The 71,826-nt window shown below is 43.5% G+C and overlaps 2 protein-coding genes across 2 annotated transcripts; both read right to left on the minus strand.

Annotated features, from left to right (window-relative positions):
• Positions 1–14,907: 14,907 nt before the first annotated feature.
• On the minus strand, positions 14,908–35,148 carry CPLX4 (complexin 4). The gene is made up of 3 exons (XM_081942154.1): positions 34,811–35,148; positions 29,587–29,674; positions 14,908–15,709 (listed from the first exon to the last, which is right to left on the minus strand). Exons 1-3 carry the CDS (start codon positions 34,975–34,977, stop codon positions 15,482–15,484), a joined length of 483 nt encoding a protein of 160 aa, XP_081798280.1. The 5' UTR covers positions 34,978–35,148; the 3' UTR covers positions 14,908–15,481.
• A 5,542-nt stretch (positions 35,149–40,690) lies between these two features.
• On the minus strand, positions 40,691–68,115 carry LMAN1 (lectin, mannose binding 1). Its single transcript, XM_081942153.1, has 13 exons — positions 67,815–68,115; positions 59,295–59,449; positions 58,467–58,574; positions 58,277–58,338; positions 54,930–55,029; positions 53,095–53,218; positions 50,976–51,034; positions 49,691–49,823; positions 48,468–48,661; positions 48,273–48,343; positions 46,375–46,531; positions 42,391–42,512; positions 40,691–41,252 (listed from the first exon to the last, which is right to left on the minus strand). Exons 1-13 carry the CDS (start codon positions 68,056–68,058, stop codon positions 41,216–41,218), a joined length of 1,566 nt encoding a protein of 521 aa, XP_081798279.1. The 5' UTR covers positions 68,059–68,115; the 3' UTR covers positions 40,691–41,215.
• Positions 68,116–71,826: the final 3,711 nt, after the last annotated feature.

Genomic DNA, 71,826 nt, shown 5'->3' on the forward strand with positions numbered 1-71,826 from the left:
TCTTCGGGTGCTTTGGAAAATAGTTTCACCCCCTCCTATCTGTGGACCTCCTTTCAACCTTTCAAATATTGGAACACTGCTATCATGCCTTCCCTGGTCCTTCTCTTCACTGGACTAGCCATGCTCAGTTCCTGCAACCGTTCTTCATATGTTTTAGTCTCCAGTCCCCTAATCATCCTGGTTGCTCTTCTCTGCACTTTTTCTAGAGTCTCAACATCTTTTTTATAGTGTGGTGACCAAAACTGGATGCAGTACTCTAGGTGTGGTCTTACTAAGGCTTTATAGAGTGGTATTAGTACCTCACTTGATCTTGATTGTATCCCTCTATTAATGCAATTTAGGATTGTGTTGGCTTTTTTTCAATTCCTGCTTCTGCAAAATCGTGCTTTCTTTTTCCTGCTTCCATTTGCTTCTTCCTTCTGGTGGGAAACATTCTTGATTTTCTGATTCATGCACAGCTGGGTTGGTTTAGAATTCATTTTTTTTTCTTAAGAGCAGATGAAGCTGCAACCAACTTTTGCAATGTGGGATGTTTCTTTGCATTGCTGCAGTGGGTTTAAGCAGGCTTCCAAGGTATCTTAGTTTGTTCCCCGTTTCCCAGGTTTTAACACCCTTTTCCCCCCCCCCCCTTCCCATTGTCAGCACACTCTGCCTAATGAGTGCGTTTGGTCCTAATTGGGCAGCTTGGACTGCGTAAGCCTGTTTTTATGGTGGTCTTAATATAATCTGCTCTGAATCTTTCCAACTGGGCAGCCATGGAAGTTTAATTATAAGTAAAGTAAGAAAAAATCCACAAGTGTGTATACATATATCTACATCATCATGTCGCTATCTGCATCTATGTAAACAGTTCTCTACTTCTAATCCAAAAATTTAACCAGTGCTTTCCAGTTTTCCTTTTTACAAATTATTTTATCACCTCTGGAAACTTTTTCAGGATCACTGCCAAAGCCATGGGGTAGCAACACTCTGATTTTACCATGTATTATTTTTACACAGTATCCATATAATGATAACTGTGTATATCAGTCTGGGGATGGATACATATACACACAAACATATTTATAATATAAATGGATGAAATATTATGACATCAAGAAAGCCCATTGAAATGTTGATGTTCCTACCATTTTTTGCTCATAACTATTGATAGTTGATAACCCGGTGTTGTCCAGGTATTTATTGATAGGGGGAAAATGTCTGGACCAAACTTAATGTCTAGTGTTGGATTTTCCCCCTTACCACAGGGAGCCCCCTCGTGGAGTACTGTGAAGCCTTTACCATGGCAACTCCACTGCGCTGTACAGTAGAAGCTATTTTAAGGCACAACATTCTGCATCTTAACAAAACACACAGCCCGAGCATTTAGGGGTGTCTTACCCCCACAATATTTTTCTCCAGAGGATAAGTCATCTGTGTACCAAGTTAGGCTGAAATTGCTCGAGGTGTTTCAGAGTGGAACACACACACACACACACACCTCTTTTATGCTCCATCAATTTGCAGAGATATTGACCAGTTAAGCAATAGAAATAATAATAAGAAAAATGCCAGAATTGAGATGACAGCAACAGTTGGCAAATGTTGTTCTGCAAAGAAGCTAAAGAAACTGGATCCCACTACTGGTTCTGAGTAGTCTTCATATTAGTTCAATTTACAATAACAGTATTGTTAATCTATTCCATTCGACAAATTTGAGTAATCCTCATATTATTAAAACATGCATAAGCAAGAAATGCCTAACTCCTCATCTTTATCCTCATCTTCATCTATGTTATATCTAAACGAATTTGACTAAGTATCATTCATATTGATCCGATTCACACTATTTCTTAAACGTTAAGAGTCTTCTAATGAGATCTGCTATTTGAAGACATAATAATCTAATTAGCAACAAGAGCAAGCGTTTAAACAAGTTGCTGGTTTTCTGGCATTTGTGAATAAACTGCAGTGATTTGTAAAATTCACGGCTTCCCTCCTCTTTCTTCCTCCTGCTTATCTGGTAACAATTTCTGAGTTTCGCACAGTAAAGCTACATTAATGCAATCCTTCTTTACTTGTTTTCTAATTAGCCTAATTGAATTCAGATTGTTTAAAAGTGGGCACCCAAGACGTTTATCTTGATGGGATGATGTTTTTGAGCTCCAAAGATCCTATTAACTGTAAGAAGAATGAAAATCCCCAATTGTGCAGCTGCTTTTTTGACCAATGAGAGAGGCAGCAAGTCCACATGATGGGATTCAGGGAGCTAATTTTCCTCTCAGCCTGATCACATTTAAGTCTATACTGACATACCTACAGTAACACTGCAAACATGTTTGTCATGGGAAGTCAGTGTGCTTGGCATGTAAACGTGTGTGCTGAAGTTAGGGCTTGGTGGATTTGAGAATGCCGTTACTTTTACTAGAAGGGACACGTTGGCTCAGTGGCTAAGACACTGAGCTTGTCGATCAGAAAGGTTGGCAGTTCAGTGGTTTGAATCCCTAGCGCCACGTAACGGAGTGAGCTCCCGTTACTTGTCCCAGCTTCTGCCAACCTAGCAGTTCGAAAGCAAGTAAAAATGCAAATAGAAAAAATAGGGATCACCTTTGGTGGGAAGGTAACAGCGTTCTGTGCGCCTTTGGCATTTAGTCATGCTGGCCACATGACCATGGCGACGTCTTCGGACAGCGCTGGCTTTTCAGCTTTGAAACGGAGATGAGCACCGCCCCCTAGTGTCGGGAACGACTAGCACATATGTGCGAGGGGAACCTTTACCTTACCTTACTTTTACTATCATATGTTCATTACTTAAGATCAGAGTTGGTTCTGTGAATTTCACTACAATATCATCAGCAATATAACAAATCACTGACCTTGTGGAGTAGAGATAATGAGATACGGACCAACAAAATAGACCAGCTCTAACCTATCCTGGTTTCCAACCATTGTCTAGATAATTATATTTTGAACCTGTTAACTCCACTCGGTCTTTCAGTTTGGGGGAATCTTGTTAGTTACTTGTTTGATGATTTTGCTTCTATTCCCCTCTTTGACCTTTTAAACCACAAAAATGTTTATCCTATCTATGCTGACATATTTAATTAGCTCGTCTGAACCTCCACCTGCTTTCATTCAGAGTTTCAAGATGTTCCTGTCACATTTTAATTCAAAGGTCAAGAGTTTGGGGCTGGTTTCATGCAGTGGTTTTTGCTCTGTGAAACAATGGACAGATGTGCAACCAGTTAAGATGCTAAAGCCAAAGATGAAGGTGAAACCATTGTGAGTTTTACAGATGTTTGGGAAGATTCATTTGTACTTTTATACTAAGGGAGACCTACGCTTTCTTGAATGAGCAGCTTGTTAACTTTTTTTTATTTTGTTCAACTTATTTTCCAAAGCACAAGAAGGCAAAATAAGAAACAATGGATGGAAACTAATCGAGGACAGAAGCCACCTGGAATTAAGGAGAAACTTCCTAATGAATGAGAACAATTAACCAGTGAGAACAGCTTTGCCTTCAGAAGTTGTGGGTGCTTCATTACTGGAGGTTTTTAAGAAGAAACTGGACAGGCACTTATCTCAAATTGCATGGGGTCTTCTGCTTAGGGCAGGGGGTTGGACTAGAAGATCTCCAAATTCTCTTCTTGCTCTATTATGATAGATTGTTCATTAATTTGGATGTATTTGTTTAAATGTAACTCTTCAAGGGTTGTTATGGATGTAACCCTAGGCTTGACTTGGCAATGTATATAAGCTATGATTACATTACTGTTACTTTAAATGCTTAAGAGATGTAATTGGTTTGTTACCTCAAGCAGCCATAAGAGGGACCCAGAATGACTGTTAGCTCTCTGTTTTGTTAGAAGCTGATCGGTGTATACTGAGGTATTGTGGTTTGCTACTGTTTAGCTATACTTTGTGTGTTAGACTGACTATTTTGATAACTGAATTACTGAATCGTGTATGACTTGGACTGTTAACTGGATTCTGAATACCTCTATATTTCTACATAGTAAACTATTATATTTTATACTATTCAGTGTCCCTGTATGCTGGTTTGTGCGTGTTCTTCCATACCACTCTCATTACGCTTCTCTGCACACTCGCTCTCCTAACGGGGAGCTTAATTACTTAACAAAGGTGATACTTGAAAAATGACAACATTGCAGGATTCATTTTGAGTTGGTCATTCTGACAGTGAGAACAATCAACCAATGGAACAGAAGTTGCCTTGGAAGCTTTCAAGAGGAGACTGGACTGCCATTTGTCAGAAATGGTGTAGGGCCATGATGGCGAACCTATGACAGGCATGCCACAGGTGGCACGCAGAGCCATATCTGCTGGCACATGAGTCATCAGCCGGCTGATTTTTGGCCTTCCAAAGGGCTGAGGGAAGCTGTTTTCACGCCCCCAGGCTTCAGGAAAGCCTCTGGAGCCTGGGGAGTGCAAAAAACGGGCCCAACGGACAACCGGAAGATCGGAAACGATCCATTTCCAGCTTCCGGAATGCCTTTTCACCCTCCCCAGGCTTCAGGAAAACCTCTGGAGCCTGGAGAGGATGAAAACTCCACACCCTGCGCGGGTATGTGTATGTGTGTGTGCATTGCATTTTGGGTGTGGGTACCTGCCAGTGGTGGTTTTCAAATTTTTTTAGAACCTCTTCTGTAGTGTGACCTGCTTTGTGGGAGTGGCTTGCTGGGCATGTGACAGGGTGGTAGTGGCTTGCCGGCCATGTGACTGGGTGGGCGTGGCCAACTTGTAAAATGTGGTGAAACTCACTTAACAACGCTCTTGCTTAGCAACCAAAATGTTGGCTCAGAAACTCTGGCATTTGAAGCACGCAAGTCTTAAAGCTGTCAAGTTACAAGACACTTGCACCCCTAACCCTTTAGAAAAAAAACCCCAGGGGTGTTCAAACTTGACAGCTTTAAGATATGTGGACTTCAAATCCCAGAATTCCTCCTCTCTCTCTTCATCTTGATGATGTTTGGACGGGTGGGGGGAGGGAGCTGGAACCGGTTCTAAACGGCACTGTAGATTTGTGGAACCTCTTCTATAGAAGAGGTTAGAACTGGCAGGAACCCACCCCTGGCACGTGCACACAATTTTGGCACACGTTTACAAAAAGGTTCGCCATCCCTGGTGTAGGGTTACTGCTTGATCAGGGGGTTGGACTAGATGACCCCCAAGGTCCCTTCCAACTATGTTTTTCTATTCTGAAGATGCTGAGACACCTTTTGGGCTCATATTGGAGACCATCTTCATGGAACCTCTCCTGATGATGGGCTCCAGGAAAAGCCCAAAAGCTTGGAAGAATAAACTTTTGGTCCCATGAACCAACTCAGATTGGATCCAGCAACATTATTCTAGAACAAGTACGTTTGCCTTCATTTGCAATGACAACATTTGAGGTGTAGAGATTCACATCCTCCTATGAAAATACTGTATGTAGATATAACATATAATATAGATACAGACACAGGTGAAACTATGGAAAAGAGTATTGGTTACCAGGGATGGATTTCTTGTTTTGTTTATCTCAGCTGTAGAAACTTTATGAGACTAGAGCAACAGGTAGTAGCATTACTTATTTAAGAATCTCCGAGGTTACAAGGTGTCCTAAGCATTGATGTCATTAGCAGCTAATGAAAGAGTCATATATAGACATTGATTATCTATGGAGGGTTATGATGAAATACAGCTACCGTAACCATTACCAGAAACAAGTTGTTGTGGAGGACCCCTGCATCGGCGGCGGCCGTCGGGGGGCTCTCGCTTCGCTCCAGGCACCGAGGAGCGCGAAGGGGAGACGCGCTGAAGCGTCTTCGCTGCGAGGCTGTCCAGAAGAAAAAAAGAAACTTGAAGGATGCGGCGGCGATGCGGTGAGGTGTAGTCTCATTTCATACCTATTACCAACTCTGAAACTCGTCAGTTGTGTCTAATCGGAACTTTTGGTTAATTCGGAGAGGTGCGGCTGGAGGGGAGGGGGATTTCCCCCCCCCCCTCGGACAAGCGGCTAGAAACAAATGTGCTCGTAGCCCCAAGGGAAGGAGGAGGGGGAGAGCCAAACCAAAGAGGTCACACTCCAACTAAATGGATCTTCGGATTTAAACCTTTAGGTTTCAAGACAATGGGATCTGGAAGCCTTGGGAACTTTGAACTTTGAAAACTTTATTCGTTGCCTCAGTACCCAAAGTTGGCAGGGCAAGATGGCACACTTCCGTTGTCTTCATGAAAGGTGAACTTGACTCCACCTCTTAGCTTCAGGCTTCCGGTCTTTGTCTCCGTGTTATTTGGATAATTCTCTTGTGGATTGTTTGCTTTTGAACTTTCTGGAGTGAAAAACGTCTGTTTCCTGCCAGGGTGATTAGAGAGTTCCCTTGTGCCTGGTCTCTCTACCCCCCGAACTCCCTTGGCTGCTCTACCACTCTGACTGATTCCTCTCTATACTGACTGGACCCTTTATTACTAACAATGACATCTAAAAGACCACCTCCTGGAAAGGCTGGCTTTGCTGCCTCTGCCCCGACATCTGCAACCTCAAGTCCGAGCACACAATCAACATTGACAGCTTTTAAACAAGTTAAAACTACGGACTTGGAGTTTCATCAAATGTTTCAGCAAATTCTACAGGGACAAGAGGAAATTAAGAAACAGCTGAAGGAGATGAAAGAAGAAATTAGAGGGAACCAGGAAAAAATTGATAAGAACTCACAGAGACTGGATCTCTTGGAGCAGGGGGCGGCTGAGATGAGGGTGGTGGTGGAGGGCGTGCAAAAGGGAAACAAAGAGCTTGACACCCAACAAATGAAAATAGAGTTTGAGAGAATGTCCTTTTATCTTAGATTTCAGAATGTGATGGAGACAGATGATGAAAACATTAGGGACATCATGACAACTATCTTGGCTGAGTATATCCAGAAAGAAAAACAACAGATGGGGTGGGAAATAGACCTGGTCTATAGAGTGAACTCCACATATGCTAGAACACACAATGTCCCCAGGAAGGTTCACATTAAATTTCTTAGGAAAAGCACAAGAGATGAAATTCTGAATACACAAAGGGGACAAGCCCTGATATACAAAGACAAGGAGATAACCATACTGAAACAGATCCCCAAGAAAGTGAGGGAGAAAAGAAAATATTATTCGCAATTGGCGAATAAATTATACCAGAAGGGGGTGTGGTTTCGTTGGTTGCTGCCTGAAGGTATGTTAATATTCTGGGAGGAGACAAGGGTCAGAATTAATACACCCATAGAGGCGCAGGCCTTTATGGAAAAAAATTAATTACTCCTAGAAAAACCAGAAGACATCCCAGTAGATGTACAAGACACGGGAGGGGCCAGAGCACTGCCAACAGGGGGAGATGGGGCGACATCAAGAAAGCTCAGATCACACAAATAAGTAAGAAAATCCACATGACACAAATTGATTGAAATTACTTATGAATTTACCACACTGACTATATGTTATTATGTAATATTTGAATGCTATGCAAATGTACACCATGAGTCTGGAGGGGGCGTATACCTATCGCAGTTTGCGGCTGCCACAATTTGTAACTTTCCCCATACCTTTTCCTTTTGCAAAACACCAAAAAACCAATAAAACTTTGTTTAAAAAAAAAGAAAAAGAAATAGGAGACAGGCGTGTTAGGTTATGCTCACTGCCTTGAGTGTCACACCCACACATATACCATATATGAGCTACAGTGGCGCAGTGGTTAGAAGGCAGTACTGCAGTTTACTTCTGCTGCCTGCCGGCTGCCTGCAATTTGGCAGTTCGAATCTCACCAGGCCCAAGGTTGACTCAGCCTTCCATCCTTCCGAGGTGGGTAAAATGAGGACCCAGATTGTTGGGGGCAATAGGCTGACTCTCTAAACTGTGATGTTGTATATAAGTCTAAGTGCTATTGCTATATATCATACACACGAACCTCATATATTTATATCTCACATCATCATATAAAGCACTTCTAAAACTGCATTCAATTTTGGTCGCCACGATGTAAAAAAGATGTGGAGACTCTAGAAAGAGTGCAGAGAAGAGCAACAAAGATGATTAGGGGACTGGAGGCTAAAGCATATGAAGAACAGTTGCAGGAACTGGGTATGTTTAGCTTAAGAGAAAGAAGGACTAGGGGAGACATGATAGCAGTCTTCCAATATCTCAGGGGTTGCCACAAAGAAGAGGGATTCAAACTATTCTCCAAGGCACCTGAGGGTAGAACAAGAAGCAATGGGTGGAAACTAATCAAGGAGAGAAGCAACTTAGAACTGAGGAGAAATTTCCTGATAGTTAGAACAATTAATCAGTGGAATGACTTGCCTCCAGAAGTTGTGAATGCTCCAACACTGGATGTTTTTAAGAAAATTTGGATAACCATTTGTCTGAAGTGGTGTAGAGTTTCCTGCCTAGGCAGGGGGTTGGACTAGAAGACCTCCAAGGCCCCTTCCAACTCTGCTATTCTATTCTATTCTATTCTATTCTATTCTATTTATTCTAGTCTAGTCTAGTCTAGTCTAGTCTAGTCTAGCCTAAAACTGTAGGGCTTTAACAAAGCTTCTTACTTACTGCATATATGTTTTTCTTTCTGTTCGTTTTGTATCCAAGAGTAAAAGGTACTGAAGGGAACCAAAGTAGCAAATTGGTCCATTCTGTTGGGCAATAAAAACTGAAAGCAGCAAACAGGATTGTTCTGAACAGGGCGGATGATTTGGGATCCCTCCCATGCAAAAGATCCCACCAACCATTTGATTGTCCTGGGAAAACTGTGTCCAGCATTGCCATGAGGTGACTGCTGCAGTCTTTAAGAGATTAGGAGGGATTAGTCAATAATCAGAAATTCTTTTAGGCACCTCGGAAATGAACAGCTCTGCCTCTCAGCTGCGGGGATAATTATAGCAAGAGGCAGCTTATAATAAATCAACTTGGCTTTCTGCCCTAGAAAAGCAAATGCAGGAAAGTACAGGTAGTCCTCAAATTACAGCCATTTGTTTAGTGACCGTCCAAAATTACAATGTCGCTGAAAAAGTGACCTATGACCATTTTTTCACGTGACTCTTGCAGCAATGGCGGGATTCAGAATTTTTACTAACAGTTCTGTGGGCGTGGCTTCGTGGGCGTGGCAGGGGAAGGATACTGCAAAATCCCCATTCCCTCCCCACCCCACTAACCCAGGGGTGGGTTCCGGATACTTTTACTGCTGCTTCGCTCAGGGATGCACTTCGTGTGTGTGTGCCCTTGATGCGCGCTCTGTGCGCATGCACAGTAGTGAAAAAATGGCTTCCGCACATGCACAGAAGCCAAAAACAAGATGGCGCAGCCATAGGCACCGCCAATAGAACCGGTTCGGATGCGTGGGTGGCCGAGTTACTACCCACTCGGCCGAAACGATCTGAACCAGTAGGAACCCACTTCTGCACTAACCTGCTTTCCAGCTCCGTTCTCCTATTCCAGGCAACAAAAGACGATCAGGTGGGAGGCTGGGAGGCAGCGGGGGCGTGGCCAGCCTATTTGCCGGTTCTCCGAACTATTCAAAATGTCCACTACTGGTTCTCCAGAACCTGTCAAAACTGATTGAATACCATCTCTGCCTTCTTGCAGCCTTCCTGTGGTCATGTGATCAAATTTGGACGCTTGACAGCTGGTTCCTATTTATGATATTTGGATATGTGATCCCCTTTTGTGACCTTCTGACAACCAAAGTCAATGGGGAAGCCATATTCACTTTACAACCGTGATACTAACTTGTGTTGATTCACTTAACAACTGTGGCAAGAGAGGTTGTAAAATGGGGCAAAACTCCCCTAGCAACTGTCTCCCTGAGCAACAAAAATAAATTGGGCTCAGCTCGGGTCGTAGGCCAAGGACCACCTGTATCCATGCCTGTCAATTATGTTTGGAATATATTGAAAAGTATTTTGGAGGCTTATCAAAAGGAAAGTTGAGTTGGGTCAGGGACCCTGAGGGTACTTTCAGATGGACAGCTTGATGGCCATGACCCAACCATGACTGATCCAAACCGATTGAGATACTGACCAACTTCAGATATCTGGGTGTGAGAGCAATTGCTATGCAGTACACTTGGTCCTTGACTTACAACAGTTCATTTAGGGACCGTTCAAAGTTACAACAGCACTGAAGATGTGACTTATGACCATTTTTCACAGTTATGACCTTTGCAGCCTCCTTATGATCATGTGACCAAAATTCGGATGCTTGGCAACTGGTTCATACTTATGACCGTTGCTGTGTCCCAAGGTCACCTGATCCCCTTTTGTAATCTTCTGACAAGCAAAGTCAAAGAAAACAGATTCATCGTATTACTACTGTATTTTTCCGAATATAAGACATACTCCCACCCCCACCAAAAGTGTGTGGAAATGTTGGTGCATCTTATACATCAAATACAGTCATTTTTGGCCTCCTGAAGCCCCGCCCCCGCATCCCATTTTTGTGAAAAATGGGCTGTTTTTTTGCAAAAACTGAGGTATTTTTGCCTCCCCAGCCCCCAGCAGCACTCTGCAGGCTTCAGCAGGGCTGGGAGAAGGCCAAAATGCCTCTGTTTTTGCAAAAAACCGGTTAGTTTTCCGCCCATTTTCCATCTGTTTTTTACAAAAACAGGGACATTTTTGCCTTCCCCCAGCCCTGCTGAAGCCTTCAGAGTGCCTCTGAGGGCCGAGGAGGACCAAAATGTTTTTTTCTTACTTTCCTCTTCGAAGTCTTGGTGCATCTTAAACACCGGTGCGTCTTATAGTCTGAAAAATACAGTGATTCACTTAACAACTGTGGCAAGAAAAGTTGTAAAACGGGACAAAATTCACTTAGCAATCTTCTCGCTTAACAATCTGGATCCTCATTTTACCAACCTTGGAAGGCTGGTCAGCTGAGTCAACCTTGATCCATGAGAATCGAACTCCTGGCAGTGGACAGAGTTAGGGTGCAATACTGCCTTCTAACCATAAGATACTATGCATTTATTACTTACGTCTTATTAAATAAATTGATATGGTGACCCAACTGACATATGGTAGTATGTTATATAATTATCTGTTATGTAATTACAACTATAGGAATGCTATATTATTATAAGACTAATAATGGATGATAAATATGCAATACACCCTAAGGCTATAAAGTTGAGACCCCCCCAAATGAGACCAAATGGATGAAATCCTGGGGCTGCAGAGAATGTTTATTCAAGATGGGAAAATAAATGGAATCAGTTTTCAAATGTGTAAATACTGATGTTTATGCTCATTAGGGTTATCAAAAAAGTTGTCGTGTAAGCATGATCCCATGATGAAATCTCCTTTTTTTACATCGGTTGCCCCTGCAACGCACATCAAGAGAGACAAGGGTTCTTCTACATGGCTACCATCACCAATAACTTTATTTTTTTAAACTCTTTTTCATTTCTGCTTGAGCAATGAAAGTTGGTTAAATTAAGTGAAAATGGCTGTGCATAGCAAGGGACCCATATTTATGTTGTCTTCTTTAATGTGTGCTTAATCTATCTTCCATCCAGTGTTTGAGTTGAATTAACAATTAAAAAAAAAATGCAATCACGTAATGAAAAATAGAAATGAAACTAATGATGTTTTAAAATATATCTACTCTGTAAGTACTGTATTTTTCGGAGTATATGGGACGCACCTTTTTCCCACAAAAATGAGGGTGAAAATCTGGGTGCATCTTATACACTGAATACAGCATTTTTGGCTTTCCGAAACCCCATCCCCTTTGCAAAAATGGACAGGTGCTCGTGGGGGCTGGGGAGGGCAAAAACGAGTGAAAAATGGGCCCGTTTACAAGCCTCCTAAAGGCTATGCGTGCCCTTTTTGGGGGCAAAAAATGGGCCCGTTTTCGTGAAAAAGCATCATTCTTTGCTCATTCCCCCCCCCCCCCCCCCGGTCCTCAGGAGCACTTTGCAGGCCTCTCAAACTCTCTGGATGCCCCGTTTTTCACAAAAAAAATGAGGTGTGCAGAAGGTTTGGGAGGTCTGCAGGGTGCAAAAAAGTTTTTTTTTAAATTTACCTCTTCAAAATCTTGATGCGTCTTATACTCTGGTGCACCTTATACTCTGAAAAATATGGCAATAACATTCATTCAAGTGTTTATTTTATGGAGAATGGCAGTCTTTAAAAGAATGTGAAGAGAACCTGCTGGTAACAATTGAATTGGTTTGTATTGGTTTGCACGAACTGGTTGTTAAATAACACCAGGCTGCCCCCCGCTCTCCCCGGCACAAGGTAAGGAGGAGGAGCAGGGAGAAGAAAGAGGGAAAGAGGCCTTCTCTTTCCCTCGTGCTGGCCACTCCATTGCCCGTTTCTCCATTGCAGCGCAGTAGCCAGGATCCACTTTGATAGCCTGGTGGGTGGCATAAATTAACAACTGGTTTGCCCTGGGTCAGGTTGGCCATCGTAGGAGGCTCATCTCGCATGTGCTGGAGGACAGGGATGGGCCACGCCTCCCACAACAGCCATCCTGACCTTGGGCGAACCGGTTGATAAATTATTTGAATCCCACCACTGATCTCATCCACTTAAGTATCATGAAGAAAGATAGAAAGAAAGAAAGAAAGAAAGAAAGAAAGAAAGAAAGAAAGAAAGAAAGAAAGAAAGAAAGAAAGAAAGAAAGAAAGGCAATCTGCTAGACTTTCCACCATTTGTACTGACTCATATAAGCCCCTGTAGATATTCTCAAAAGATTAAAATGGTGAATTGTTGCAACTCAGCCTGATTTGGAAGAGCCTTTACCTTTCCAGAAAACATTACATAACAAAGGTAAGCTTGATCCTAGCAGAGATCAGTGAGTCTAGGAAGATGGCAAGGTTATATTCTACTAAATGAATGGCTGCATCCACCGAGTCTGTTATTTTGTCACAGCACCCAAGATGCAGTTCAAGTGATGCCCATCAGCCTAAAATGTTACCTATTTTTCAACTTCTGGTGAGAGCTATGGAGAGCTGATGTCCTGCAGGTAGTAGGACAGTGCTTACGATGAAAACCTGAGCTGGATGCTTGATCTGTACTGGAGAAAAAAATTCAGAGGGAAGAGAGATCATTGAGATAACCCATATGACTTTGGGCAGCTGCTCCTTGTGAGTAGATTACAGGAATCATTGTTTTGTGATTATAAGAGCCATGGTGACTCAGTGGTTAGAATGTAGCATTGCAGGCTAATGCTGCTGACTGCTAGCAATTTGATCCTGACTGATTCAAGGTTGACTCAGCCTTCCATCCTTCTGAGGTTGGTAAAATGAGGACCCAGATGGTTGGAGGCAATATGCTGATGTAAACTACTTAGAGAAAGTTGAAAAGCACTACGAAGTGATATACAAGTCTAAGTACTATTGCTATTTGTGATTGGTTTATAAATTGAATGGCTGGGAGCTAAGGGACACCACCAAGCTAACAGTTGTAATGTAGCTGTTAGGGTTCTAAATACCATGCAGAAATAAATCATTGTCCAAGGCAAAACATCCTTAAAGGTCTAATTTATTCTACAGGCATCTTAGCACCTCTATGGAAATAAGGATGTTTTGCCTTGGACAATGATTTATTTCTGCATGGTATTTAGAACCCTAACATTATTCCAACTCTAATTTACATCCTGGAATTTCACCCAGTTGAAAGTTCATGATCTATCCCCACACCCACAAATCCATCACATGTTCCAATCATCCACTTCCACGCTGGCATGTACACCCATCTTCTTCCGGCCAGGTGTCGAGGTGCGGAGACAAAAGACGACCTTGAGCTTCTAAGAAAATCCATAACAATACATTCCACAATCCTACTCCTTTCTATCCCCCCCTCCTAACTACTACACTATTGAAACAGCATAGGAAATTATAAGAAAGTGTGGCAGGCCAAAGATCCTAAAAAGAACATAACTACAGGCCTGACAGTAGCCTTTTAAAGACATAAACCTCAACCAAGTCTAATTTCTTAATCACTTTTTGAGTATTTCTTTTACTGAACAGGAAATATTAGGAGCCTTCAGACTGGCAAATTCATACTGCATACACTGGGGAGGTTGCGTTCTCCTTGGAGAAAGAGTTTTAAATACAATTTTAAAAGTTCTGAAAAATATTTTTATTAAATAGAAAAGGGGTGCTTAGAATATGGATTTTTTAAAAAGTCAACTATGGATTAAGTTTAGATGGATTTGAAATTATAATTTTGAGTTAACTAGAAGAATTCCTCCGGTGGGAAATGGTGTTAGTTTGGGCTTGTTTTTAAAGAGGAAACATGATACTGGAACTTTGAACGATTGACACTAGAGGGAGATAGAGGACAATAAACTCATCTCATTAAGAAAAAAAATGGAGCAAATGTTTTTGATGGAAGTTGTTGCATTTTGAGCTTCAAAATTGCTTGAAATGAGAGATAGAGCCTGTGTCAATGAAGTTACGGAAAAAGAAGTCTAATATGTTGCATATTTTTGTCATTTATAACATTTCCTCCCCTTACTAAAACAGAATTTATATATGAATTTAATTTTTTCAAGTGCCCACTTGTGGATGGGGGGGGCAGGGGTTCCTTAACAGGGATTAAAACAACAGTATAAGCCATTTAAAATAATACAGAGATTGAGATCCTGGGAAAGAGGGAAACACACAATTAATATGTTAATGTATGAGTAGCAAAACTCTGTCCCAAAGAATATTCTACAGAATATATTACCAGGATGCTTGAAATAAAAATATGTATGTTTTTGTTTTTGTTTTTAAGGGATAAATAATTGTAGCAATAGCTGCAAATATGAATTACCTGGGAACGAACCCTATACATTTAGGCATAAGGATCTTAAAAAGTGTGAAGATTGTATACAATCAGATAATCAAGTTCATTAATAGAAGAAAAATGTTTTTATTACAGTACTTGTCAATATAGTAATTTTCATTGTCTACTCTATTCCCTCTTCATTTTAATTAAGTTCACTTTCACTGATTTTAGTTCCTAGCCACAGATGGATGCATAGATACACACAAAGCCACACACAGACATGCACACACATCTATAAATATGTGCGCGAGCAGAAACACACACAGACACAACACACCCCTCAGAAAAAAAACAGTTCTTGCATCTTATAAGTAAAATGCAATCTTTTGAATGCTCGTAAAAGAATATTTTGTTCATTGTGATTCTTGTTTAGCTGCATCAAAGTAACAGAAGTACTTTCTGGATTTGGTGCTTCGACTGCTACATGTTACTGCAAAGTATTTGCAAATGGTGCTACACACCGTATAAGTATGTGAGCAAAGGGGATATAAAAAGGATATTAACAATCTACAAAATTGGAATCACCATCATGACTTCTCTCAATGGCCGTTTTTCATGTTATCTGGGAAAAACAAAACACCAGTCCTCATAAAGAGGGAAGGTGTGATGAGTAAGCAGCACCACCAATTGTTGCTGCGGTCCCACTAACCATCCACTTCTACGGACGTTTGTACCTAGGTAGGTCTTGTGAAACGTCTTCACTACATTACAGAACATTTTTGTTCAGCTGACTGCTTAATATCAGTGAAAGTCGCCTGGACTTTTTCTTTGATAGCATCCACGTCCATATTCTGGATGTTCTGAAGCTGTCCCAAAAGGGTATCTTTGTCTTCTTCTTCTTCTTGATCCTCTGCTACCATCTTCTGGAGATCTTCGGGCAAGTCCACGTCATCTCCAGCCAACTGAATCTGATTCTCATCTAATTCACTCTAAAAAAGGAAGCAAAGAAAAAATAAGAATTCATATATATTAAAGGGGAAACTTCTTGCTCCATTGCTAACTGCATTTTTTAAAAAAGTGTCAAAAGTATTAAAATTCTAAGAGAAGAAATAATAAGCTCTGTAGGCCAAAATAAGATATATGAGACTGTTCTTGAAGCAGCCATTATTTGCAAACTTACTAAGGAGTTCTATTATGTTTTAACAGTCTTTGTGTTTTAATTAGCATGTGTAGAAATTAATAGTGAATGTGAATTTGTATGGGCACTCTAAACTAGACTAGATTGGGCTGGACTAGACTAGGAATAGAGTAGAGTAGGGCAGGACATGGCATGGTAGGATAGGGTAGGGTAGGGTAGGGTAGAGTAGAGTAGAGTAGAGTAGAGTAGAGTAGAGTAGAGTAGAGTAGAGTAGAATAGAATAGAAATAGAAAGGTCTCTGAGTCTATTTGTTTTGGTATGCAGTACTCTAGAGTGATGTCCTGAGGGGAGGAGTGGAAACAGTTTATGTCCAGGATGTGAGGGGTCTGTAGAAATCTTTTCAACCCTCTTTCTCACCCATGCCATGCAGTATACAGGTCCTCAATGGAGGGCAGGCTGGTTGCAATCGTTTTTTCTTCAGTGCTAACTATTTGTTGAATTCTGTACCTGCCCCATTTGGTTGGTGTACCAAACCAGGCAGTACAAATGACAGACTCAATAATTCCTCTGTAGAATTAACCGGAATTATGCATTTGTATCCAACACAATGGCAAAGGCACTGTGAAGTATTGAAGCTTAGTAATTGGTGTTTGCATTTTTCCAGATTCTGAAATGTGACGTTGCAAACAAGAAAATGTACAGGAATGCAGGTAGTAGAAAATGTGGAACAAAATGGATAATTTATTAGAATACTTTATAGAAGATAGCAAGGATGTCAAACTCGCAGCCGGATGCGTCAGGCACTGTCACACCCACCCTTGATTTGGCAAATAGGGGGAAAGTTGTTATTGTATATGTTGACAGCAGCAAGACTATTCTATGCACAAAAATGGAAGGACAAATGGTTGCAGAAGTTGAGGGCGTTGGCTGAAATGGCAAAATTGGCTACCTTGATTAAAGAAAAGAACGTAAGTATTTTTGTTTCCAAGGGACGCGGTGGCTCAGTGGCTAAGAGGCTGAGTTTGCCAATCAGAAAGGTCCTGTTCAAATCCCTAGCACCGTGTAATGGAGTGAGCTCCTGTTACTTGTCCCAGATTCTGCCAACCTAGCAGTTCTAAAGTATGTAAAAAATGCAAGTAGAAAAATAGAAACCACCTTTGGTGGGAAGGTAACAGCCTTCCGTGCACCTTCGGCGTTTAGTCATGCCGGCCACATGACCATGGAGACGTCTTCAGACAGCATTGGCTCTTTGGCTTTGAAATGAAGATGAGCACCGCCCCCTAGAGTCAGGAATGACTAGCACATATTTACGAGGGCAATCTTTACATTTACCTTTATTTATTTTTTCCACATGGAGACCGCTTCTGAACTTCATGCTCAATGTGGAAAAGAATGAATCTCTGACTTTGGGTTTTAGGCTGATAGATATTTATAGAAATGGCTTGTTTACACTATTATGGAAATGCAAAAAATTGTGATTTGATGTTAATGCCTTATTTTACTGTCACAGAGAGAGTCGGAAGTCAATGCTTCTTTTTCTTTTCCCCTATCTTTCCTCACTTCTTCTCCCCTTTCCCCCTCCCCTTCTCTGATCTTTTATTTACTTTTGAATTTTGTATTTTATAATATTCTATAACTCAACAGAAAATATTTACAGTGGGGGAAAAAAGAAGATGGAAAGTTCCCCTGATAGCAGCTGATATCTGCCTTTGTGTCTTCAAAGTGTGGTTTGGAAATACACGCTAGAAAGAAATAGCTACAAATAATCCTCATTTTATGACCCTTTGCTTAATGGTGGTTCAAAGTTACACTGGCACTGAAAAGGTTATAATAATAATAATAATTTGAATTTATTAGCCGCTCCCTTTCCAGGCAGGACTCGGGGCGGCGTACAATGGAGCATATAGAACATAAAACATGTGTACAAACACATAAACATACATATATACAAAGACACACATGCACGGAGGAGGTAGCAAATTACAACATTTAGACAGTTAAAAATCACCATTAAAATACCCCAATTGTAAGAAACCCAATGTACAATTAAAATTTAAAATTTAAAAAGACAGTCAGGAGGAGTAAAAAATTATGGTTGAACCAGGCCAGATAATTGAAAGAGGTGGGTCTTCAGCTGTACACGGAAGGAGCGGAAATCGGAAGTAATCCTGATGTCACGGGGGAGGTCATTCCACAGGGCTGGGCCCATCACAGAGAAGGCTCTGCTCCTGGGTGTCGCCCCCTGACACTGTTTGGCGGACGGCACCCGGAGAAGTCCCTCTCTGTGTGAGCGAATTGGTCGTAGGGATGTGTGGGGTAGGATGCGATCCTGCATATAACTAGGCCCTGTGCCATGAAGCGCTTTAAAGATCATAATCAAAACCTTGAAACGCACTCGGTAGACCACAGGAAGCCAGTGCAGCTCGCGCAGGAGAGGTGTTACAGGGGAGTATCTAGTCCTCCCCATAATCACCCGCGCGGCCGCGTTCTGGACTAACTGTAGTCTCCGAGTGCATCTCAAGGGAAGCCCCATGTAGAGAGCATTGCAGTAGTCCAGGCGAGACGTCACTAGCGCATGGGTGACTGTGCGTAGGGCATCCCGGTCCAATAAGGGGCGCAATTGGCACATCAGGCGGACCTGATGGAACGCCCCCCTTGCCACGGCTGTTACATGGTCATCCATGGACAGCCAGGCATCTAGGAGGACGCCCAAATTGCGCACCTGTTCCATGGGGGCTAGTTGCACGCCCCCAATGGCCAGAGATGGAAGCACCTGGTTGAACCGGGAGGCCGGAAGCCACAGCCACTCCGTCTTGGAAGGGTTGAGTTTTAGTCGGTTGCCATCCATCCAGACCCGTACGGCCTCCAAACACCGGGACATCATTTCGACGGCCTCATTGGGGTGGTTCGGGGTGGAAATGTATAGCTGAGTATCATCAGCATACAGATGATATCCCACCCCAAAACCACGGATGATCTCGCCCAGCGGTTTCATGTATGTGTTGAACAGGAGAGGCGAGAGCACCGATCCCTGTGGCACTCCACATGTGAGTGGCCTCCGGGTCGATCTCTGCTCCCCTGCCAACACACGTTGCGTCCGGTCAGAGAGGTAGGAGCCAAACCACCGTAAAACGGTGCCCCTGACTCCCAGCCCCTCTAGCCGGTGCAACAGGATACCATGGTCGATGGTATCGAACGCCGCTGAGAGATCTAATAGGACCAGGATAGAGGAACAACCCCTATCTCTGGCCCTCCAGAGATCATCAACCAATGCGACAAGGTCCAGCGTGTGGCCTCCCTCGTGAGTAGGGCCCTGAATTAACTGGGTCAGGTCCATGGCTGTCATGGAAGCCATGAACTCCCGAACCCCCTCAGACGCTTCTCCCATCGACGGCAGATTAAAATCCCCCATTACTAAAAGTTTGGGGGTCTCAACCGCCACCGATGAGATCAGCTCAAGGAGTTCAGGCAGGGCCGCTGACGTATAGCGAGGAGCCAGGTATACTATCAGCAGGCCCAACTGCCTCCCTGGGCCCCATCTCATGACAAGGGACTCACACCCGGATGTCTGTGGCACGGTGAACTCTCTCGGCTCTAAGTCTTCCCGGATAATCACTGCTACCCCACCGCCCCTTCCCTGGGCCCGAGGCTGGTGAAATGCTCGATAACCTGGCGGGCACATTTCCACGAGGGGTAAACCTCCCTCGTGGCCCAACCAGGTCTCGGTTATTCCTGCGAGGTCCGGCTCCCCCTCCAAAATTAGATCGTGGATGAGGGGGGCCTTATTGACAACGGACCTCGCGTTGCATAACAGCAGTCTCAGGCCTTGGGTCTGTAGATCCTGACCACCTAGTATGCAGGGGTTGGTACAAATGACCGGGAATGACCAAAAACCCCGGTCTCCCAACCGACTATGCGCTCTTGATCTGTCCTCGCACCTGCCCCTCCCCACGACCGTTGGTATCAAAGAGCCCTGCGCAGGAATGCTATCTTCCCTCCCCCCCCCCACTCCGCTCCCTCCTCCTTCGACCACACCTAGGTGCCTGGCTCTCCCATCCCTCCTGACCAATTCCCCCCCCACCCCTGGAACCCCTTACAATTTTTTAAAAAGAATTAATTAAAAAACCCCTCAATGTGCGCTTCCTCCACCTCTCTGGGTTAATGAACCCGTCCTCGAGGTGGGCCCTTATGGTTGTTGCACCATCTTTATTGTCATGTGGTTGCAACTCAGGTGCTTGGCAACCAACTCAGATGACAGGCCTGCAGCCACCTTTTCTTTTGGAACTTTGGCCTGCCACACTTGCTGTTATTCTTCTATGCATTTTAATTTTTTTATAAAGAATTTTATTGGTTTTTAAACATTTATGGGAAAAGGTAAGGGGCTACATAGAAAATTTTGGCAGCTCCCACGCTAGTGGTAGAAATCCCTCCAAATCTCACAATTTTTACAATATTAAAAACAACGTATAAAAGATAAGCAAAAAACAGAATCTTATTCTACATTGTATCAACCATGTGTTCAATCATTTTTCCTTTATCACTTTCTAGTATATCAACAATTACAAATATTTCAAATACTTTTATTTTTGTGACCCAAGCCTCTTCTATGCATTTTCTATTGTGGGAAAATGGGAGGGGGGGTGTAAGGAGTTACATACTATGTAGCCATAACAATATTCTTTATAGCAAGAACAAGGTCATCCTTTGTCTCTGCACCTCTGCACCTGACCGGAACTGGATGGGTGGAAGCTGCCAGCATGGCAGTGGAAGATTGAACCATGTGATGGATTTGTGGGTGTGGGGGCAAGATCTTGAACTTTCAACTGGGTGGAGAAAACAGGGAAGCTTTCAGATTCGGGTTTTCCCAGATGTGCCAACATAGCTCTCTTAATAAATTGGAACTTTGAGCAATACTTTGCCTTGGACTCTGATTTACTTTTGGATGCTATTTGGAACCCTGACATCAGAGTTATGTCCATGATTGCAGCATCTCGTGGTCAGGGGATCCCGATTTGCACCCTTCCCACTTGGCTTCTGGCCAGTAAAAACAATGGGGGAAACTGAATTCATTTAACAACTGTGGTGACTTGCTTAATGACTGCATTTACAATGGTTGCAGATCTTGTGGTCACATGATCGTGATTTGCATGCAGGGGACATGCACTCATGTGCAGGGGGAAGGACCCATGCACGGGAAGCAAGGTGCATGGATTTGCTCAAAATGGCAGTGACTCGCTTAACAATCACACCTCTTAGCAAGAGAAACTCTGGTCTCAGTTGTGCTCATAGGTTGAGGACTATGTGTAGTTAAGGAGGTAGCCAAGCTATCTAGCTCTTGAAGGGCATTGTACAGTGATCATGTACAGTGATCATGTCTCCCTCCCTCCCTCTTTCTCTTCCTCTTCCTCATTCTCTTCCTCATTCTCATTCTCATTCTCACTTTCTCTGATCTACTTTATTGAGGTCCAGTGATACCTTCTTCTACTAATTATTTTAGCATAGAATTTAGGAATACAATCTCTAGCAATTAAAGCCATGTGACTAGTTGGGGATAACCATGACTTTTGGACAGAATCCTCTCATATTTGACCAGATGCAAAAGCTGCTCCATCATTAAAGCTGCTGCATCATTGTCCAAGTAGGTTCCCTACTCTGCAAAAAGTTGCAGTTGCTTTAAAGAGCTGCTACATTCCTATTTCCTGCATGTCAAAGCATTTTTTTTCTGAATCGTTTTTGGAACATGCACAGCTCAGTTGGATAGCAGATATAGAATAGAATAACAAGAGTTGGAAGAGACCTGGGAGGTCTTCTAATCCAACCCCCTGCTCAAGCAGGAAACTCTATACCATTTCAGACAAATGGTTATCCAACATCTTAAAAACTTCCAGTGTTGGAGCATTCACAACTTCTGGAGGCAAGTTGTTCCACTGATTAATTGTTCTATTTTTGTTCTATATTTCCCACCTTTTCCCAATCAAAGGGTGGGGAAAGCAATTTGATCAACATGGCAACCTTCCTTTAGGAACAAGCTACACAATTCATGGATGAAAACATCTTCCTAATAACAAATCTCTCCTGACAATCCCATTAATAGGATTTAATGGGCTCATTAAGGACATGTTTTGTCATGTAAGACCTGCCCTTAATACCCTTAAGCATTACGTCTTGCACTTTTCAATGGCTTCATATTATGGCCCCGTAAGTATCTCTTAAAACATCTGTGCAAAATGTTTCACAGGCATTGTTGTAACCACAGCACGTTGTCTCCGTTTTTTTGAGTTAGCAAAATAGACTTATTATTATATTCTACCAGGAAATTCAAGATGGAATTATGGGAACAGATTCGTTTTATCTCCATGATAATTCTGAGAGGCTAGGTTAAGCGGAGGAAGCTAACCTCAGGTATCCCCGGTTGAAGATCTACTCACTACAGGACATAGGTGGGTTCCTATTGGTTCAGCCGAATAGGTAGTAACTCGGCTGGACATGTGACCATACCGGTTCTATCCTGGGCACCTCCATCTTTATTTTCTGTTCTGCGCATGTGCAGAACAATCTTCATTGAAAAAATGTATTTTCCCCCTTTTTTAATGGTGTGTGCATGCCAGTCTAGAGAGGTCCCAGAGATGGGCTGTTTTGGGGGGAACTGAGGTGTTTTTGCCTTCCCCCAGCCTCCAGATGTACTCTTCAGGCTTCAGCAGGGCTGGGGGAAGGGAAAAATGCCCCAATTTTTGTGAAAAATGGGCCGTTTTTCATAAAAATGGGGGCATTTCCCCCTTCCCTGCTGAAGCCTGCAGAGTGTTCCTGGGGGCTGGGGAGGAGAAAAACTTTTTTTCTTACTGGGTAGTTTGCAGGGGCTCCCTTAGTTCCCGCGAGGCTGGAGCCCCCCCCTCCCCGTCAAAACTTTTCACCGCCGTTTTGGTGGGCATGGCTTGGTGAGTGGGTCATGTGACTGAGTGTGTGCGAGTGATGTCAAGTTGGCCACGCCCATCAGTCACATGCCCCCTCATCTAGCCACACCCACCGAACCGTTAGTAAAAAAATGTGAAACCCACCCCTGCTACATGACAAAGGTGGTATCCTGCTGGTTCTCCCTGTTTCGAGTGAACTGGTAGTGGCGGGGGTTGGAGGCTCCACCCACCTACTCAGACATCATCACAGATGCTCTGCACATGCGCAGAAGCACCGTGCATGAGCGCATGTGAACCGGGAGTAAAGATTAGAGCATTTCATACCTGCTACAGGAAGTCCTTAATTTACAACAGTTTGTTTAGTGATTAAGAGCCACGCAGTGGTTAGAGTGCCGTACTGCAGGCTACTTCTGCTGCCTGCTGGCTGCCTGCAATTTGGCAGTTCAAATCTCACCAAGTTCAAGGTGAACTCAGTCTTCCATCTTTCCGAGGTGGGTAAAATGAGGAGCCAGATTGTTGGGAGCAACGTGCTGGCTCTGTAAACCGCTTAGACCATTTCCAGACACCAGTTGTTGTAGTGGTTAAGGTGCTGGCTTAGAAACTAGGAGACTGTGAATTCTAGGCCTGCCTTATGCATGAAGCCCAGTTGGATGATTCAACTCAGCCCAATCCATCTTTGCAGGGTGGTTCTTGTGGGGGAAATGGGAGACAGGAGTATTAGGTATACTCACTGCCTTGAGTGTCACACACATATCATATATCATATATGAGCTACAGTGGTGCAGTGGTTAGAGGGCAGTACTGCAGTTTACTTCTGCTGCCTGCAATTTGGCAGATTGAATCTCACCAGGCTCAAGGTTGACTCAACTTTCCAGCCTTCCGAGGTGGGTAAAATGAGGACCCAGGTTGTTGGGGGCCATAGGCTGACTCTGTAAACAGCTTAGAGTCCAGTGTTTCTCAACCTTGTCAACTTGAAGAGGTCTGGACTTCAACTCCCAGAATTCGCCAGCCAGCTGGCTGGCGAATTCTGGGAGTTGAAGTCCAGACCTCTTCAAGTTGACAAGGTTGAGAAACACTGGCTTAGACCATTACCAGAAACCATTTGTTGTAGTGGTTACAGTGCTGGCTTAGAAACTAGGAGACTGTGAATTCTAGGCCTTCCTTATGCATGAAGACCAGCTGGATGATTTAACTCAGCCCAATCCATCTTTGCAGGGTGGTTCTTGTGGGGGAAATAGGAGACAATGTTAGGTATACTCATTGCCTTGAGTGTCACACACACACACACACACACACACACACACACACACACACGTCATATACCATGTATGAGCTACAGTGGTGCAGTGGTTAGAATGCAGTACTGCAGGCTACTACTGTTGCCTGCCGGCTGCCTGCAATTTAGCAAATTAAATCCCACCAGGCTGAAGGTTGACTCAGCCTTCCAGCCTTCCGAAGTGGGTAAAATGAGGACCCAGATTGTTGGGGGCCATAGGCTGACTCTGTAAACTGCTCAGAGAGGGCTGTAAAAACGCTATGAAATAGTATAGAAGTCTAAAGTGCTCTTGCTATTTGGAGCTATCACACTGAAAAAAGTGACTTACGACCATTTTTCACACTTAGGACCATTACAGCATCCCCATGGTCAAGTGATCCAAATTCATTCATTCATGACGGTTACAGTGTCCCAGGGTCATGGGATCCCCTGTTGTGATCTTCTGATTAGCAAAGTCAATGGGGAAGCCATATTCACTTCACAACTGTGTTACTTAGCCACTGTAGTGATTCACTTAACAACGGTGCCAAGAAAGGTTTTAAAATGGGGCAAAACTCACTTAACAAATGTCCCACTTAACAACAGACATTTTGGGCTCAATGGTGGTCATAAGCTGAGGACTTCCCATATTCATTATGCCCCTTTGTTCAAGCCAGACTGTTTGCGTCTTCCATTTAAATCATTCTATCCTGAGTCCTGCACTATTTATATTAAAGGACTTCAGATTTTTTTCCTCTTGGGGAAAAAAAAAGCAACAACTTAATTTTCAAAGGCACAATAAGTGCTTTTAGCATGGGGATGATTCCAATAATATCTGGAGCAGAGGTGAAATCCAGCAGGTTCTGGAGAACTGGTAGCGGAAATTTTGAGTAGTTCGGAGAACCGGCAAATGCCACCTCTGACTGGCCCCAGAGTAGGGTGGGAATGGAGATTTTGCAGTATCCTTCCCCTGCCACGCCCACCAAACCACACCCACCAAGCCACACCCACAGAACCAGTAGTTTAAAAAAATTGAATTTCACCACTGATCTGGAGCTCTGAAAAATCACCTGTCAAATTCCCACAGAGGGAGAATCTTAATAGTTGTACCAGCAACATATCTGAGGGGCACAAGATTAATAAAGGACGGCCCAGGTCAGGTTCCCCCCACCCCCAATCTTAGCAACTTTAAGATGTATGGACTTCGATTCCCAGAATCCCCATCCAGCTTGGCTGAGGATTTCTGGGAATTGAAGTCCACACATCTAAATTGCCAAAGTTAAGAAACACTAAGTCAAGTAAAAATATGTTGATCAGCAGCCACAGGTGGTCCTTGACGTATAGGGGTTCATTTAGTGATTGCTCAAAGTTATAACGGCACTCAAAAAAGTGGCTTACGACCGTTTTACACAGTTATGACCTTTGCACCATCTCCATGATCATGTGAACCAATTCAGACGCTTGTGCAACTGGTTCACACTTATGACCACTGCAGTGTCCTGGGGTCATGTGATCATTATTATCTTTTTGCAACTTTCCGACAAGCAAAGACAATGTGGGAGCCAGATTCACTTATCAACTGCAGTGATTCACTGAACAAAGGTGGCAAGAAATGTTGTAAAATGGGGCAAAATTCACTCAACAAATCCTCGCTTAACAACATAAATTTTGGGCTCCATCGTGGTCGTAAGTCGAGGACCATCTGTACCAGCAGTTACCAACTGGTGGTTTGTAGACCACTGGTGGTCCATTAGAAAATTCTGGTGGTCTGCAGAAAAATTATTTGCATTTATCTTTTTTTTTAAAAATCATATTAATGGTCCGTGGGATTTAAAATTATGAATTTAGTGGCCCCTGAGGTCCGAAAGATTGGCGACCCCAGATCTGGACTATAACGTTAAGTGTCCACATTTATATAGGGGTCTCTATGCCAAAAAGTTGCAAGAACTTGAATGAAGGACCTACATATTAATTGCATGAATGACATTTACAGATCAATAAAAAAGAACCTAAATTACAGTTGGGAGTGGTAAATAAGCAAGGATAAGATGACTAGAGATGGGGAGGAAATAAGCTACCTTGCTTCTCAGACTTTAGCACTAGCAATAGCACTTAGACTTATATACTGCTTCACAGTCCTCTCTAAGCAGTTTACAGAGTCAGCCTCAACAATCTGGGTCCTCATTTTCCCCACCTCGGAAGGATGGAAGGCTGAGTCAACCTTGAGCCTGGTGAGATTCAAACTACCAAATTGCAGGCAGCCGGCAGTCAGCAGAAGTAGCCTGCAGTACTGCACTCTAACCACTGCCCCACCATGGCTCATTAGATGGGCTTCCTTACAACTGCCCTTTTATACATGGTCTACAATCTTCTTACTGTCTTTTCTCACAATGCAGTTCAATAGTTGTCTAATCAGGTGTAACTTCAGTGCAGTGGTGGGTTCCAGGCAGTCCAGTACAGTACGGGCATACCGGTAGGAGCTGGGAGCAGCGGCCACCGTACCGGAATGGTGTTTTGGTGGGCCCACCCGCCCGCCCGCGTTCTTTACCTCTTTTTGAGGGAAACGGGCCAATTGCGCACGCACGCACAGCGTACGGCACTTGCGCGACCTTGCTGAGCACCTGGGGCATTGCAGGGCGGCGGCATGTGGGTGGGCAGCACGGGTGCCTGAGGTGGACATCCGGCCCTGTTGCAGCGTACCGGTTGCGATGGGATCCGGATCCCACCACCGCTTCAGTGGCAATTGCTCTCAGATAAGAGTGCAACTTTTGTCCATTTGCAAATTTTATTTCTGTTACCTTAGAAATCTAAACTTTATTTCAGATCATTTTAAAAAGCAAACTAAAAAGCGAACGTTGCAAGACACACATTCAAAAAGACCGAACCAATTATTGTTCAAGTCAAACTGATAAGCCGATAAAAGACCATCGACAGAGGAGGCAACCAGTATGCATTTACAACAGTTGCAACATCTCAAGGGATTGTGTGATAGTCCAACTACCATCTTCCCAACTAGCCTCTGACAAGGTTTGCTTCATGACTGCAAGATTCACTTCACTGCAGTCATTCCCTTAAGAACTATGGCCAAAAAGGACATAACATCGGGTGTGATTCATTTCACAACTGCTTTGCTTAGCAAGCAATAATCTGATCCTAATTTTTGTTCTAAATTTAGGACTACTTGTGTAAGTCAGGTTCTGACCATAATACAATAATACAATACAATAGTAGAGTTGGAAGGGACCAACCCCCTGCCTAGGCAGGAAACCCTATACCGTTTCAGACAAATGGCTATCCGACATCTTCTTAAAGACTTCCAGTGTTGGGGCATTCACAACTTCTGGAGGCAAGCTGTTCCACTGATTAATTGTTCTGTAAGGAAGTTTCTCCTCAGTTCTAAGTTGCTTCTCTCCTTGATTAGTTTCCACCCATTGCTTCTTGTTCTGTCCTCAGGTGCCTTGGAGAATAGTTTGACTCCCTCTTCTTTGTGGCAACCCCTGAGATATTGGAACAATGCTATCATGTCTCCCCTAGTCCTTCCATAAATCATGCTTGGGAAGCTTAACTCTGGGTGCACATGACACAATAAAATAAAACCATTTTTTCAGAAATCATGTAGGCTTGCACAATTCCAGGCAAGAATGCGGAAACTTCCTAAAGTCTCACTGGATTCTTAAGGGATTTTGGTGGCCTTGCCTGAAATTCTAGCAAACTTGTGGGAAGGCTTGATGATGACCCAAGTGTGCCCAATAACAGAAACACCAGAAGAGACTATAACCCCAGGGGAATAACAAACCCAGGGTGGAGAATTCAGTTTGCAACCAAAATCGCCCATGTTTTTTTTTCTTCACAAAATTTGGGCTCTCGGCAACTGCCATGTATTTACAATGGTTGCAGCATCCTGGGGTCACATGATTGCTATTTGCCACCTTGCCAGCTACCTTTTTTTTAAAAAAATGACCCTATAATCCCTTACATGGGGGTGGAGTAGGGAAGTGTTTACTGTCTGGATGCCCTTCCTGTCACCAGTGCAGAGTTCGCAGCAGATAATTACTCATTGTTCCCAGAGAGAGAAATATCTGCTACTACCTAGGATCGAACTCACAGCCTCCTGAACGTGAGGCAAGAGCCTCTACCGCACCTTCACAGCCACCTTCCAACAATCCAAGTCAACGGGGGAAGCCAGATCCAGTTAATGACAATGTGATTCACTTAACGACGACAGCAAAAAATGTTGTAAAATCAGTTACACTTAGCAACCACCTCACATAGCGATAAATGTTCCAATCTGAATTGTGGTTGTAAGCGGAAGATGTGATTCTCTTAACAACTTTAGTGAGTCATTTAACAATTGTGGCAAATAAGAATGTGAAATTGGGCAACCTGTTGAACAACCACCTTGTTTAGTAACATAAATTCTGATCCTAAATTGTGGTCATAAGTCAATCTACCTGTACATTCTAACTGGACTTGTGGCTTTATTTCCATTTCTATCTCTATGCCAGTGATGGCGAACCTATGGCACGAGCCCTGTCAGCTGGCCAGTACACATGCGCGCGCTGGCCAGCTGATTTAACCTTTTTAAAAGCCATTTTCGCCTTCCCCAGGCTCCAGAGGCGTTATAGGAGCCTGGGAAGGGTGAAAAGTGCCTCCCCCGCCCCCCCCCCCGGAGGCCCTCCGGAGGCATCAGGGACCGTCCGGAGGCTTCCCTGACGCCTTCGGAGTGCTTAAAACCACCCTCCGAGCAAACCGGAAGTGACTTCCGGGTTGCTCGGAGGGTCATTTTAAGCGTTCCGAAGGCTTCAGGGACCGTCCAGAGGCTTCCCTGATGCCTTTGGAGCGCTTAAAACGACCCTCCGAGCAAACCGGAAGTCACTTCCGGTTTGCTCGGAGGATCCTTTTGAGCGCTCCGAAGGCTTCAGGGAAGCCTCCGGACGGTCCCTGAAGCCTCCGGAGGGCCTCCGGGGGGGGCGAGGGAGGCTCTTTTCTCCCTCCCCAGGCTCCTATAAAGCCTCTGGAGCCTTGGGAGGGCGAAAAAAGCATGTAAAAATGGGGAGGGGTCACGCGTTGTGCACGCATGCGCACTTGGGGGGGTTGCGCGTTGTATTATGGGTGCGGCACGCCCGCAAATGACCCCCCTGCGCTCCTCCCACTTGTGGCACGCGAGCCAAAAAAGGTTCGCCATTGCTGCTCTATGGCATGGGTTTTTGCAATACAGATAAAATGCCATTTAAAGTCCTCCCTGAAAGGATATCTAACCTGAGTCTTGGCTGGCACATTCAGCATCTTACATATCATGTAAAAATTGGGGGGGGGGGGGGGTTTGTCATTGAGAAAGGACAGAAAAGAAAAATAGCAAAGCAGATTCATCGCTGTTTCTCAAACATGGCAGCTTTAAGTCGTGTGGACTTCAACTCCAAGAATTGCCCATGCTGGCTAGGGAATTCTGGGAGTTGAAGTCCACACATCTTAAAGTTGCCAAGTTGGAGAACCACTGAGTTATATGAATGTTATATGTTCTCAAGATTGTAATAAAGAGCATTTTTTTGACAGAGGTCTTGCCTTTGGAAGTCTGTATTTCTCTCGCAAGTGAACCCGCAAAACAGCTCGTCCAGCCTTCTTTTGTGCATAAGCTGCGTCTCTTTCCATCCTGAAGGCACAAATGGGAGGTTTTGTAAGAATCAACTGAGCAGGTCCAGCTAAACATCAGGCTGAGGGACGCTCTTAAGGAGCATCCGGAAGCAACTTCTGGATTCATTCATCTTATTAGTACAGAGGTGTCAAACTCGATTTCATTGAGGGCCTCATCAGGGTTGTATTTGACCTTGGGGTATGTGGCCATGGTGGGCATGGCCAGCCTGACGTCACTTGTGTCAAGGGGTGCCTGTGGTGGCCCGAGCGCTCTGCCAATGAAAACAGGCTCCTCAGCTCCATTTTCGGCTGAGACAGCCTCCTGCAACCTTCTGCCAGTGAAAATGGAGCTCGGGCCGGCCCTTCGCTATTTCCAGGGCGGCCTGGTGGACCAAATCTAAGTATCCTGCAGACCGGATCCGGCCCCCAGGCCTTGAGTTTGACACCCTTGTATTAGAAGGCCCATCAATACAAGAATCCTCAAAATCGGGATGTTTATTTATTTATATTGACTTACATGGCTGCCTGCCTTGTCAATGTGATTTTGAGTACCGTGTTTCCCCCAAATTACAACATGTCCTGATAATAAGACCATGCCATATTTTTCCTGTGGGCAAAAATATACGCCCTCCCCCAATAATAAGCCCCCTGGACAACCCCCCCCTCCACCCAGGCAGAGTGCCACTCACCAACCTAGTGATATCCCAAAGGCGCAAAGCCGCAGGAGCCGGGGGGAGGGGGGGCAAAGGCGCTCACATTGCTTGATGCCTTTGGGATACCGCTAAGTTGGTGAGTGGTGCTGTGCCCAGATGGAGCGGGCAGTTGCCGGGCGGCTCTTACAAGCAGCCGCCCAGCAACACCCCTTTCCAGCCGGGCAAAGTGCCACTCACCAACCCAGTAATATCCCAAAGGCGGTAAGCGGTGTGGAGCTCTACCCGGCTGGAAAGAGAGGTTGTGTGAGCACTTGTTTTGCCCCCAGCTCGCGTGCCTCCCAGCCTCACCATGCCCAGCTCTCCCTGTAGAGCTGAGCCAGGGCGCTGCCACCATCCTGCTGCCGCCGCCCTGCTCCAAGCATAACCGGCTTCCAAACTCCGGAGATCCGCTGCCGAGTCTTTCGGCAGCGGCCGCTCTGGGATTATGCTCTATGATTGTGGGCTGGCTGTTGGAAGTCTCTGGTTGGACAGAGAGTCTTCCCGCAGCCAGTCCACAACCATAGAGCGTAATCCTAGAGCGGCTGCTGTGGGAAGACTTGGCAGCGGATCTCCGGAGTTTGGAAGCAGATTATGCTTGGAGCATGGTGGCGGTGGTAGCGGGGCGGCAGCGAGGCAGCAGCAGCAGTGGGGCAGTGGCGGTGGCAGCACCCTGGCCCAGCTCTACCGGGAGAGCTGGGCATGGTGAGGCTGGAAGGCACGCGAGCTGGAGGCATAACAAGTGCTCGCACAACCTCTCTTTCCAGCCGGGCAGAGCGCCACATGGCTTAGCACCTTTGGATATTACTGGGTCAGTGAGTGGCGCTCTGCCCGTTTAGAAAGGGGGGTTGCCAGGTGGCTGCTCATGAGTATGGTCTCCTCATGGCGCCTTTGTTGTGCTGCTGCGACAACGCAACTCAGTCGTTTGCCCCTGAGGCTGTGCCCAGCTCTTTGGGCGCCCGCTCGCAAGAGAGAAGCCACCCAGCAACCCCAAACCAATATCCCCCCCCCGATAATAAGACCCAAGCAAAATTGGGGGGGGGGTGTCAAAAGAAAATAAGACCCTGTCTTATTTTCGGGGAAACATGGTAACAATTAAAATATAAAATAAAATGCATTTATCTAAATAATATTCCAAACCAATTGGCCCAAAGTACAGATAGTCCTTGACTTACAACAGTTCATTTAGTGTCCATTCAAAGTTATGAAACTAAATATAGAGAAGGAAGACTGCAGTTCCTTCATATGATGAAAAGCAAGTTTTCTTTCCATTGGTATCTCCATTTGACCTGGGTTTAAAACGCTGTGGAGGAGATGTATGGGACCAGCTCCAATATTTATGTCTTTGAATGAGGTTATGAACTGAAATGAACCATAATGACAAATCTATGGTTCTGAAAATCAGGCTCATGTTTTCTGCTATAGTTGCATTTTAACTGAGCCATTAGTTTTATGGCTAAATAATAGTGATAGCAAGAGCCAATTTGGTCTAGTGGTTAAGGCATCAGGCTAGAACCTGGGTGACTGTGATTTCTAGTCTTGCCTTAGACACAAAGCCACCTGAGTGACCTTGGGCCAGTCACTTTCTATCAGCCCTAGGAAGGAGGCAACAGCAAACCACTTTGGAAAAACATTGCCAATATATACATTTACAGCATTTCAATAGGTATAATTTGAAGGCTCCTTAAACCAGGGGTGTCCAAACTTTTTTCAAAGAGGGCCAGATTGGATGAAGTGAACATGCTGGAGGGCCGAACATTTTTCCGAACATTCTTTGAACAATTACAATTAAATGCAAATGAATTATGAAATGAAACTCACTTAAACGACGCTCTTGCTTAGCAACCAAAATTTTGGGCTCAATTGTGGTCATAAGTTCTCTTTCTTTTTCTTTCTTTCTTTCATCTCTCTCTTCCACTTTCTTTTTTTCTTTTTCTTTCTCTCTCTCTCTCTGGCTCTTTGTCTCTGTCTCCCTGTCTCCCTCTCTGTCTCCCTCTGTCATTTTGGGACTGCCAGTTGGGAAAGGGGCTTTGCTCCTGCTCCGGGCTGTTATTGTGCCTATGTTTTCCATAGCGTGGAGCAGCGGCGAGGCTCTGTGCGGCCAGCGATGATTCCGGAGGCCATCAGTGGGGGGCAGGGTCCCCCCTCGCGTTCCTCGTCTTCCCGGATGGCCCCCGGAGTCATTGCCAGCCACGCAGAACCTCGCTGCTGCTCCACGCCTTGGAAAACAGGAGCGTGCGCACAGCTCAGACAGGGCGAGTGAGAACAAGTTCCCGCCGTTACGAAGTCTCGGAGGCTGTAATTTTCTGAGCTGTGCACGCGCGCCTGTTTTCCAAGGCGTGGAGCAGCAGCGAGACAGTCTTCTACTTGCCAATCAGAAGGGAGGGCCGCCTTTACACAGAGCAGGGAGGGCTGTTAGAGGGCCGTATTAAACCGCCCCCCGGGCCGCAAATGGCCCACAGACCGGACTTTGGACATGCCTGCCTTAAACCATCTGCCCTTTGTATGTTTTTGAAGGGGATATTTTGATGATCTTGCTATGGGTTGAACACTGGCAATGTAGTTGTTACAGGAAACAAGGCTACTAGGGGTTTACTCCAGGCTATGAACTTGAGTCATCTTGCAACCTTTTATGGGTCATTTAATGTCTGAATAATTCAGTACGTTGAATTTTGTGCAAAGTTGATCTTTTAGAAAAAGTGGGAGAGAGGGCTGAATTTATAGTTCTTATTAAGCTCTCTGGGTGTACCCACATACTTTAATAGCACTTTTCTCTCCTGTGTTCTAATAGTACCCCAGTTCTTCTTTTGACAAGTGGAAATATAACTTTATTTTGAATTCTACCTCACTCAAAAGCCACGACTGAAAGATATCTTTGGTAAATGTAATGTAGAAAGAGGTTTAGTTTGGGATAGCTAAAAAATAAGAGTCTGGTAGTACCTTTTTAGACTGATCAATTTTATTTTTAAAAGGCATAAGCAAAATGTGCTAATCTGAAAAGATGCTACTTGACTCCCTCACCTTCTGACCGTTAAAATCAAATACCCATAGTAGAAACAAAGTAACTTCATTAAAGGTATTTTTGAATGAATCCAGATCTTGAAAGATACAGATTTATTTTGCTTCCTGGACACATTTTTCATTTTCCCATGCAAGAAAGAGGATCCCCTTAAAATTTTCTGTGGCTCGAGGCCCATCTTGTGAACAGGACTACTACTAAATATAACCCTGGAGAATCAAATTCCATAGAACATTAACCTCTCACCTCTAATCATCTTACAGTGTAGCTTTAGCTAAGCATTATGTAATTGATCATTAGTGAAATGATGTTCCAGAGATTTGAAATTCAATTATTTTTGTAGCTACAATAGTAATAGCGATATGTTTTCATTTTAATTCCTATGGCTTTGCTGGTCGAGTACTAATACTAATATTACTACTAACAGTATAATACTAATATTGCACATTTCCTAAAAAAACACTAATTGGTATTTAAAATGTTGATTTTGTAGGTAGTTTCCTATGTTATTATATAAACATCAGAGTAAAAATATTTTTTAAGAAAGAGCACAGCATTTTTAGACTATAAGAGGTAGATGCAAATCATCTTTGCCATTTAGATTAGATTAGATTAACAGAGCGGGAAGGGACCTTGTAGGTCATCTAGTCCAACCACACAGCCAAGCAGGAGACCCTACGTCATTTCTGACAGGTGGCTGTCCAATCTCTTTCTGAAAGTCTCCAGTGACGAAGCTCCCACAATTCCCGAAGGCAAGCTGTTCCATTGGTTGATTGTTCTCACTGTCAGAACATTTCTCCTTATTTCTAAGTTGAACCTCTCCTTGATCAGTTTCCATCCCTTATTCCTTCTCTGGCCTTCAGGTGCTTTGGAAAATAGCTTGAACCCTTCCGTTCTGTGGAAGCCCCTCAAATATTGGAACTCTGCTATCATCTTCCCCTGGTCCTTCTCTTCACTAGACTAGCCATGCCCAGTTCCTGTAACTGTTCTTCATATGTTTTAGTCTTCAGTCCCCTAATCATCTTGGTTTATGGATTTAACTATCTTACCCAAAACAAATTTTAAAAATTCCAACCAATGCAGGAAAAGAAAAATTCTGAAAAGTATTTGATTCTGATGAGCACTAAGGAACCCTATGAAATTCTAACAAGCTTGTAACTGTGGTTACATTTAGGAAATGTCTTAAGTATTTCTCTTTCCCCAACCTAGAAATCTAGAAATAGAGAAACATTCAAAGGAAAGGATCCCATTTACGTGGAGATACCATTATGAAAAATTAGAAATGCTTCTAGAGAATAAGTAGTGGTACGGCCTTAACCCACACAGGCATTAAAACATCTGCCTCCACACAGGCATTAAAACATCTGCCTCCCTGGATCTCTGGTCTTGTGAATTTAAACAATCTAAATCACTTTGCACACTGAAAACATAAGGAAGGTGTACTTACTTCTCCTCTATCACCTGCTTTTGATATTCCTCATATTCTTCTCGGGTCATTCCTGCTGCTGCAGCTGGATCAGAAGGGGTTGCTTCTTCTGCCTTTTCTTCTCCCCCTCCAGAAAGCCCCAGATTTTTCACCTGGTTACTCAACATACTTTTCATCAGAAAAGCCATCTTCTCTCCTTTTTCTTTTCACCTTGCCAAGTGGGGGGCGAAAAACAAAAAACGCCACGAGGAAACCCACAGCCCGAAGGGAAAAAGAATGAACCAATCAACAAATATAATTTCAACAGCCCCAAACAGCTCTTCTAGGGCACGGTATTAGAGAAAACTCTATGCCAGAAACAGTTCGTCAACTCTAATCTGGATTAAGGCGGTGTACTCCTTAGCAGCCCTAGGCAGATGGTTCAGATTACCAATGGGGGTGGGGGAAGGAACATCATTAGATTTTGTATTTAATTTTTGTATTAATACCTTAAGCTAATTTTTATTCTTTTTGAGAGACGTGGAGGGGTGGGTGGGCCAGAGATGGGGGAAGAAAGAGATGAGAACTATAGAGATCTAATTTGTTTTTCCTTTGTTCACATACATTCAGGCATAAAATAAGCCACTAATGGCTCCATTGTTTGAATTCTAATAGCTGGACGTGGTTGATTATGTGAATTTTGTGGAGCAGGGCAACAATAAATCAGGTTAGAAAGATCAAAGAGATTTGAATGGTCGTGGATGGAGAAGCAAGATCCTTCTTTAAATGAGAACCAATCCTTTTATTCATGGATATTTTATCCACTGGCATTAAATCCCTCCAGTATATATATTTTTTCCAGACTTTGATTGGTGATTATACATTTATGTTAGGACAACATGCTGTATCTTTCTACAGTTGTGGTCTGTAAAGATTTAGCACGTTAGTAGTGCTTTGTTAATGACAGCTATGAATCTCTCCGGAGGTTTTACTGCAATCACTTTCGGGTTACTATTATTCTCCAGGTCAAATCAAGAGCATTGTTAATCCTGTCAAACTCAAGTGGCTGTGTTCTTGAGACCTATTGATCTACAAGATAGCCAATCCTACTTTAACATACACCCCTGATGGCGAACCTATGGCACACATGCCAGAGGTAGCACGCAGAGCCCTCTCTGTGGGCATGCACGCCATCATCAGCTGTTCTTCTAGTTTCCGGTACGTGCATGTACGCTGGTCAGTTGGCTTCCGCGTGTGCTGGAGAGCTGGAAACCTGAAGACCAGCTGGCCAGCGCGCATGCATGTGCCGGATACTTAAAGACCAGCTGGCCGGCGTGCGCATGCACACCAGACAGCTGGTCTTTGGGTTTCTGGCGCTGCGGCGTTCTGATTTGGACACTCAGTGTCTAAAACGTTTGCCATCACTGGCCTACACTGTTAAATGGGTGGGTGTGGTTTATTTAGCCTGGGCAAATCTTGTGCAAACCTCAAAGATTAGATGATCATCTTCGGTAATCATGGCATAGAAACATGGCTAACTCAGATGGGTTCAAGGTAAGGCATCACAGGAGATGTGCGAGTGACCATGGTATTACCCAATTCTCATACACAGGGATTTTTAATTTGCAGTTGGAAATAGAGAAATGAAACAGACTTCAATCAAATCAAAAGTTCATTGAAAGCAGTGCATGTACAGAACAAATATAGCATCGAGAGAACTGTGTCAGAAAAGCTGGTGGCCACAACCTCTCTTAATTCAAAAGGCACCATGGGCCAGATAATAATGTACTATTAACTTTAATGTAAGTTAAGTATCTGAATTATTTTTATTTTGAGATAGATGAGAACTCCTACGGGTCACCATTACAACAGGCCACACAGAAGAAGTCACCCTTGGCTGATCCTTTTCATGCACTTCGGTACCGAATTAAAACAAATCCACTCCTTAGCATAACCACTTGTTTATCAGCAGGTCTTTTGTTTGGAAACAAGACTGAAGTAATGTCAGAGCAGATCTGAGTCTGCCTTATTGGGCTGGATGTTTATGTGCTTAAAAAAGGAATCACCTCGCAAGTGCTACCAATACACACTGCATATTCTCACATTGAGCAAAAGTAGTCAACTTTTCTGGGCCCAAAAATTTGAGAAAACCACATATGCACACCTGGCACCTCTACCCAACCCTGGCAGCCAATTACAAACTATCCACTTATTGGGTGTCACCAGTGGTGAAATTCAAATTTTTTTACTAGTACTACCGGTTCTTTGGGCATGGCTTGGTGGGCATGGTGTCACTTGGTGGGCGTGGCTTGGTGGGCATGGCAGGGGAAGGATACTGCAAAATCTCCATTCCCACTCCACTCTGGGGCCAGCCAGAGTGACATTTGTGAACTACTCAAAATTTCCGCTACAGTTTCTCTGAACTACTCAAAATTTCCGCTACAGTTTCTCTGAACTACTCAAAATTTCCGCTACCGGTTCTCCAGAACCTGTCAAAACCTGCTGGATTTCACCCTTGGGTGTTACACTGCTAAAATTGTCCCTTGGTAATTTTCTAGCCCCGGAGGATTTCTAGTACCCCAGTTCACTTTTAGGGATACTTTGAGGTAAGGAAGAAGGAAGTGGGCATATTTCCAGGCAAAGCATTTGATGTAGCTATTCATATATTTCTACTTTCTACTAAAGATGGAATCCAGAAGCATTCTCTTTATTAAAGGTGAAAGTTGGCACATTTGCAGCATATCAACTTCCCATTATTTTTAATGCCCCTCAGCTAGATATATCACATGCCAGCAAAGAAGCTCCGTATGTAGAAGAAACCTGCAGCCTGAAGAAATCAAATCCCCGTTTGGAAATATTTCAGGATCTTGGTAGAATGTTACTATCTTCTTTTCATTTGTAGGAAGGGGATTAAAAAATTAGACAAAGAATAATCTAAAGAGTAAGCTAACGGTCTTCCTTTTGTCATCAGCACAGGCCACTGCGAAATTATAAAAATCACCAAAAGGTTTCCTAAGAATAACTTTAAATAAAATTCAATCAAATCAAACCTTGATTTATTTAGATGTTTTAATTTGGAAACAACGGAATAAGAGTTGGAAGGGACCTCAGAGGTCTTATAGTCCAACTCTCTGTTGAAGCAGAGACCTTATGCCATTTCAAACAAATGTCCTATCTCTTCTTAGAAACTTCCGGTGTTTGAACACCCATAACCTCTGGAGGCAGTCTGCTGCACTGACTGTTGTAAACGTCAGGACATTTCTCCTCAGTTGATTCTCTCCTTGATTAGTTTCTGTCCATTGCTTCTCATTCTGCCTTTAGGTGCTTTGAATAGCTTGACTCCCTCTTCTTTGTGGCAACCCCTGAGTTATTGGAACACTGCTATCATGTCTCCTCTAGTCCTTCTCATTAAATTAGACATACCTGGTTCCTGCAACTGTTCCATGTTTAGCTTCTAGCCCTCTAATCATCTTCGTTGCTCTTCTCTGCACTTTTTCTAGAGTTTCAACATATTTTCAACACACAAACAGAACAGTGCTCTCCAAAAACATACAAGAATTGGCAATTACATTTCTAAACTTTCTATCAAAACTGCATCTCACCAGCAGATGAATTGTACTTCCAGTTAAAGAGAAATCTGCAATTATTGGCATTTGTGTGCGCACACACAGAGATCCTTTTGGGTTGTCCTGGCTCTTGGCAATGGCCTGAACTGGACAAGTCTTTGCAGTTCTCTTGGCAAGGTTTTTCAGAAGTGGTTTGCCATTCTCTCTTCCTTCCTAGTGCTGAGGATGACTGACACAAAAATCACCCCACTAGCTGAGTACTCAAGGAGAGACTAGAACTCACAGCCTCTTGGTTTTTAGCCTGATGCTTTAATGCGGTGGCATGCCAGCAGAGTCAGATAGTGAGGAGGTTGGGGAGGAACATGGGCCAGTCCTGGAGGCTGGGGAAGGCTCAGATGAGGGCTCTGCGTCGGAGGCAGAGATGCGGCCCAGGCCGTCTGGTAGTTCTCAGCTGTCTTTGGAGCTAGACAGCAGTGAGGCACAGGAACAGCTGGAGCCTGTTCCCAGTGGCGCATGTGCAGAGCTGCCAGAAGAACAGAACAGCTAATAAATCAAGGTCAACTTGGGAGCAAAGCTATAGGTGGATGGTGAATGGCCCCTCCCATAGGAAATAAAAGAGGAGCAAAAGGGGAATAGGTTTTCGCAGGAAACAATTTGTTCGTTTCAGGAATGTGAAGATCTGTCCGTGAATCTCAAAGACTCTGTGCCAAGTCTTTCCTTGCACAGCACTGCATTTGGAAAATATTTACATGGAGCTTTCCAAGCAAGATAAGGTCTGTAGTTCATAAATTCATCTTTGAAAGACTGTTAACCAGGCCTGTAAAAGGATTTGATTGCCACCACCATTGAAACCACGGGCAAGTTATGAAATGTGCATTATATTCCTACCAAAATTCAAAATGAGATTAGAAATGTTTCATTGTATGTCACACAGAATTACAGATGTGAAAATGCAAGTTATGGAGTAAAATACCTTTCACAATTATGTGCATTTCATGTGTTTGTTAGGAGAGGAGGGACCTTATATTGAAATCTGTCCACTTGCTGTGGATCTAATTACTGTCAGGATATTAGCTCCAGTCTTAACAATGCTTCGGAATACAGCTTTACTATATTTTACCCTCTGAACACAAGATACAATACCACCGATTGCTTCAATATTTTAATTCTCAGCCGGGTAGATTCACATTATGTCAAAAAGAAAATATAGATGTTTTATCTACAAGATTTGCATCATGACCAAAGCATATTCCAAAGAAAAATAATGCAACAGAATCCACTTTTTTCTGCACAAAAGAAAGCAGTGTCTTCTTTAATGAAAACTCAAATCGCACAAACCCTTGATTTAGTAGGTCATTTTTATAACATACATTTGGTTTTCATTTGTCCAAGGCACCTGTAAAACATTTGCTGGTGTGAAACTGAATGGATCGTGGTCCTTTTGAGTGATTTGGGTTGAGAACATTAAGTCTGCTTATTTGTCCTCAATTTTGAGTTGTAGGAAGGTGTTCTGCAGCTACATGTTTTTCAAAACTTGGTGGAAAACGTCCAGTTTATCAATCCTAACATAACGCTGCCGATATCTTTAAAGGGAGAGAATTGCATAGATTTGTTCTGTTTCTCAAAACTGCAAACAATGCCTTCAAAATATGTAATACTGGATAGAGTGAGCATTGCTTGCCTTTTAATATTTTAAGTTCAAGAGGAATTTGAGCACTTGACGATATGGGAAAGCTATGCTATTAGAATTTCTACGCAGGTTAAAAAAAATGAAGTTTCAAGTCAATATTATACAGGCAAAGGTGCAGGGCAGAGTAAAATCACATTTGTTGTTCTGGAACTGCCTTAAGGATGATTACAGAATAAGTGGCTAAGACTTAAGAAGATGTGAGGATGAAGAACAATGCCAGTTCAGCAACAACAGGAGAAGTTGCCTGAATTTTTTAAAAAGAAAAACAACAACCAATGCCATCAGTGTCTATACACAATATTCCTGGCTTTGGAGAGGACCAAAGAAGAACACATTGCAAGTTCCGTTTGAATTTTAACGTTCAACGATAACGTTTTTGAAGATCGCGGCTGTCCCGTATTCCCCCAATTCAGATGACTTTCAAGATCATGCAAGCTAGGATCTCTTCGTTGAAGAGGGATTAAAAAACACTTTTACAAAAGTTATGATTGGTGTGAATACAATGAATACAAATAACTGTATCAAAACATGCTAAAAAGAGCTTCTTGCCGCCTACCTTTTGCTACCCAGAAAAACTGCAGTTAAGGACTCAGCTGTTCTTACAACTTCCTCATTTCATAAGCCCTGCTTATCACTGTTTCCCCAAGTCTGTTTTTTTTTAAAAAAAAACAACAACAAAGTTGAATTGGCAATCTCTAACTCTGCTCATGTAATGTCGCCCACAAAGTTACACACATATATATTTTGCAATCTCTTATAGGTCTAAAGTGGGGTGCAGTTTCAGAACCTCAATGCCTGCTTGTCTGCCTTCCTTCCTTCCTCTCTGAGACACACAACAATTACTATACAGTCTTTCTGCCTTCCATGATCTCCCCAAAACAGAATGTAAAAATAAGTGTGAGAAATACTCCTGTGCCAAGACCTTACTTGGGATGTATTTTGACAATGAAGTAAAGGTATTTTCCACCCACCCATTTCTCCTGGATGCTCAAAGACAGAATTTATCTCTTTTTCTGCCTTGGAATCTGTCCGTTTTTATAACATCGCAATCCATTATTCGGTGTAGTTGATTAAGAAAGAACTCAATAATTTAAAATATTGAAGCATTTTCAACACTAAATGATCCCTTCCCTCTTCTCCAACTAGTGCAATGCTTTCCATGCACCTCTGAAATGCACAATAGAGAGGCCATCAAAAGAATTTCTTTGCCGCTGCTTCTTGCTGACTCCTGCAGACACAATAGAAAGACAAATCCATTAGCTCAACTGACTTCAGAAAGCTTTTTGTCTATCTCAATAAGTGACTCTTTCAGAACCAGAAATGCTATGAAATTCAGAGGAGGAGACAGGGCAGCCCCCACTGTAAGCTTCTTGGGCTGAAATTTAATCTGAAATAATTAAGCTCACTACAGTCTTCAAGAACTCCAAACCAATTTAAGGCTAACTACTGAAATAAGATTACCCATTACTTCAAATCACAGTGAAGTGACTGACAGAAGCCAAGCCATTTAGACCAATATTATTTCCCACGAAAAAAAAGTTTTTGCCCTCCCCGTCTCCCAGGAGCACTCTGCAGGCCTCCCAAACCCTCTGCATGCCCTGTTTTTTGTGAAAAAGGGGCATGCAGAGAGTTTGAGAGGCCTGCAAAGTGCTCCTGGGAGACGGGGAGGGTAAAAATGCGATGTGGGGGGGGGGGGAGGCGAAAAACGGGCCCGTTGTTTGCAAAACAGGGTGTGCAGAGGACGTGGGAGGCCTGTAGAGTGCTCTTGAGGGCTGGGGAGGGCAAAAACAGCCCCATTTTTGAGAAAAACAGGCCCATTTTTCACTCGTTTTTGCCCTCCCCAGCCCCCAGGAGCACTTTGTAGGCCTCCCAAACCCTCTGCACGTCCATTTTTGCGAACAACGGGATGCGCGGGGGTGGGGTTTCGGGAGGCCAACAATGCTGTATTCAGTGTATAAGATGCACCCAGATTTTCACCCTCTTTTTTTGGGGGGGGGGGGGGGAGGAAAGGTGCATCTTATACTCCGAAAAATACGGTAGTTACATGTGACAGTGAGAATGTGAATTATAAGGTGTTTTTTTAAAAAAACAAACACACTTTTGAAAATTCCTAAGCTTTTACATAGCAAAGACTCCACAAACATAATGGCAAAAGTGCATTTGTGCTAAGGCACCAGCATCTTAAACCCACTAGTGTCAGGGATAAGCAGCATCTCTCTGTGTGTTTCTAACCATTTAATTTTATGTGCCTCGTACATTTTTAGGGCTTGCTTAGAACAGGCCCATGTTCTTTTCTGAGCCGGTCATTCAGTTCCATTCCTCAAAGCTCCTCCCTGTTTGCAAGGTGTGTTCAAGCCGACACTCACCTGTACATGATGTAACCAATAAAGAGTAGCGTCTGGATTGCTACAAATATAAAGAAGTGTGTTGTGGATAAACATGATGGAAACGTTGGCAACTCTGGACATTTGGGTTTTTCATTTGATGGCTGAAAAACAAACAATAAATTGAGTTTTTCAACAAGCCGAATCTATGAGTGTACTCAAAATAGTTTTGATTGACATGATCTTCAATCAAATTAAAACATATGAAGAACGGTTACAGGATTTGGACATGGCTAGTCTAGAAAAAAGAAGGATTGGGGGTGGTGGTGGCACATGAGATAGCAGTATTCCAGTATTTGAAAGGTTACCACAAAGAGGAAGGGATCAATTTAGTTTCCAAAGCAGCAGAAGGCAAGACCAAAAAACAACAACCCACCAATGGATGGAAACTAATCAAGGACAGAAGCAACCTGGAATTAAGGAGAAACTTCCTAACAAGTGAGGACAATTAACTTCTTGCCCCCAGAAGTTGTGGATACTTCATCGCTGGGTTTTTTTAAGAAGAGACAAGACAGTCACTTCTCTGAAATGGTAGAGGGTCTCCTGCTTGAGCAGGGGGCTGGACTAGAAGACCTCCAAGGTCCCTTCCAGTTCTATTCTGATTGATTGATGTGCATGCATGCTTTAAAAAACATGTTTGTGTGTTTGAAACACCCTGTGTTAAGAAAAGTCCAGGCTGCACTTTGGGAGTACCACTATATTGTATTTATTGTTATTCTTTTATTATTGTTATAAATAACTCAAAGTGACAAACTTACCTAATATTTCTTCCTATTTCCCACATGACAACCTTGTGAGGTGGTTTGGGCTGAGTGTGAGTGAATGGCCCAAAGTTATCCAGCTGGTTTTCATGCCTAAATCGGGACTAGAACTCACAGGCTCCTAGTTTCTAGCCTGGTGTTTTAATCTTAAAACCAAACTGGTTTAGATTATGCACTGTGAACTATACACTAGTCCAGGGGCCAGCAACCTGCGGCTCTGGAGCCTTATGTGGCTCTTTCATCCCTCTCTATCGCCGGTCGGCTCCACAATTGATAATGCTTTCAGTTAGGACAGATAGAGGAAAAAGGATGCCACACTAGGAGGAAACTCTATGGTGGGGGAACCAGGCTTCCGGTCAGCTCCAGAATTGAACAGGGGGCTTCAGGTCAATGTTCCCTCTAAGCTGCGCGCCCACGCACATAACAAGAAAACGCCGCGCAAAAGTTTCAAACTGCAGCAGTGTTTTTTAATGTCTTAAAGTATGACTGAAAATATCCCCCCTCCCTCCCTTCTCTCTCTGCACGGAACTCTCTCTTCCAGCTGGTGATTGGTGAAATCAAGGAAGACTCTGCCCGGAGACTGATGACGCTGCAAAAGGGAGAATTCCCATTGGTCCTATGGGGCTTCCTTGGTTCCTGGGAAAATGTGATTCGCTGGTTGTAGCCTGCATTTCTCTGCACATCCGGGGTTTCTCAGGCATCTGAAGCCCCGTTCTGGACTGGGCAGTCTTTCTGCGATCCCTTCGCTTTGGGGAGAGAGGGAACCAGCGTGGAATTGGACTGTCTGAGCCAAAGGGGTCCACGGGATCTTGAGACTGGATTTTTGAGCAGTACCATTCCACTCTTTCCTTTCCCTTTCTGTCCTTCTTCTAGCTTCCTTTCCTTTCCTTTCTCTTTTCCTTTCCTTTCCTTTTCCATTTCCTTCCTTTCTCCTTTCCTTTCCATCTTTTCCATTTCCTTTCTCTTTTCCTTTCCCTTTCCTTTACTTCTTTTCCCTTTCCTTTCCTTATTTCCTTTTCCCTTCCTTTTTCTTTTCCCTTCCCTTTCCCTCCCTTCTTCATCCTTTCCTTTATTCTTTCCCATTTCCTTTCCTTTTCTTTTCCTTCTTTGATTTTTCCTTTCCTTATTTCCTTTTCCCTTCTTTTTTCTTTTCCCTTCCCTTTTCCTCCCTTCTTCATCCTTTCCTTTCTTCTTTCCCATTTCCTTTCCTTCTTTTCCATTTTCTTTCCTTTTTCCTTTCCTTCTTTTCCATTTCCTTTCTCTTTTCCTTTTCTTATTTCCTTTTCCCTTTTTTCTTTTCCCTTCCCTTTCCCTCCCTTCTTCATCCTTTTTTCTTTCCCATTTCCTTTCCTTTTTCCTTTCCTTCTTTTCAATTTCCTTTCCTTTTTCCTTTCCTTTCTTCTTTCCCATTTCCTTTCCTTTCCTTTTCCTTCTTTGCCATTTCCTTTCCTTTCCTTATTTCCTTTTTCCCTTTTCTTTTCCCTTCCCTTTCCCTCCCTTCTTCATCCTTTCCTTTCTTCTCTCCCATTTCCTTTCCTTCTTTTCCATTTCCTTTCCTTTTTCCTTTCTCCTTTCCTTTCCTTTCTTCTTTCCCATTTCCTTTCCTTTCCTTTTCCTTCTTTGCCATTTCCTTTCCTTTCCTTATTTCCTTTTCCCCTTTTTCTTTTCCCTTCCCTTTCCCTCCCTTCTTCATCCTTTCCTTTCTTCTCTCCCATTTCCTTTCCTTCTTTTCCATTTCCTTTCCTTTTTCCTTTCTCCTTTCCTTTCCTTTCTTCTTTCCCATTTCGTTTCTTTTTTCCTTTCCTTCTTTTCCATTTCCTTTCCTTTCTCTTTTCCTTTCCTTTCCCTTTCCTTTCTCTTTTCCTTTCCTTATTTCCTTTTCCCTTTTTTCTTTTCCCTTCCCTTCCCTTTCCCTCCCTTCTTCATCCTTTCCTTTCTTCTTTCCCATTTCCTTTCCTTCTTTTCCATTTCCTTTCCTTTTTCCTTTCCTTTCTCTGTTCTTTTCCTTTTCTTCTTTCCCATTTCCTTTCTTTTCCCTCCCCCTCCCTTCCCTTCCTTCCTTCCTGGGGGTCTGAGGGAGAGGACCCTTTTCCTCCTTGCCCCCCTCCCCAACATCTGCTCTGATGGCAATTATGGCTAAAAAAAATCAGGTGCTCAGGCACTATACTTTTCCGCACACACTGAAAAAAAATTAGAGGGAACATTGCTTCAGGTTAGGATCTTTGTGGCTCTTTGAGTGTTTAAGGTTGCCGACCCCTGCCCTAGTCCAAACTACAGTGCTGATTCCCAGCTGCCCCTTCTCTAGTATTACTGCTGCTGAGCAACATGGCTGCCTTCCCCTTCCCCAAGAAAGGCTATTTATGGAGAATTTGTTTTATCAGTGTTTGGTCCCATCCTAAAAGACTAGGAAAGGGCACCTATAAGGAGACGCAACCGCAGATGATGGATCTCAGCCCTTGCCCTGTTAGTGTACGTGTGATTCTGTCACTGCCCAAAATCACTAAAGATGCCAATTCGTCAAGTTGTAGACATGCTTCTCATAAGTCGAAAGGTTTTAGTAGATTTACCACAGAAAACCAATTTTAAAAGCCCTGACGTTGTTTTGATAGCTGTTTTTTTCAGGCCAAGGGCTTTCTGAGTGACGCCTATATCAGGCCTATATTCCAAGAAACGCTTAAGGCCGGAATAAAGCCTACATTTCATTTAGCTTTAATTTAAAATAATTAAATACTGAGGTGAGTACTCCCTTCTAGTAGATTACGAAGTATGTTAACTTCCAGTTCAGGTAGTCCTCATTTAACGACACTAACTGGGATGGCAACTCATTAGGCAAAATCCCATGAGGCGGCTTAGCTTAGCAGTGACAGTTCCAGCAATCCCAGTGGGTGTCGCTGAGTGAAGCCAAAGAGTTTATAAAGCAAGGATCAACCTGGTTCCAAACCATTCTTGGAAGGAACTACCTTCATTTCAACTCCTCCGTCCATCTACTTCCCACTATCTTGGTTGTTTTTCCTGCCCGCTTACCCACAGCTACCAGCTCTGCCCACCTCTTCCCATCACCACTGTGCCCGCTCTACTCTGCCATTTTTGCAATGAAACGGGGGCAGAGTTTTCCAGTCTCAGCCATCATGTTGACTTTTGGGGACACCTCTCCTACCTCCCCCCTCCCCCGAAAAACCCCAAGGACACAAATAGCAATAGATACCATGTTCTTCTGGACTAAATGCTCAATATCCCTCTTTACAATATGGAGATGTTCCTTAATGTCGTTGAAATGCTGTGTGGTTTCGTAGATCCCACCAGAGGAAGCTTGGTGGTGCTGATTGCTAGTGACTAGACGCAGAGTTTCCGCCATGGAATTTCTGGAAAGAGAGTCAAGAATGCTCACATCAGAGAGGCCCTTTAATGCACCTGAACTTTCTGCCTCTTGAACCCACAGAACAAATTAAATGGAACATTTGAGCTAAAGCTCCACATTAGTTGAGACAGAAAGATCTCAACTAAAAATACAGATTTTCTAAAAAAAAAAAAAAAGTATTGAGCTGAACTGCCTCTGGAATCCACAGAACTTTATGTATAAAGGAAACAAATTAAATGGAACAACTAAGTACCACATTAGTTGGGACAGAAAGATCTCCAAAAATTTTTTGCTAAGCATTTATAGATAATATCCAGCTTAAACAATAGGGTGTTCTTTTTCTGATGAACTCCAGTATCCAATAACTTATGAAGACCAATGTTTTAAAAAATAACAGCCAAACGGAATACTTCGGGCATAAGTATAATTGGAGTTGAATAAAAGCTGTTATTGTATAACCATAATTACACTTCTTGTAATGAAATATACTGCTATTGTGCAAGAATTTGATAATTTACCAAGTTATTAATCTGAGGAAGTGTCATGTACTTTTCATAGGTTTTAATGACTCTATGGAAATTTATTTTTCTTAAAAAACATGGGGAAAAATCACTTGAAGAAAATTGTATTGATTGGTAGGTGTAAATATGTAATTTTTTAAAAACTCAGACATAGTTTAAACGTCCCAGTGAGTTTGTGAGAAAAGATACACATTGGAAAAATTAATAACAATTTAAGCTATACCTAGCTTTTTATAACCTAAATTATTATTATGGCCCAGCGATGTGCTATTTGCTTTCCTGGCTTTGGCTACATCCCTGGACTTGTCATTTATTTTCTCCCAAAAAAGCAAATGGTCAAATTAAAAAAAAAATCACAATGGGTTCCCCATTTTCCTCCTGTTTGCCAAAAAACCTCCTGTTTGCCTCCCAAAAGAGGGAAAAAGCAAAGCAGCTGGCCATGGAGCTGCTGGCTTTGGGGAAGCAACCTAACAAGCAGAAGCGCTGTGCCCAGAAAGAGGAGAACAAAAGTGTTATTTGCGCTGCCCCTAGGGGGCAGCGGGCTGCAGCCAATTTCCTTCCCGCCACACCGCCATTCGTGCTGGCCACGCCCATCCCCCTGGGCTTATTTTCTGGGTATGGGTAATATTAGGTCCACCCCCAAAAAAATTAGGGTTGGGCTTATTAGGTCCACCCCCCAAAAAATTAGGGTTGGGCTTATTATTGGAGTGGGTCGTGTTTTCAGAGAAACACAGTATGTTATATGACTTTATTTGCCGATGCACTGCAACAAGGACCTCAAAGGCATTTGCTACGTCGGTAACATTAAGAGTCATTAAAAAAAAAAAAACCTTTATATGTATAGGCCATCTAGGAATAAACAGAAAGTGTGGAATTTCAGTGACCACGGTGTCCCAACCGACTACAGAATCTTCGCCTATCCTCGCACCCACAATAATTTTTATTATTATTGTACAGGCTTTGTATTTAATCTATTTTTAAGGAGTATTTATATTTTCTACTATGTATATGGTTTTTTAGTTGCTGTCTGTACACCGCCCCGAGTCCCTTTGGGGAGAGGGGGCGGTCTATAAATTTAATAAAATAAAATAAATAAATAAATAAAAAAGAAAGGGAACTACTTATTGGTTGTAGTTCACACCTCAACAACAATCTTATATAATAATGTGAAACCCTTGTTGGACATAAGCTGGTATGTTATGTCTTTCACCCATGAATCCTTACTTCATTTCCCCAACTTGTCTCAGAACCTCTTCTTGAGTTTTTACGATATTGCCAAGTTCTAATTGGGAAGCCTGTAATTTTAAAAAAAGAAAAGAAAAAAAGAAAAGAAACGGAGAATAGAACTGTTAGTGAAAAGGAGAAAACCGTCAAAATACAGACGTGTAACGTAAGTAAATATATGCACCAACAATATACCTGCCCTTGCTGGCTAGGGACATTTGACCCTCTTTTGGAAATCTCTTCTGTTACCGCAGAGACGTATCTTCTCTGTTCATCCAGAATCATGTCTAATTGCCTGTTGAGCTGTTTTATTTCCAGGTGAATTCGATTTTGGCCTTCGAAGATCTGTCTCAGCTCACGATCACTCACCGTCTCAAAGATATCATCCACTTTAAAACCAAACCACACAAGTGGGACATTCAGAAAGCAACTTAAGTCTCGTTTCATCTTTTAAACCAGTTTTATAAAAATTGTATTACAAAAACAGGAGTTAAAGCCGCAAACTGACAAAGGTAAACTCGTAACGTTTGCAGGTTTGAAGGCTGCACCAATTTTGCTTGACATGTTAAAAGCCACAACCCAGAAATGGGCAAAACCAAAATCCATTTTCAGAAGGGAGTTCAGAAGGATTTTTAAAGGAATGAAACAAGGCTCCTAAGGTTTTTGCAAACTTTAATGCACCTATTACATTTCTTAAACCTCCTTCCTCTCCAACCCCACACCTTTCCAAACCCCAAAAACAAAAACTAAACAAAAAAGGAGCTTTTGGGTCTTCTTCACACTTGCGGAGGGTTTTTGGAAACATCTAAAATATGCTTTGGGCCGGTGTGCAGTTTCCCAGCTGCATAGTGTACCTACATGCTAAAGGAACTGGTGTGTATAGCAGACAGAATGCATTGCAAAGCAAAGATCATTTCTTCATTTTTCATTTTGGATTCCCCTGTGAAAATTGTAGAACTATAGAATTCTCTAGTCCAGGGGTGTCAAACTCAAGCCCCGTGGGCCAGAGTGCTTTGATCTGGCCCACGGGGCCACCTTGGAAACAGGGAGGGACTGGCCTGCGGTGCCTGTGCCAGAACGGCCGTCCCGAGCTCTGTTTCCGTTGGCAGGGGGTTGCAGGCCATTGCAGCCAGAAATGGGAGCTCGGGAGCCCGTTTTCGCTGGCAGAATGCTTGGGCCACCACAGGCGCTGACATAAGTGATGTTGAGCTGCCCCCCCCCCCCTGACCGAAGTCAAACACAACCCTGATGCGGCCCTCAATGAAATAGTTTGACACTCCTGCTCTAGTCATTCTCACATGGACTGTCTAGGAAAGAATCCTGTCTGCCAACAGACCGGAAAGAATGCCCGTTGAGAAACGCAATTCTTTCAATGAAGACTTGTCTGTCTACATCGAGTCTATCCCTTGACCACTTACTTGGCTGGCTCTGCATGTCCGGATGCTCTTTCTTAAAGTCCTCTTTCCTTTTGTCCAACTCTTGCTGGAAATGCTGAAACTCTTCTTGATATTTCTCTTTGTCCTTTTCAGCAATGTCTGCATCTGGTGGAGGCTATGAAATCAATTCTGAGTAAAAAGGCATCCTAATATTTGACAAGCACTATTGGCATCAGGCACTCTTGAGTTCACGTTTTGGGGTGTCCGGGGAACAGTTCGAAGAAGCTGGCTCGTATGCGCTGCCTGTTCGCCTTTATGTAAAGGGAGCTATGGGGCTGTATTCCCTGATTTTGACCTCTTATTTCCTGCCAGACTTTATCCTCACTTGTGAGTTGACAAAAGTCTGAAGCAGGGTGTTTGTTTTACCCTGGCTATTCCAGAATCTTCTGAATCAAGCCTCTAAATGCATGAGAAGTGTACAGAATCTTTGAGTTACAATCATAATGGAGGTCTGTAGAGATTCTCGGTCATCCAGGTCATGGCCAACCCAGGACTTTCTGGGTTTTCTTCTTCTTCTTTGAAGGCGTTTCGCTTCAACCTCTCTAAAAGGATGCAAATGACCAGCGGTTTCAAGGAATATAAACCCTTCCATTCCTCACCATCCTGTCAGAGCCGAAGAAGCTTCTTGGATGAGAGAAAGAAAAAACCAGAAAGTCCAGTTGCCTCTTGAAAAAAGCATCTTTGGGACAACCATAACCTGAATGACTGAGAATCTCCTTAGAGGGGATGTTGACTGTCAGAACTTTGGATCTGGGTCATAATTCCTCTCCCACCACCCTCCCGGGTAGGCCCATCAGAATTTCAAGCGGTTGCTTGAAATTGTAAGTCCAAGACTACCAGTCTTTGCACAAAAAAGGCTGCTTTTAAGTGCCAAGAAAAAGCAGGGCCAGCAAGAAAGATGAAACAAGGAGGAGTCTAGGTGAATAAAATATCATTCTCCTCCTTCTGGGAACATAATTGTGTGATGGGAACTGCCTGAATATGGCTAAAGCACTCCCAGTTCTTTCATTTTTGACCTCTCTAATCTTTTCATATACTTTAAGTCTATAATTCCATCACAAATCTATAATTAGCCCGTGTTTTTTTAAACAATAAAAGGTTATCTTTTCAGAAAAGGAAAGATGCCCTACTCAAAGATTCAACTTAGTTGATCTGCAACCTAGCTGCAAATTACTGTTTTATTGGGAATGCACGCTCTGCATATTCTTAGACTTCGTTCTCTCCAAAGTGAGCATGCAGAACCAATATAGAAGCCAAAGACACCTACCGTCATTTTGCCAGGCTCCGTCAATTGAAATGTCAGGAATGACAAGACATCATGGTCATCTAGATTAAAAAAAAATCAGAGATGTGTCAAAAAGAATTCGTCTACATTATCTTAACTCAGTAGAATGACATAAAAACCTAAAAGACATCACATTTCGCACATTATCTGGCCGGGAGCACAAAGGCCAACATTAGGAATGTTGAGTACATGAATGTTTGTCTATGGCCAAGATTGACAACACACTTTTGTTAACTGTGGACTAATGAGATGGGATCCACGTCAAACAACAGCAAGTAATCACGAATGGACTTTCACTCCCCATTCTAGCAAGCTATGCTTTGCTAATCATGTGGGAGGAAATGTGTGTCGATAAGACAGACAGACAGATAAATGTCTATAGATGTGCATATTTATCACAAGGTTGCATTGGACAAAAAAGCAGAAGGTAAGGAAGCAAAGGAGTTTCCTACAATTCTAGGTTTCAGTAAATGATTTGGAAGACCTTGTACGATAATTACAAAAATTGCTCAATCACAAGGGCAAATTCTAGTTCTCTGCAGATTGAAAGGTGAATTTCAAATATTGGTCATCCAAAACATCTTATGGTCTGGACTTCAGTCATGACATTTCCTTTTCATTTGAGGAGTTAAATCAAATACTTTCTTAACCTTGATCCTCTTAAGATGTCTGGACTTCAGCTCCCAGAATTCCTCAGCCAGCATCGCTGGCTGGGGAATTCTGAGACTTGAAGTCCAGACATCTTAAAATGGACTAAAAGTTGAGAGACATTGCCTTCCTTATTATACCAGTGCATAGCTGGGTTCCAAGCAGTGGTGGGTTGCAGGCGGTACGCCCCGGTACAGATGTACCGGTGCCTGCCAGAGCAGCGGGTACAGTTCTGGTATGGTGCTTCGGAGGGCGCACCCACCCGCCCGAGCTCCTTACCTGTATTTGAGCTCTTCGGTGCTTCCGCGCACGGCACCTGCATGACGCTCCGCCAAGCAGCTGGAGCATCGCAGAGGCTCGCGGAGGCGTCGCAAGAGGTAAGGACACATGTGTGCGCTACGCGCGTTCATGTGGTGAATGCTGGGCCCCGGAACCCACCACTGGTTCCAAGGTATCACTGCTGCTTTGAGCTTACATTCCTCTAAACCGTAGTCCTCTCCTACAAAATCTATGGAACAATGAACTGGACAGATTTCAAAGCAGTCCGAGAGATTAATGGACATGAAAAGAAAAGTGAATTCTTTTTCTGAGAATACCCAGTCCTTTGAATACACCTTCAATTTAGATTAGGGTGTGGCCAGTGGTGGGTTCCAGATCCCGTTCCAACTGGTACGGTTGGAAAGGGCCTGCTGGCATCCACATGGACACATACAGCACGCGTGCATGCATCTTAGCACCCCCGCGACGCTCCAACTGCTCAGCGGACCGTCACACAGGGGCTGTACGTGCCAAGCACGTGCGCGGAAGTGCCAAAGACTTAAAAGACCGGTAAGGAGCTTGGGCGGGCAGGTGGGCCCTCCGGAGCATCGTACCGGAACGGTATCTGGTGCTCCGAGCAGGCTCTGGTACGCCCGTACTGGGGCATACTGCCTTCAACCCACCACTGGGTGTGGCTGAAAAGGACACCCCTGTCATCTTCCACATGATGTAAACAAGTGCCAAGAGGACAATTTCTTGATCCCATATACTCAGTCTACTTAATTTTTCTGCTGCTACCAGTGGTGGGTTCCGGATCCTGTTGTTCCGGATCCTGTTGTAACCGGATGCATGCGTACTTATCGCCCACGACGCTGTATGCTCCATGTGTGTGCGCGGAAGCCCTGAACAGCTTAAATACAGGTAAGGAGGATGGGCAGGCAGGCCCTCCACAGCACCGTACCGGAATGGTACCTGGTGCTCCCGGCAGGCATTGGTACGCCTGTACCGGGGTGTACCGGTCGTAACCCACCACTGGCTGCTACCCAAAAAGATTATCATCTTTGTGTCAGCTTCAAATTTTTTTTGAAACAGATATTAAGTTTGCAGGCATTTTGACTCAGTATCTATCTATCCCAACAACTCATTTCTTGGGCAAAATCATCAGGGGAGAGGTAACTTGAATGGTAAAAGTCACCTGCGAGGCCACCCGTTGCTGCAGAGATGCCAAAGTAACCTTGAGGAGGCAGCACCATGTTTTCAACTTTGGCACAAAACTCATAGTCTTCTTTGTCTGGAGTAAAGCCATTGTTTATTAATACCTTGGAAGAAAAAGAGACAGAGATGAATCCATTTGATACAGAATTAGGCCAATGCTCTACTACCTGGTTATCCAAACTTTTGGCTTGCCTGGGCTGCACAGAGTGAAGAGGAATTGTCTTGGATGGCATATAAAACCTATAATATAGTTAATGTATATAAATATAAAGAGCCGTGGGGATACAGTGGTTGAATAAAGTACTGAAGGCGACTTCTGCTGACTGCCAGCAGTTTGGCAGTTCAATTCTCACGGGCTCAAGGCTGACTCAGCCTTCCGTGGGTAAAATGAGGAGCCAGATTGTTGGGGGCAATAGACTGACTGTGTAAACCGCTTAGAGAGGGCTGTAAAGCACTGTAAAGTAGTATATAAGTCTAAGTGTTATTGCTATTGCTAAATCACATAATAATGTTAAAAGTTTACAATTGTGTGGGGCCCCATTACTAGCTATCCAGGGCTGCATTCAGCCCATGGAACTGCAGGTTGGACAGGACTGGTCTACGAACTGAAGAAGCATTTTGGATGAGAAGTGAAACGTTTTCAAGGAAAAAAAACCAAGAAAGTCCAGTTGCCTTTTGGAAAAGCACCTTTGGGACAAACATGACCTAAATAACTAAGAATCTCTATAGACACTGGTCTACCTAGTACAGCAATGGCGAACCTTTTTTGGCTCGCATGCCATAAGTGGGCGGAGCGCAGGGGGGTCATTTGCGTGCCGCACTCATAATGCAATGCGCCCCCCCCAGTGCGCATGCGCTCACTACAGGCACCCCCCCCCATTTTTACATGCTTTTTTCGCCCTCCCCAGGCTCCAGAGGCTTTATAGGAGCCTGGCGAGGGCGAAAACAGCCTCCCCCACCCCACCCCCGGACACCCTCTGGAGGCTTCAGGGACCGTCAAGAGGCTTCCCTAACGCCTTCGGAGCGCTCAAAACGACCCTCCGAGCAAACCAGAAGTCACTTCCGGTTTGCTCAGAGGATCGTTTTGAGCGCTCCGAAGGCTTCAGAGACCGTCAGGAGGCTTCCCTGACGCATCCGGAGTAGTCAAAACGACCCTCCAAGCAAACCGGAAGTCCGTTCCTGAACTTCCGGTTTGCCCGTAGGGCCAGGTTTTTGCGCTCCGAAGGCTTCACGGAAGCTCATGAACCCTCGGGGGCGGGGGCTCTTTTCACCCTCCCCAGGCTCCTATAAAGCCTCTGGAGCCTGGGGAGGGCAAAAAATGACTTTTAAAAAGGGTGAACTCAGCTGGCCAGCGCGCGCATGTGCGCTGGCCAGCTGACAGGGCAGCGCCTTGCGTGCCCTGACAAATGGCTCCATGTGCCACCTGTGGCACCCGTGCCATAGGTTCGCCATCACTGGCCTTGTAGATTTGTATGCAACTAAGGCTTTTCCACCAGTCCTGTGACCTTAATCATTTGATAGGAGTACTAAATTATGTCAGACAAATGACTTTTTTTCAATTATCATTGTTGTTTTGAAGTACATGGAAAATCTCTTTTGTCCTCCAAGATAAAACAGTCTGTTTCTGGGTCTCAAGCTTTGCGTCCAGGGACTGAGAAAGATCTGAAAGATCTTATCGATTGTGATACATTATGACTGCCAGACCTCTCTTCCCACCTCCAAATTATACTTCTAAACTCACGGGTTCCGATTATTCAAAAACCACATCATTAAATATGCATGCAGGAAAGCATAACGAGCGCTGAAGTTACTTACAGAGAGTGTCTTCTGATAGTAAACAACTTTTGCGCGGATGGGATAAGGCTTGTTACGAAAATCTCTTTGGCACGATGCCAACGCTTGGGTGGACCCATCGCTTTAAAAGAGAAACCTCTTATCAGTACAAACTTAGCAATCAGGATAAGCCACAGATGAAAATGAAAACCCATCTACATGACATACGGTCCGTCTAGGACAGGGGTGTCCAAACTTGGGAACTTTAAGACTTGTGGACTTCAACTCCCAGAATTCCCCAGCCAGCATGGCTGGCTGGGGAATTCTGGGAGTTGAAGTCCACAAGTCTTAAAGTTCCCAAGTTTGGACACCCCTGGTCTAGGATAATACAAACATAGAAGCCGTCTATAAGTAGTCCTCAACTTACGACCAAAGTGGGGACCAGAATTCCCACTTTTCCTTTTCGCCATGATTTTTAAAGGGAATCCCTGTGGCCGTTCACTGAATCAGTGGTTGTTAAGTGAATCTGATTTTCCCCATTGACTTTTGGGAACCTGCTGGTAAGGTCACCTGTGGGGATCGCATGGCAACCACTGTACATGACAACCACTGTAAAAACATGCCAGTTGCCAAGCGCCTGAGTTTTGATCATGAGACTCTAAGGATGCTTCGATGGTCATAAAGTGAGGACCGGTCATAAGTAAATTTTCGCAGCTGGGTTTTTTTGGGGTTGTTCACTTTGAATGGCCACTTAGTGAATGGTTGTAAATTGAGGACTACTTGTATTCAATGAATAAAAACTACAATCCCATCTCACCAAACAACACCTTAAACCAGGCATGTCCAAAGTGCGGCCCAGGGGCCAAATGCGGCCCTTTTTCAAATTGCAAGCGGCCCGCAGCCTCTTCTCCCCACTGGAGTTATTTGTTTAGTCTTTCATAAAATACCGTATTTTTCGAAGTATAAAGATGCATCTTTTTCCCCTCAAAAAAGAGGCTAAAAATCTGGGTGCATCTTATACACTGAATACAGCATTTTTTGCCTCCCAAAACTCTGCCCCCTTCACCAAAATGGCTGTGCATAGCCTTTAGGAGGTTTTCAGAGTGCTCCTGGGGGCTGTGGAGGGCATAAATGAACAAAAAATGGGCAATTTTTTTGCTCAACTTTGCCCCCCCCCCAGCCCCCAGGAGCACTCTAGAAGCCTCTTAAAGGCTATTCATGCCCTTTAAAAAAAAGGCCCATTTTCGTGAAAAATGGGCCATTTTTGGGAGAGTGCAAAAACTTTTTTTTTATTTGCCTCTTCAAAATCTTGGTGCATCTTATACTCCGAAAAATACGGTAGTCAATTCGCATTTAATGTTAAGGATTCAAAGAATGTCAGACTGAATGATTGGCCCCACACATTTTCACCTCACCAAATCTGGCCCTCCTTGCAAAAAGTTTGGACACCCCTGCCTTAAACCATGACATAATACATAATGTCTAAACCTGGATTAAGAGGAAGTCTGGTTATTGTTTCTTGTGGCATGCGTTAGCAGACATTCGTCATTAAGATGTCAGTTTTGAAACTGGAATGGGTGTGGGAAGGCTCATGAAACAAATAAACAAACCTGGGAACAATGGATAAATCTTCTCAGAAGACCACTCCTCCCAGGATTAACACTGGGCATGTCCTTAGTTAGACTGGCATTTCATGGCGAGGGAAGCAAAAAACTGGCATCGCGAGCACGCACAAGATGAGAAGTTGGCGAAGTATGGGCTGAGGAGATGAAGAGCAGGGAATAGTGTGGCAAAGAGGAACTGAGCCAAAATTTTAAGGAGTTTGAGGGAAGGATAAAGAAGTGGGATGGAATTTCACTTGAGAGACAAGGGACAAAAACAACCTAAGCTGCTCTAGCAATTGAACTTGTACCACTTGGACTGGGGACCAAGAAATGAATTTCAAGGCAATTCAACTGCTCATGCTTTGGTCACCTTATGATTGGACTACTGCAATCTGCTTTACATGGAGCTGCCCTTGAAAACCACTGAGAAGCAGTAACTGATCTAGAATATAGAGACCACGGGCAATTGTGGATATTCACATCATGGAACATCTTTGCTTTGCAAGCTATACTGGTTCCCAGTAGATTTCCAGTTAACCAAAACTGCTACTTATCACCAGTATAGGGACTGGCAATTTAAGAGACCCTCTCTCTTCCTGCCCATCTTATATGATCTGGCACAGTTAGTATGCGCCAGATTCCATCAGTTAATCAGTCGTGTGATGGGACTTGGGAAGTAAACTCCATCTTTGTAGCATCTCCCCTCCAGAACAGCCTTCTCCTTGAGATCTGTCTGGCTCCCACACTGACCGTGTTTAAATAAGCCCTTAAAACAACAGAATAAAAGAGTTGGAAGAGACTTGGAGGTCTTCTAGTCCAGCCCCCTGCTCAGGCAGGAGACCCTATACCTGGGGTGTCCAAACTTTTTGCAAGGAGAGCCAGATTTGGTGAGGTGAAAATGTGCAGGGCCGACCATTCAGCCTGACATTCTTTTAACCATTAACATTAAATGCAAATGAACTATTTTATGAAAGACTAAACAACTCCGGCGGGGAGAAGAGGCTACAGGCTGTTCGAAATTTGAAAACAGGCTGCAATTGGGCCCCCGGGCCGGACATGCCTGCCCAATACCATTTCAAACAAATGGTTGTCCAATCTCTTCTTAAAAAGCTCCAGTGTTGGAGTACGCACAGCTCCTGGAGGCACTGTTTAATTGTTCTGTCAGGAAATTTTGCCTTGGTTCTAGATTGTTTCTCTCCTTGATTAGTTTCCACTCATGGCTTCTTGTCCTGCCCTCAGGTGCTTTGGAGAATAGCTTGATTCTCTCTTCTTTGTGGCAACCTCTGAGATATTGGAACACTGCTATCATGTCTCCCCTAGTCCTTCTTTCTCTTAAGCTAAACATACCCAGTTCCTGCCACCGTTCTTCATATGTTTTAGCCTCCAGTTCCCTAATCCTCTTTGTTGCTCTTCTCTGCACTCTTTCTAGAATACAGGTGGCCTCCTGTGTTATATTGTTTTTAGAATGTATTGTTTTTAGAACGGTCTTCCTTGTTCTACTCTACTTGTACTTTTTAAAATAATGACTTTATTACTGTACACCACTGAGAGCTGTCATGGAGGTGAGAAGTTCATAACTTAAGAAAAAAGATAAACGAAGCAGTACTAATAGTTACGGTTCTCTGCACTCTACTTTATAACTTTCAAATTTTTCCAATACTTGGAACCCAAGTTATTTGTTCTATCCACTCAGCAAAAAATTAATAGACATCACACACACACAAACACACACACACACACCTCTCTTCTGGAAAACCAAGATAGATCAGATCAAATTCAACCTACTTTTGATGGTCATAGTGGAGCTTGCCATTATTGCCGACAACAATCACCGCAGGGTTGTTTTTCTGCGAGAGAAGGAAATAAAAATCAGCATAAAGATAGGAGACGATGTGAAGACTGAAAAACCCAGTAGGTCCAGACAAATTATTTAAAGTTCAACCCACAGGGTAAACCTCAATGTCCTCTCACTCACCTTTGCATCGTTGTCAAAGGAGTCAAAGAAGATGCCGACACCATTCCAGTTATCTGCTGCACCAAAAACTGGGCCATCTAATCCTTGTCCTTCAGTGTACCAGATTGCCTGTTCAGACACATGGAAATCTAAGCAAATTGTAGGCCCTCCAATTCACGCAACCACCATGTTTGCAAACTCCTTGTCACTGCATTAAATTGTTTGCTAGCCTGAACTGACGAACTGAAACTAAAATAATTACTGAAAGAGTTACTGCGCAGGTCATAAGGTCTTATCTGACAATGATGCACTGCGCATGCTTAACATGTTTATTACTTCACACATTCCAGAGACTTCTCTTCCCTTTTGATCTTTGTCCGTCTTCCAGGAAACTGGGAGACAGAATTGCTTCTACCAAAATGTAACAATTAGATCATTTTGTTTTATTTCCATTTATTATTTTTGTATTAAAGCTTGTTTTTTTAATTAGAATATGTTTTCCGGAATTTTATTTTCATTTTCGCACCTTAAAAAATATGCCTGTTTGGAAACGCCGCGATCTAAGCCTCATTTAGTTCAGGGTGAAATCTTCCCCTGACACTCCTGACCCCATTCTTATCTTGTTTCATGTTGGAGGCACCAGTTAAAGCGCTTCCGGGTTGAAAGGATTAGTGGGTGACATCACTATCGCCCACTACCAGGAACCTGTGGGGGCTCCTTTCATGCCCCCATCAAGGAGCTGGAGCAAATGACAAGAGATCAGCCCGCCAAGCAACAGCACTTGGGTCTCGAACGCGGGCTTGCTACCCTCCAACCCAGCGTTTGCAAACTGCAGCTGGTGTGACATACCAATCCATCAGCTCCTACTCGCCCTCTTCCAGTCACTCGGAAGGTCACTTCAATTTCCCAATATTCAAATATGGACTTGTTTTTTGTCCATACGGATCCTCTTTGGCTTTTCAACGAAGGAGTTATTCTGATCTGATCAGCACTGGGGATAGCATCTAAAAAGGAAGGTCACCATTTTTAGTGATATGTTAAAAACCATACTTGTTAAAAGAATTCCAAAATATTTGTATATTAGATTTTTTAAAATCCTGTCTTTATTATTTTATTATAGCTAACTCAGGGGTCGGCAGCCTTAAACACTCAAAAAGCCACAGCAGTCCTAACCAGAAGCCCCCGGTTTAATTCTGGAGCCGACCGGAAGTCCGATTCCCCCACCATAGAGTCTCCTCCTAGTGCGGTGTCCTTTTTCCTCTCCTGATCGGAAGTCCGATTCCCCCACCATAGAGTCTCCTCCTAGCACAGCATCCTTTTTCCTCTACCTGTCCTAACCGAAAGCCCTATCAATTGTGGAGCCGACCAGCGACAGGGAGCCACAGCAGAGGGATGAAAGAGCCGCATGTGGCTCCAGAGCCACAGGCTGCTGACTCCTGTACTAACTCAAGGAAGCAACATACTTAAATATTCCTCTCTCCTATTTTGCCCACAACAACCTTGTGAAGTAAGTGGGGCTGAAAGACTCACTTAACAACTGCATCACTTTGTGATAGAATTTCAATCCCAACTGTGGCCATAATTCAAGGATTACTTGTTACCATTGACCACAATGAACAAGGCTAGTCATCAGGAATACAAAAGCACTCAAGATTTTAAAACCCGAACTTTAAAAGCTCAGAATAGCGATTTTCCAAGTCACTTCCCAGGTTTCAAATTTACAAGAAATTTCTAAGCTGGGGAGTGCTTTTGGAACTTGAGTTAGCTTTGCAAATTGTAAGACTGTAGCTTCGGCTAACTTTAGTCCTGAGACACATTTGTAGATCTGGGATGTGGAGACCGAACAGTTTGTGGACATTACAGAGTTAGATCTGGCGTGAATCAGGCACATCCAAGCAAGAGCAATGTTGCATTAAACATCAGTGCCATTGTACCATATCAGAGAGCCAGCACTTTGCCTGGGAACATCCAGGTTCCCAGCCCTATAGGACCCTGGACCGCAGTGAGTGATTCTCGGTTGCTTGCTTCTCTCTGACTCACCCGAATTAAAAAGCAAAATGAAATAAATAAGACTACAGAGGAATCATTGAGTCCGTCATCTGTACCTCTATAACTGATTGGTTTGGTTCTGCAACCCAACAAGATAGATATAGACTTCAGAGGATAATTAGAACTGCAAAAAAAAACAATTACTACCAACCTGCCTTCCATCAAGGACCTGCCAGAGTCAAAAAGAGGGTCGTGAAAATATCTACAGACCGCTCACATCCTGGACATAAATTGTTTCAACTTCTACCCTCAAAACGACGCTATAGAGCACTGCACACCAAGACAACTAGACACAAGAACAGTTTTTCCCCGAACGCCATCACTCTGCTAAACAAATAATTCCCTCGACACTGTCAAACTATTTACTAAGTCTGCATTACTATAACTATTAGTCTTCTCATCGTTCCTATCACCCATCTCCTCCCACTTATGAATGTATGACTGTAACTTTGTTGCTTGTATCCTTATGATTTATATTGATAGTTCCCTAGTATGATTTGATTGGTTATTTTACCCTATGGCTATCATTAAGGGTTGTACCTTATGATTCGTGACAAATATATCTTGTCTTTTTATGTACACTGAGAGCATATGCACCAAAGACAAATTCCTTGTGTGTCCAATCACACTTGGCCAATAAAGAATTCTATTCTATTCAGCTCTTACAAAGGCAGATACTGTATTCAGAATCACCGAGATGAAAGGAATTTAGGACCTAATCCAAAGAAACTCCTAATCTTATCACAGTGGGGAAAAACACACACACACTGTGCTGTTTCCAAGCTAAGCTACTGTACATAGTCTAGAACAGTAGCCCCCAATCTTTGGGACACAGGGGACAAGTTTGGTGGAGATACGTTTTTCCGCGGAACGGGGTGTGCATGGCTTCATGTGCTGCCTGCATCCCCCGGATGGGTTTGCACAGCCCAGTTTCTGGCATGTTGTGGTCTTGTGCTGGTCCATGGACCAGGGATTGGGGATCCCTGTTCTAGAAAACAAGATTTCAAAGGATCAATTTTCATAAATGAAAGGCAGGTCGGCTGTAGATCACACTATGGATTTTATATTACATTTTGCAGGTTGCAGTAAACACATACCAAATCTTGCTCTTCGATCCCAATACTATATTCTGGGAGGTGTTAGGAAACGTGATAATGGGCAACAATTTGGGTAGGCTGAGGGATCTTTCTCAATATTGTTCCAAATTGTTTTAAAGATTAACACAGCACTTTCTTAACTGTTCTTCAGTTCTAACTTAAAAGGCCGTTAGGTTAAATGCTAGTTTTTGTCCAATAATTGGAGTTAATTCGCTTTGTATTTCAAGTGTTGATTTAATCAGTAACAAAAAGTCAACATGTTACTTCAAAAAGAAGTAAATCCTAGAGTCAGTTGTCCACCAAAAACAGAGTTCAAAAGTAATAACCATTTTTAAGATAAACAATTTATTATAAACCAGAATGGATAAACAACTGAAAAGCGTGTTTATGTACCAGGAATGGGTGTTCTGTTCACATGCAAAGCAGGACAAGAAGTCTCTCATTCTAGAGATCAGGGGTGTCCAGCCTTGGGAACTGTGAATTTCAACTTTCTGAATTCTGGAAATTGAAGTCCACAAGTCTTAAAGTTGCCAAGACACCCTTGCTGTAGATAGTAACGAATCACCATATAGCCAGAGTTTATACTGTCAATTCCAAAATTTGACTCAGCTACTCAAGAATATGAAATGGAACGGCAAATGATCAAGAAATGATTGACAGACAAAAAACTAAAGACATCAGCTTAGGTTTTACATATTGTATGAGCATAAAGATATTCAGTCACACTTTTATACTTGACATATATGAACAAGCCACTCTGCAAAATCTGATCTTTAACTTCGAATCTAGATAGGATAAAGAAGAAATGAAAGCATGTTATTATTCTAAAGTTGTTATATCCAATGGAGCACATTTGCCATCGGTTCACATGAATCCTAACCATATGGCAGAATACAAATTATCATCCTGCAGTCACATGTCAACACGAACACAAACAAAAGGCACTTCTAGCTATAAGGAGTAAAGGCAGAAGGCTATTGTTTCAAATTTAGCCATCTTATGTAATAAAGTAATTCCAAAATAGAGCAGGAAAAAAAATGAATTTAATTCCCTGAAGGAACCAGGGATCCAGAGATCTCTTATTGAAACACCTTCACACCTCAATGCCATATCATATGGTTGATTTCCTATAATGAAAGATGATTATTAGCCATCTGCCTTTAGAAAACAGCAGAATTCCCAATGGAAACAGTAAATAGCTGAAATAGAGTTACTCTACCAGCGGGCCCTGAAAACCTAAATCTTTTACAAATTATAATTTAAGCACATCATAATCTTTAACAATAAAGTATTATGGTATCTGTGCGGATACATTATGCCAAAAAGGCAAAAGTGCCAAGAATGCTATCACCTGCTATAATGGAAAAACTGTTAACAAAAGAGCTGGGAGACTTCTCAGCTATGACAGATGTAGAAGTTTGGTTTCAATGATTGAATTAATTTAGTTTCTCAAGAAGGAGAGGCACAACTTTTAGTTTTTTCAACGACAATGTTAAATAAGTATGGAATAGAAAGACCAGGGGGAGGGGGGCTACTTTCAGGGTTTGAGAGTAATGAAAAAGGTATCTTTGTCAGTATAGGAGACGAAATTCTCATTCCACTCATCTAACACGAGACTTTATGGAATCTGCAGCAAGAGACTATATATCAGTGATGGCGAACCTATGGCCTATGGCAGTGCTCCCCAACCTTTTTATCGCCGCGGACCGGTAAATGTTTGATAATTTTTCCGTGGCCCGCTTGTTTTGATTTAATAATTTTAATTTAATTGTATTTAAACATGCCTTCAAAATAAAATACAGCTACACCAAAATGTCACAAATGTCACCTAAGACAACAACGAAATCAGTATTATTTGAAACTCAAAGTTATGTTTCTTCAAGGTACTCGCTTAATTAAAAGTGTTATATAATGTCAGTATCACTTAACAACGCTCCTGCTTAGCAACCAAAATGTTTGCTCAGGAACTCTGGCATTGAAGTGTGCAAGTCTTAAAGCTGTCAAGTTGCAAGACCCTTTGCACCCCTAACCCTTTAGGGAAAAAAAAACCCAGGGTTTTCAAACCTGACAGCTTGAAGACTTGTGGACTTCAACTCCCAGAATTCTGAGAGTGATTGATGCCCTTGGTGGACTTCAATTCTCAGAATTCTGGGAGTTGAAGTCCACCAGTCTTAAGAGCCAATTTTGCAGATACCTGGACAAAATTGGCTCTTAAGACTGGTGGACTTCAACTCCCAGAATTCTGAGAATTGAAGTCCACCAGTCTTAAAACAGCCCCAAGAAGCGAGGAGGGAGAAAAAGAGACGGAGGCCAAGGAGCTTCCCCCCCCCCCCCCGCAAAAATCTTATCAGGGAGCCGGCGGGCAGTATCAAATTAGCTGATCACGCAGCATGCACGGAAAGCAAGGTTTGACCGGGTGGGGGAGTGAAACTCCAGGGCTAATTCCCCATGAGAATTAGCCTCTGTTGCCTCTGAAGCGATATTTTGCTCCAATGCAATATTTTGAAACTTTAAGCGCCCCTTTCCCTTTTTTCTTTTCAACCCACAATGATTAGGGAGGATCCTGAAGTCGGGCGGGGCTGAGAAGCGAGGCGGCAGAAAAAGAAACGGAGGCGAAGGAGCTTCCCCCCCGCCCCCTCCCAGCAAAAATCTAACCGGGGAGCCGGGCGGGCAGTAGCAAATTAGCCGATCACGCCGTGTGGGCACTGGGCAGTAGCAAATTAACTGATCACGCGGCGTGATCGGCTAATTTGCTACTGCCCGCCCGGCTCCCTGGTTAGATTTTTGCTGGGAGGGGGCGGGGGGAAGCTCCTTGGCCTCCGTTTCTTTTTCTGCCTCCTCGCTTCTTGGGGCTGTTTTAAGACTGGTGGACTTCAATTCTCAGAATTGTGGTGAGGGAACAGTGGTGAGGTTTGCCTTTCGGCCAATCAGGAAGCAGAAGTTCCTCAGGCGGCCCGGTGCCGATTGATCCATGGACTGGCACCGGTCCGCGGCCCGGGGTTTGGGGAACAAGGGCCTATGGAACCATTTGTCAGGGCACGCGAGGCGCTGGCCAGCTGAGTTCACCCTTTTTTAAAGCCATTTTTCGCCCTTCCCAGGCTCCAGAGGTTTTATAGGAGCCTGGGAGGGCGAAAGGAGCCTCCCTGGCCCCCCGGAGGCCCTCCGGAGGCTACATGAGCTTCCCTGAAGCCTCCGGAGCGCAAAAAACCAGCCCTACAGGCAAATCGGAAGTTTGGGAACGGACTTCCGGTTTGCTCGGAGGTTTGTTTTGACTGCTCCGGAGGCTTCAGGGAAGCCTCCTGAAGGTCCCTGAAGCCTCCGGAAGGCTTCCGGGGGGGCAGGGAGGCTGTTTGTGCCCTCAACAGGCTCCTATAAAGCCTCTGGAGCCTGGGGAAGGCGGAAACAGCATGCAAAAAATGGGGTGTCGTGCCTGTAGTGTGCGCATGCGCACAGGGGGGTGTCGTGCATTGTATTATGGGTGCGACACACCTGCACACGAACCCCCTACGCTCCCCCCACTTATGGCACGTGATCCAAAAATGGTTCGCCATCACTGCTATATATAAAAAAAATCTTGCTACATATGATATGGTGAGTACATGATCACTTGGAACAGTAATTATACTCACTATATCATATATTGCAAAAATTGTTATTTTTTTTAATACAGCAATGTTTTTCAAAAGGTGCGTGGATTTCCCTAGCCAGGGAAACTCTGGGAGTTGATTGTACATTTTAAAGTAGCCAAGTATGAAAAATACTGGTATACAGTAATATAGTGCATCTGAGTTTAATTTGAATCATGGCATCCGGCCCTCTCAATTCCTGGCAAATAGATGGGGAAGAAATGGAGGTAGTGACAGATTTATTTTCCTCGGCTCCAAGATCACTGCAGATGGGGACTGCAGCCAAGAAATTAAAAGACGCTTGCTCCTGGGGAGGAAAGCTATGGCAAATCTAGACACCATACTAAAAAGCAGAGACGTCACCCTGCCAACTAAAGTGTGTATAGTCAAGGCTATGGTTTTCCCAGTTGCAATGTATGGCTGTGAAAGTTGGACCATAAGGAAGGCTGAGCGCCAAAGAATGGAGGCCTTTGAACTCTGGTGCTGGAGAAAACTCCTGCGAGTCCCTTGGACTGTAAGGTGATCAAATCGGTCAGTCCTAAAGGAGATCAACCCTGCCTGCTCTTTAGAAGGCTGGATCCTGAAGATGAAATTCAAATACTTTGGCCATTTAATGAGAAGGACGGACTCACTGGAGAAGAGCCTAATGCTGGGAAAGACTGAGGGCAAAAGAAAAAGGGGATGAAAGAGAATGAGGTGGCTGGATAGAGTCACCGAAGCAGTAGGTGTGAGTTCAAATGGACTCCAGAGGATGGTAGAGGACAGGAAGACCTGGAGAAACGTTGTCCATGGGGTCACAATGGGTTGGACACGACTTCGCAACTAACAACAACATATTTGCCTAGGAACTTTTTAATATTTTGTGTCCTACTTACCCTGGTTTGTATTAGGTTGCTCCAAAACATTGGCAATGTGGACTAACTCAGAGCATCAAATTTATTATTTATTCGTTGCCTTCATTATTTTTATAAACAACTCAGGGCGACAAAGATTCCTAATACTCCTCCCTACTCCTATTGTCACCAGAACAATAACTCTGAGTGTTCGGTTGGGTTGAGAGAGAGTGACTGGTCCAAAGTCACCCAGTTGACTTTCATGCCTAAGGTGGGACTAGCACTCACAGTCTCTTGGGTTCTAGGCCAGCACTTTAACTACTACTACAGCAAACTGATTTTCTTTTCCAGATATCCTCATCAAGCAGAGCTAAATGCCTATGGAGATTTTCAGTCATCCAGCTCATGGTTGTCCCAGTTGCCTCTTGAAAAAGCACCTTTGGAACTCATCAAGCAGAGAAACATCCGGCTTTTGCCAGGCAGAGAAATTCTGGATCAAGTAATCACTTTTCCTATTCTATCCTCAAAGGCAAGGAATTAGGATTTTAGAAGATGAATCAGCGCAGGAGAAGGCAATATGTCTGAGCTAATGGTTCAAGAGTGATTAATGGGGTTTCCTCCCGTTAAGAAACATAAATCATATCTGGATCCCAGGATTCTTTGCACTATTTATCCCTGAAGGGCAAGTTGTGAAAGAATACTTTAGAATTCTTTAAACCCAAACAGATAACTTCGTAACTTTGGGCCAGTCACTCACTCTCTCTCTCTCTTGTCCCAACCCACCTCTGGGATTGAGAAACAAAAATGTCCATTCCTTCTTTACACCCATTTGTATTAACAAAAGATGAGGCAACAGCTCACAAAGGCTGGATGTTACCTTTAGAGATAAGATGGTGATGTAAGAAAGAATCGATATTTTTTTACACTCCCCTAAATCGTTCTCGTCTGCCTGGAATCCACACCATATATCGGATATTAATACAATCCAGTGAGTCCAGAGGTATTTCAAGAGAAGAGTACTCCACTCCTCTGCTTGCAACAGAATACCTTATGCAACCAGGCTTGACATTTTGGGCTTGGACAACCTGGAACTACACCGATTAAGGTCAAGCGTAGTACACAAAATGGTCTGCTACAACGTCCTACCTGTCAATGACTACTTCAGCTTCAACTGCAATAATACATGGGCAAACAGTAAGTACAAACTCAAGGTTAACCGCTCCAAATTCGATTGCAGAAAATACGACTTCAGCAACAGAAGAGTCAATGCCTGGAATGCACTACCCGACTCAAACCCTCACAGCTTCAACCTTAAACTGTCTAGCGTGGACCCCACCCCATTCCTAAGAGATCTGTAAAGGGGGGTGCAAAAGCGCACCAGGGTCCAGGGTGCCTATCGTCCCTGTCCTACTCTCCCCATTTATTCGTACCCATTTCATGTATTCATAATCATGTTTATACTTACACCTGTTATCTCGTACGTGTTTGATAAACTAAATAAATAAATAAAAGATAAATGTTCCTATTAAGACCACAGAGAAATCGCTTCCCTGATTTATAAGCCAACCAAGAGCCCCGGATAAACTAAGCTGAGCCGCCAACCCAACCCAGCTGCACTCTGCGTATGCCCAGAGGCGCTCCTGCCTTCCCGAGCTGCACTCCAAGGCTAATCGCTTGATCCTTCAGAATAGATTCCCGAGCCGATCGCAAGGTCAAAGGAAGATCCGTTTCCCCAGCCCCTTGGGGAATGAGAGGGCTACTTACTGCCCGTGTGCATCCAGAAGGGCACCGATCCGTCCGGCTGCACCAAGTGCGGACCCTTAAAGCTGTACTTGTATTCGAACCGCCGGTGAGGCGCCGCCGCCCCGGGAGCGCCGCCGCTTTCCGCCTGGCCTGTGGCGTCTGCCGGGGAGAGGAAGAGGCTGCTCAGGCACAGACACGCGGTGACCAAGAGCTTCTTCGCGGCCACCGCCGCCGAACCGTCCTTCCGAGCCCTGAGTGCCACCATCTTGGACTCTGCTGCATGGAACCCGGCTTGGCCAACAGGGCGCTCGCTGATTGGTCCGGCCACCAGGAGGGCGGTGCCTCCCGCGGCCAAAGGGCAAGGCGTACGGTAGCTTGCTCATAGAGGGCGTGGCGTCGTCGGCCACGCCTTCAGGCCACGCCTTTCAGGCCCCGCCCTGCAAGCGAAGCAAGTGGGAGGAAGAGCGGTTATAACGGTCGCTCGGTGCCTTTTTCGCATTGGGGGGGGGGGGGAAACACGTTTCCATGAACATTAATTTATAAGGATTCACTAGTTTAAAACAATGCTGCTTTAATGGGGACGGTTGATCGGCAAAGGAGAAATATAACGCGGGCAGCTCGCTTCTCATTATTTAGTTATTTAATTTATTTACTATATTTTTATTTATTTATTTCATCCATCAATGAATTAGATAACAGATATAAGTATAAACATGATTAGGAATACATGAAATGAATACGAATGCAAGAGAAAATTAACTCTTAACTGGCTGGGTCCCATCATCCCCGCCAGCAGCATAGTGTGGGGCAGGGAGTGATGGCAGTTGTAGTCCTTGGCCTCTGAAAAGCGGCCGGTTCAGGTGGGAAGTCTAAGCCTGTCAGGAAAAAAAAAAGAAAGGTAGCCAGAGTACAGGTGTGTCCTTGACTTACGACCACAAGTGAGCCCAAAATTTTCTGTGGCTAAGCGGGACGGTTGCTGAGTGAATTTTGCCCCACTTTACGACCTTTCTTGCCACAGTGGTTAAGTGAATCACTGCAGTTGGTAAGTTGGTAACACGGTTCAGTGAATCTGGCTTCCCTATTTGACCAGGGGTGTCCAAACTTGGGAACTTTAAGACTTGTGGACTTCAACTCCCAGAATTCCCCAGCCAGCCATGGCTGGCTGGGGAATTCTGGGAGTTGAAGTCCACAAGTCTTAAAGTTCCCAAGTTTGGACACCCCTGCTATTGACTTTGCTTGCAAAAAGGACATAATCCCTGGACACTAAGCATCATAAATATGAATCAATTGCCAAGCATCTGAATTTTGATCATGTGACAGCATGCTGCAACGGTCCAGTGTGAAAAGCAGTCATAAGTCACTTTTTTTCCAGTGCCATTGCATCTTCGAACGATCACTAAATGTTGTAAGTTGAGGACTATCTGTATATGTGTAACTCGGTTTATCATTTTTAAATCCATATTAGGAATATTTAAAGTAATGAAAGCGCTTACTAGAAGTGTGAGTGAAAAAATCCAAACGTAAAGCAAAGGCTTTGGGTGCTGTCCTAGATTCCTTGCATATTAGAAGAAGAAAAAAAGTAACGTTCTTTTTCCATGTAGGTTTGGTTGTCTGGGGTTTTGGGGAGGTAATGTGATAGATTTGCGCAATTTGTGTTGCTTCATTAAAGGAGGATTATGTTAATGTTTATAAAAGCTTTGTAGTTGAGTGGGTTTCCACGGTGGATTTTTCTCTGATGAATAGAGTCTCTTTTTAAATCAGGGTGATGACTTCATGAACCAATTCACTTGGTTTTTTTTTGTCCCAAAACAGAAATGTTTTGTCATTTGGAAAGATATTTCTCCAATGTTCTAGTTTATCTAAATCTTGGGATTTCTTCTTCAAAGCCCAGCTTTTCATTTCCATAGATTGTCGCAGAGATTGCACGATTCTGATTTTTGTAAATACTATAGATAGACACATGCTGGCATCTTTACCATAGTTTTCCTTGCTATTTTGAGCTGTAGTGGCGCAGTGGTTAGAATGCAGTACTGCAGGCTACTTCTGACTGACAGCTGCCTGCAATTTGGCAGTTCAAATCTCACCAGGCTCAAGGTTAACTCAGCCTTGCATCCTTCTGAGGTCGGTAAAATGAGGACCCAGATTGGTGGGGGCAATAGGCTGACTCTGTAAACCACTTAGAGAGGGCTGTAGAGCACTGTGAAGTGGTATATAAGTGCTATTGCTATTTTACCATGTGCCAATCTGTGATGTTTTTCAGGATTGCTGGTTCCTAAAAGCCAAAAGCAATCCACCATTCATTACCTTCACTGTCAATTCTATCTAGCCTGCTGTCATTCGATAAATCTTTAACTTAGTCTCATTTTTAAGTATGCTCCTTGGCTTTCATTATTAGAGCTTGCAGATCATTTGCATGTTTATTCTCAGCTTTCAGAATATTATCACCAGCATAGTGCAAGTAATCGATATTTCTTGCTCTGATTTTAAAACCGTACTTCCTTCCAATCCATTGAGGTTTCCTTAACATATATTCAGTGTACAAGTTGAATAAATAAGGGGAGAGGATACAACCTGTTTCACCGTGTTCTGTCTAGACTGTGGCTTCCTGTTCTGTGTATAGGCTTCACATGAGAACAGCAAGATGTTCTGCGATTTCCATTTTCCTAAGGACACTCCAAAACTTGTCCTGATTGGCACCATCAAAGGCTTTTCTATAAAGAATGAAATATATGTTGACTTCTTTTTGGTATACTTTGGCTTTCTCAATTATCCAGCATGCATCAGCAATAATGTCTCATGTTCCTTGGCCTTTTCTAAAACTGGCTTGAACATCTGGCATTTCTCTCTCCATGTAGGGCTCTAAATCTGCATTGGATGATGCTACTGTAAGCATGATTTTCTGAGCACATGAAATTAAGTGTATTGTATGACAGCTTGCGCAATCAGTTTAGTCCTCTGGTAATGGTATGTACATTCATCTCTTCCAATCTATGGCTCACTGGGACATTCTTTATATTTGCTGGGATAGCTTGGTTAGAACAAATATTTTCTGTTGCTGCCATGTATCTGTAGATACGCTTCAAATTCCCTTGGTTGAGTTGTAAGTTGTCTAGGGTCTGGTGGCTGTTAAATAAATCCATCAATTCCTATAGCCTTCCAACTTTGCAATGATCGAGAACACTGATCTGATTTCAGCTTCTAATACTAAATGTTCTTGTAAGTAGGGAATATCTTCTAAAGTGTCTTAATTTTTATAACTCTACTGTGCCGAGTTCCAGTATATTTCTATCTCTGTAGGATATTCTTTAAATCAGTTACTACCTTTCCATTGATATCCTGTAGCATATCAATTAAGATTAGAAGCTTCTTCTGAGTTTTAAGAGGTCTCTGAAAACTTTCCTTATTATTCTGTATCTCTTTTCACAGATGTTCATTGTAATACTGCTTCTAGTCTCTTCAAACAGCTCCCCAAAATCTTGTATTAAGTTGCACTCTTCGATCTATGAAACTGAGATAACTATCATATTAAAGAATTGTCTGTGAAATCTAACTGATATTGTGTGGTCATTGATTGCATCTTTCCTGACTTACTTTGTTTTTCAAGTCCCAATTAGTAAATAGTAGATTTCCTGACTAAAAGTGCCCAATTTTGATTCATTTCAGTTTGATCATGGCTAAGAAATCAATGTGTGGTCCATTTATTTCATCTTGTACTGCGTTGAGCATAACTTTATGCTTATGTTCCTTTTCTATTTTTATTTATTTTTTTGCTCTTTCAAATTCAGTCTTTACTTCTGGCGACTGCCTGAAGTCTCTGCAGTTTTTTTTTTCCAGAAGTGGTTTGCTATTGCTTCATTTATGAACAGCTTGCCTTCAGAAGTTGTAGGTGCTTCATCACTGGAGGTTTTTTAAAAAAGACTGGACAGCAGAGGTGGGCTGCTCCCGATTCAGACCAGTTCGGGCGAACTGGTAGTTCCGACCACAGATTGGGCCCTACCACCTGCCCCAACGCTATCCCATTGCTATGTCTCAC

Source organism: Natrix helvetica (assembly GCF_964273705.1).
Source record: "Natrix helvetica genome assembly, chromosome: 2".
Classification (NCBI taxonomy): domain Eukaryota; kingdom Metazoa; phylum Chordata; class Lepidosauria; order Squamata; family Natricidae; genus Natrix; species Natrix helvetica.

Excerpts from the sequence above, each read along its gene's own strand:
- CPLX4 (XM_081942154.1), bottom strand. The coding sequence starts at position 34,977 with ATGGCTTTTCTGATGAAAAGTATGTTGAGTAACCAGGTGAAAAATCTG. Across the intron at positions 29,675-34,810 it reads AAGCAGGTGATAGAGGAGAA|GATGGAAAGAGACGCAGCTT; the intron begins GTAAGTACACCT and ends TTGTGCCTTCAG. Across the intron at positions 15,710-29,586 it reads AGAAATACAGACTTCCAAAG|AGTGAATTAGATGAGAATCA; the intron begins GCAAGACCTCTG and ends TTCCTTTTTTAG.
- LMAN1 (XM_081942153.1), bottom strand. The coding sequence starts at position 68,058 with ATGGTGGCACTCAGGGCTCGGAAGGACGGTTCGGCGGCGGTGGCCGCG. Across the intron at positions 51,035-53,094 it reads AGCAACGGGTGGCCTCGCAG|ATGACCATGATGTCTTGTCA; the intron begins GTGACTTTTACC and ends TTTTTAATCTAG. Across the intron at positions 42,513-46,374 it reads ATTTAGTCCAGAAGAACATG|CCATCAAATGAAAAACCCAA; the intron begins GTATCTATTGCT and ends TTTGTTTTTCAG.